Raw genomic sequence first — 72089 nt, 5'->3', positions numbered from 1 at the left:
AAAATTTCAGCATATAGAGAGGTGTTTTAGCACCATGAAAACTTCTACAACCATATTTTCCTCTCTCATAATAATTTTCAGTAGCTTCATGAACAAACTCAACAATATAACTATCACATGCAGCATACTTTTCATGATTTCCAAACACATAATTTTTATCAAGTTCAAGAATAGTGGAATTAAAACTTTCAAACTTACCTTTATTAATAATATAACAAGGTAGTTGATCAATCTCAATAGATATGGGACTCATAGAATAAGTCAAGAACTCTCCAATCCCATTTTCATTAGTAGTACAATTAATATTATCAAGTAACATAGGACCATCATCTAGAGCTTTATCATAGACATTTGCCAAACAAAATTCTTTAGTACCATGCATTTCGACATCGAGGCACAAACAAAGCATTATCATAAGATTTATCAAAGTAGCATGGATTATCATATATAACGAGTAGCATAACCATTCTCACAAGTATTACTCATAGGTACTATTTCAAGAGAATCCACAGGAACATAACATTCAACCTCTTTCGGTAAGCATGGAGGACAATCAAATAGTGTAAGAGATAAAGAGTTACTCTCATTAGAAGGTTGGCATGGGTAGCTAATCCATTCTTCCTCCTTTTGTTCATCACTCTCCTCTTCTTTTTCATCCAATGAGCATTCAGAGTTCATCAATTTCCTCCTCTTTTTCATCCAATGAGCTTTCGTGTTCATCAATTTCTTCTTCCATCGGTTCCTGCAAATTGTGAGTGCATTCTTGTGCATTAATGTGTCTCTCTTTATAATCAAGGATATAAGGATTCCTACTGTAGCATTCTATGCAAGAATTAAGGATAGTAGAGACATAATCTTTAAGATCCTTACAAACAACACAAGTTTCATAATTCTCAACCATGAAGGATTCTATCTCGGAGGCTCCCATAAATAAGACAAATTGTTCTACCTCTTCGAACCCATAATGAATATAGCAATTCCGGTTATAGTTCTTAATTAAAAATTCCTCACTAAAGCCACATTGAAATTTAAGATGTTTAGTATCCCGTTGAGAGCAACAGCTTATATCATGGCATTTAAGCAAGATTTTAGCAATTGTATTCAATTGTTCTATCATAGCACTCATTATTTTACCAGCTTCTTGATTCTCTATAATTATTATAACATTCTATAAGCTCCAAGTAGGTTGTTGGTTCTCCCATAACAGCAGTTTTTAATTTTTAGATTTTTCAAATTTTTATGGATTTTTGGGTATATGAGGAAAATAAAACAAAACTGAAACAAACTAGACAAAAGTAAACTAAGCACAAATAAACTAGACAAAAGTAAACTAAGCAAAACAAAATAAAATAAAACAGAGAGGGATGTGGAGTGTACTCCCCAGGTGAACTTATGAGTAGAGCTATGCCTCCCCGGCAACGGCGCCAGAAAATAGTCTTGATGACCCACAAGTATAGGGGATCGCAACAGTCTTCGAGGGAAGTAAAACCCAATTTATTGATTTGACACAAGGGGAGGTAAAGAATACTTATAAGCCTTAACAACTCGAGTTGTCAATTCAGCTCGCACTCGGAAAAGCACTAGCAACGTGGGTGATGTGAAAGTAGCAATGATATGAGAGCAATAGTAACAAGATAATACAGACAGACAGTGAGCAGTAATATGAGAGCAATGGCACCAGAAAACAGTTGACATATAGAACGAGTATATGATGATGAAAGATGGACCGGGGTTCCCAGCTATCTACACTAGTGGCAACTCTCCAATAACAAGCGTTGGGTGAACAAATTACAGTCGGGCAATTGATAGGATTGAAATAGCATTAAGACAGAATATCAAGATCATTAATCATGTAGGCATGTTTTCCAATAATAGTCGTACGTGCTCGCAATGAGAAACTTGCACAACATCTTTTGTCCTACCAGCCGGTGGCAGCCGGGCCTCAAGGGAAACTACTGGATATTAAGGTACTCCTTTTAATAGAGCACCTGAGCAAAGCATTAACACTCCGTGAAAACATGTGTCCCTCACATCACCGCCATCCCCTCCGGTTGTCCCGATTTCTGTCACTTCGGGGCCTTTGGTTCCGGACGGTGACATGTGCATACAACTTGTAGATACAATCTAAGCAATAATATAAAGCTCAAATCTAAGATCATGCCACTCGGGCCCTAGTGACAAGCATTAAGCATAACAAGATTGCAAGCAACAATAACTTCATAAACTTTGTAGATAGACAATCATAATGTAACAATCCATCGGATCCCGACAAACACAACACCGATTACATCGGATGAATCTCAATCATGTAAGGCAGCTCATGAGATCGTTGTATTGAAGTACATGGGGGAGAGAATACCAACTAGCTACGCCTAGAACCCGTAGTCCATGGGGGAACTACTCACGGAGCATGATGGAGGCGGTGGCGTTGATGGAGATGGCTTCCGGGGCACTTCCCCGTCCCGGCGAGGTGCCGGGACGAGACTTCGTCCCCGAATTGGAGTTTCGCGATGGCGGCGGCGCCCCGGAGTCTTTCTCGGAGTTTCTTCAAGAGTTACGGTGTTTTTAGGTCGAAAGGGATTTTATAGGCGAAGAGGCGGCGCAGGGGGGCACCCGAGGGCTCCCCACCACGAGCCGGCGCGGGCCCGGGCCAGGCCGCGCCGCCCTATGGTGTGGTGGCCCTCCGGCCCCTCTCCGACTCTTCTTCGGTGTTACGGGACGCTTCCGGGAAAAATAGGAGGTTTGGTCTTCGTTTCGTCGAATTCCGAGAATATTGCCCGAACGAGCCTTTCTGGAACCAAAAACAGCAGTAAAACGAGAACCGGCACCGTGGCATCTTGTTAATAGGTTAGTTCCGGAAAACGCATAAAAACATTATAAAGTGCAAGCAAAACATGTAAGTATTGTCATAAAACAAGCATGGAACGATAGAAATTATGGATACGTCGGGGACGTATCACGCACTACATCCCGCCGCCATCAACCTTCAACGTGCTTCTTGACTCCTACTGGTTCGATTAAACCTTGGTTTCTTACTGAGGGAAACTTGCCGCTGTGCGCATCACACCTTCCTCTTGGGGTTCCCAACGGACGTGTCAACTACACGCATCATACACCATATAATTTGTGTGGCTGCTTCATTCTGTAACAATGCTTATACCATTGAGCCCATGGCAGATGGACTAGGTACAATAGTTGTTTCTTTATCAATCCACATGTGCTTATACCAACATGCCAACTGTAGACATAAGTTAATGTTATTAAGAGTAGCATCTTGGAAGATGTTGTAAACATGAGGTGTTCGCTTTTCTAGGTTCTAACTTGGAATATGCGTGCACTACACTATTTACTGCATAGCCAACTTTTTTTTTCGAAATGGGGTATACCCCGGATTCTGCATCATGATGATGCACACAACCTTTTATTAGAAACCAAAATTCCAAACAGTGTCGTTTACAAAACATCCATCATCGACGATCGATCCAACAATCAACCATCGAAAAGAAACAAGGAACACATACTAAGACTACACATCAACATAGTCTTCTAGTATGTCGCCAACCAGCCTGGCACAAGATATCCTGAGCGACCATCAGGAGCCGTGTGCAGCCAGAAGCCATGACATCCCGTTGTCCCTCCGGAGAGAGTAGGCCCCAAAGCTGGACCCAGTGGGAGACTGTATGGATAACCTGCAAGAAATGAAAAGATATTTTTTTGTTAAAAATTATATCATTTCTAACCCTCCAAATAGACCAACATAAAGCAGAAACCCCAATCCGTATGAAAGCTTTAGATTGTCTATCTACTCCATTTAACCAATTACCAAACATATTAGTAATGTTGGTTGGAGGTGAAAGATCATAAGTGAAATTAACCGTGCGCCATAATAATTTAGCTAAAGGGTAGTCAATAAAAAGGTGTTGAATAGTCTCATGTTTCCCACAGAAAACACATTTTGTACACCCATTGCAATTCCGTTTAGCTAGATTGTCTTTAGTTAACAGCACCTTGTTACTCAAAAACCACATAAAAATCTTGATGTTAAGGGGCACTTTAACCTTCCATAAATATTTCCTCAGAAAAGGGGTATGATCACACATAATATCTTCATACATTGACTTCACTGTAAACATGCCGTTAGATGTCAATTTCCAAACAAAACGATCTTCTTCCTCACACAAATTGACCCTCATAAGTTTCCGACATAATTGTAACCTGATACGTCTCAATCGTATCTATAATTTCTTATGTTCCATGCTACTTTTATGATGATACTCACATGTTTTATACACATTATATGTCATTATTATGCATTTTCCGGCACTAACCTATTGACGAGATGCCGAAGAGCCGCTTGTTGTTTTCTGCTGTTTTTGGTTTCGGAAATCCTAGTAAGGAAATATTCTCGAATTGGACGAAATCAACGCCCAGGGTCTTATTTTTCCACGAAGCTTCCAGAAGACCGAGGGAGATACGAAGTGGGGCCACGAGGTGGCGACACAACAGGGCGGCGCGGCCCAGGCCCTGGCCGCGCGGCCCTGGTGTGTGGGGCCCTCGTGTCGCCCCTAAACCTACCCTTATGCCTACTTAAAGCCTTCGTCGCGAAACCCCCAGTACCGAGAGCCACGATACGGAAAACCTTCCAGAGACGCCGCCGCCGCCAATCCCATCTCGGGGGATTCGGAGAGATCGCCTCCCGCACCTCGCCGGAGAGGGGAATCATCTCCCGGAGGGCTCTTCATCACCATGATCGCCTCCGGATCGATGTGTGAGTAGTTCACCCCCGGACTATGGGTCCATAGCAGTAGCTAGATGGTTGTCTTCTCCTCATTGTGCTATCATGTTAGATCTTGTGAGCTGCCTATCATGATCAAGATCATCTATCCGTAATGCTACATGTTGTGTTTGTTGGGATCCGATGAATATTGAATACTATGTCAAGTTGATTATCAATCTATCATATATGTTGTTTATGTTCTTGCATGCTCTCCATTGCTAGTAGAGGCTCTGGCCAAGTTGATACTTGTAACTCCAACAGGGAGTATTTATGCTCGATAGTGGGTTCATGCCTCCATTGAATCTGGGGGAGTGACAGCAACCTCTAAGGTTGTGGATATGCTGTTGCCACTAGGGATAAAACATCAATGCTTTGTCTAAGGATATTTGTGTTGATTACATTACGCACCATACTTAATGCAATTGTCTATTGTTGCAACTTAATACTGGAAGGGGTTCGGATGATAACCTGAAGGTGGACTTTTTAGGCATAGATGCATGCTGGATAGCGGTCTCTGTACTTTATCGTAATGCCCTGATTAAATCTCATAGTACTCATCATGATATATGTATGTGCATTGTTATGCCTTCTTTATTTGTCAATTGCCCAACTCTAATTCGTTCACCCAACATGTTATTTATCTTATGGGAGAGACACCACTAGTGAACTGTGGACCCCGGTCCATTCTTTACATCTGAAATACAACCTACTGCAATTGTTCTTTACTGTTCTTCGCAAACAATCATTATCTTCCACACAATACATCTAATCCTTTGTTTACAGCAAGCCGGTGAGATTGACAACCTCACTGTTACGTTGGGGCAAAGTACTTTGATTGTGTTGTGCAGGTTCCACGTTGGCGCCGGAATCCTCGGTGTTGCGCCGCACTACACTCCGCCACCAACAACCTTCACGTGTTCCTTGACTCCTACTGGTTCGATAACCTTGGTTTCTTACTGAGGGAAAACTTGCTGATGTACGCATCACACCTTCCTCTTGGGGTTCCCAACGGACGTGTGTCTCACGCGCCATCAAGCATATTTTATGGCGCCGTTGCTGGGGAGATCAAGACACGCTGCAAGGGGAGTGTCCCACATCCAATCTCTTTACTTTATTTTTGTCTTGCTTTGTTTTACTTTATTTACTGCTTTGTTTGTTCTTTATATCAAAAACACAAAAAAATTAGTTGCTAGCTTTACTTTATTTATTGTCTTGTTCTCCATATTAGAAACACAAAAAAATTAGTTACTTGCATTTACTTTTTAGTTTGCTTTATTTACTACTGTTAAAATGGGTATTCCTGAAAATACTAAGTTGTGTGACTTCACTAGAACAAATAATAGTGATTTCTTATGCACACCTATTGCTCCACCTGCTACTACAGCAGAATTCTTTGAAATTAAGCCTGCTTTACTAAATCTTGTTATGAGAGAGCAATTTTCTGGTGTTAGTTCTGATGATGCTGCTGCCCATCTTAATAATTTTGTTGAACTTTGTGAAATGCAAAAGTATAAGGATGTAGATGGTGACATTATAAAATTAAAATTGTTTCCTTTCTCCTTAAGAGGAAGAGCTAAAGATTGGTTGCTATATTTGTCTAGAAATAGTATTGATTCATGGACTAAATGTAAGGATGCTTTTATTGGTAGATATTATCCTCCCGCTAAAATTATATCTTTGAGAAGTAGCATAATGAATTTTAAGCAATTAGATAATGAACATGTTGCTCAAGCATGGGAGAGAATGAAATCTTTGGTGAAGAATTGCCCTACCCATGGATTGACTACTTGGATGATCATCCAAACCTTTTATGCAGGATTGAATTTTTCTTCGCGGAACCTATTGGATTCAGCTGCTGGAGGTACCTTTATGTCCATTACTTTGGGGGCGGCAACAAAGCTTCTTGATGATATGATGATAAATTACTCCGAATGGCACACTGAACGAGCTCCACAAGGTAAGAAGGTAAATTCGTTGAAGAAACCTCCTCCTTGAGTGATAAGATTGATGCTATTATGTCTATGCTTGTGAATGGTAGATCTAATGTTGATCCTAATAATGTTCCTTTAGCTTCATTGGTTGCTCAAGAAGAACATGTTGATGTGAACTTCATTAAAAGTAATAATTTCAACAACAATGCTTATAGGAATAATTCCGGTAACAACTATAGGCCATATCCTTCTGCTAATGGTAATGGTTATGGTAATTCTTATGGGAATTCTTACAACAATAATAGGAGTGTACCCCCTGGTCTTGAAGCCATGCTTAAAGAATTTATTAGTACACAAACTGCTTTTAACAAATATGTTGAGGAAAAGCTTTGATATTCTTGCTTCTAAGGTTGATAGACTTGCCTCTGATGTTGATCTTTTAAAATTGAAAGTTATGTCTAATAAGGATAATGATAATAAAATTGTTACTACAGCAAATACCATCCTAGTTCGAATTAATGAAAATATTAGATTGATGGCTGAATTGCATGCTAGGTGGGAAAGAGAAGAAAACGAAAAACTAGCTAAAGAGAATAATGTAGCTAAAGTTTGGACTGTTACCACCACTAGTAATGATAATGCTTCACATGTTGCTACACCCCCTACTATCAATGGTAAAATAATTGGTGTTGGCAATGTTTCAACTCCTAGTGCAAAGCGTGCAAAATTACCCGAAACCGCTAAAACCGTCGAAACCGATAAAACTCGCTGAAATTTTTCAAAATATTGGGGACAATGATCCCATTGCTGTAGATCATAATGGTTTAGATTTTGATGATTGTCACATCTCTGAAGTTATAAATTTCTTACAAAAACTTGCTAAAAGTCCCAATGCTAGTGCTATAAATTTGGCCTTTACAAAACATATTACAAATGCTCTCATAAAAGCTAGAGAGGAGAAACTAAAACTTGAAACTTCTATTCCTAGAAAGTTAGAACATGGTTGGGAGCCCATCATTAAGATGAGGGTCAATGATTTTGATTATAATGCTTTATGTGATCTTGGTGCAAGTATTTCTGTTATGCCTAAGAAAATCTATGATATGCTTGACTTGCCACCATTGAAAAAATTGTTATTTGGATGTTAATCTTGCTGATAATGCTATAAAGAAACCTTTGGGGAGGATTGATAATGTTCGCATTATGGTTAACAATAACCTTGTCCCCGTTGATTTTGTTGTCTTGGATATTGAATGCAATGCATCTTGCCCCATTATATTGGGAAGACCTTTTCTTCGAACCTGTTGGTGCTACCATTGATATGAAGGAAGGTAATATTAAATATCAATTTCCTCTCAAGAAAGGTATGGAACACTTCCCTAGAAAGAGAATGAAGTTACCTTATGATTCTATTATTAGAACAAATTATGATGTTGATGCTTCGTCTCTTGACAATACTTGATACACACTTTCCGCGCCTAGCCGAAAGGCGTTGAAGAAAAGCGCTTATGGGAGACAACCCATTATTTTACTTCGCACTTTATTTTATATTTGAGTCTTGGAAGTTGTTACTACCGTAGCAACCTCTCCTTATCTTTATTTTATTGCATTGTTGTGCCAAGTAAAGTCTTTGATAGTAGGGTTGATACTAGATTTGGATTATCGCGTGTAAACGTATTTCTTATCGTCACGAAATTGAGCAGCCCCGTCCGTAGGTAACTCGAAAAATCTGCCAATTTACGTGCATGATCCTCCGATATGTACGCAACTTTCATTCAATTTGAGATTTTTCATCCGAGCAAGTTAAGTGCCCCGTAAAAATTCGTCTTTACTTGATCGTTCTGTTTTGACAGATTCTCGCCTTTTATTTCGCATTGCTCGTTTTGCTATATTTGATGGATTTCTTTGTTCCATTAACTTTCAAGTAACTTTGTGCAATGTCCGGAAGTGTTAAGAATGATTATGTCACCTCTCGAATATATGAATTTTCAATTATGCACTAACCCTCTAATGAGATTGTTTTGAGTTTGGTGTGGAGGAAGTTTTCAAGGGTCAAGAGAGGAGGTGATACAATATGATCAAGAAGAGTGAAAAGTCTAAGCTTGGGGATGCCCCCGTGGTTCATCCCTGCATATTTTAAGAAGAGTCAAGCATCTAAGCTTGGGGATGCCCAAGGCATCCCTTCTTCATCGACAACTTATCAGGTCACCTCTAGTGAAACTATATTTTTATTCCATCACATCTTATGTGCTTTATTTGGAGCGTTTGTTTATTTTTGTTTTTGTTTTTGTTTGAATAAAATCAGATCCTAGCATTCTTTGTTTGGGAGAGAGACACGCTCCGCTGTTTCGTATGAACACATATGTTCTTAGCTTTATTCTTAATGTTCATTGCGAAAGTTGAACTACTTCGTTCATTGTTATATGGTTGGAAACAGAAAATGCTGCATGTGGTAAATGGTATAATGTCTTGAATAATTTTATAGTTGGCAATTATTGTGCTCATATAGATCATGTTTAAGCTCTTGCATCATGTACTTTGCACCCATTAATGAAGAACTTCATAGAGCTTGTTAAAATTTGGTTTGCATGATTGGTCTCTAGAGTCTAGATATTTTCTGGTTAAGGTGTTTGAACAACAAGGAGACGATGTAAAGTCTTATAATGCTTACAATATGTTCATATGTGAGTTTTGTTGCACCGTTTTATACTTGAGTTTGCTTCAAACAACCTTGCTAGCCTAGCCTTGTATTGAGAGGAATTCTTCTCGTGCATCCAAATCCTTGAGCCAAATACTACGTCATTTGTGTCCACCATACCTACCTACTACATGGTATTTCTCTGCCATTTCAAAGTACATTACTTGAGTGCTACCTTTAAAAATTTCTATCCTTTGTCTTTGCAATATATAGCTCATGGGAAAATAGCCTTAAAAACTATTGTGGTGAAGAATATGTAGCTATGTATCTTATTTCTTAATAAGTTGCTTGTTGAGCTGTAACCATGTTTCAGGGACGCCATCAACTTTTACCTTTGTTGAATATCATGTGATTTGCTATGCATGTTCGTCTTGTCCGAAGTAAGGGCGATTTTCATGATCAAATGGTTTGAGTATGCATATTGTTAGAGAAGAACATTGGGCCGCTAACTAAAGCCATGATCCATGGTGGAAGTTTCGGCTTGGACAAGTAATCCTCAATCTCTTATGAGAATTTTAATCGTTGTTGAATGCTTATGCATTAAAGAGGAGTCCATTATCTCGTTGTCTATGTTGTCCCGGTATGGATGTCTAAGTTGAGAATAATCAAAAGCGAGAAATCCAATGCGAGCTTTCTCCTTAGACCTTTGTACATGCGGCATAGAGGTACCCCTTTGTGACACTTGGTTGACATATATGCTATGCAATGATAATCCATGTTAATCCAAGCTAATTAGGACAAGGTGCGAGCACTATTGGTATACTATGCATGAGGCTTGCAACTTATAGGATATCTTATACATAACACATATGATTTATTACTACCGTTGACAAAATTGTTTCTCGTTTTCAAAATGAAAAGCTCTAGCACAAAAATAGTAATCCATGCTTCCCTCTACGAAGGGCCTATCTTCTACTTTATTGTTGAGTCAGTTTACCTACTTCTTTCTATCTTAGAAGCAAACACTTGTATGAACTGTGTGCATTGATTACTACATGTTTACTTATTGCACTTGTTATATTACTTTGTGTTGACAATTATCCATGAGATAAATATGTTGAAGTTGAAAGCAACTCATTGAAACTTATATCTTCCTTTGTGTTGCTTCAATGCCTTTACTAAGAATTTATTGCTTTATGAGTAACTCTTATGCAAGTCTTATTGATGCATGTCTTGAAAGTATTATTCATGAAAAGTCTTTGCTATATGATTCATGTGTTTACTCATTGTCTTCACCATTGCTTCGAACGCTGCATTCATCTCATATGCTTTACAATAGTATTGATCAAGATTATGATAGCATGTCACTTCAGAAATTATCTTTGTTATTGTTTACCTACTCGAGGGCGAGTAGGAACTAAGCTTGGGGATGCTTGATACGTCCCAAACGTATCTATAATTTTTGATGTTCCATGCTACTTTTATGATGATACTCACATGTTTTATACACATTATATGTCATTATTATGCATTTTCCGGCACTAACCTATTGACGAGATGCCGAAGAGCCGATTCTTTGTTCTGTCGTTTTTGGTTTCAGAAATCGTAGTAAGGAAATATTCTCGGAATTGGACGAAATCAACGCCTAGGGTCTTATTTTTCCACGAAGCTTCCAGAAGACCGAGAGAGATACGGTGTGGGGCCACGAGGTGGCGACACAACAGGGCGGCGCGGCCCAGGCCCTGGCCGCGCGGCCCTGGTGTGTGGGGCCCTCATGTCGCCCCTAAACCTACCGTTCCGCCTACTTAAAGCCTTCGTCGCTAAACCCCCAGTACCGAGAGCCACAATACGGAAAACCTTCCAGAGAGGCCGCCGCCGCCAATCCCATCTCGGGGGATTCAGGAGATCGCCTCCGGCACCCTGCCGGAGAGGGGAATCATCTCCCGGAGGGCTCTTCATCACCATGATCGCCTCCGGATCGATGTGTGAGTAGTTCACCCCTGGACTATGGGTCCATAGCGGTAGCTAGATGGTTGTCTTCTCCTCATTGTGCTATCATGTTAGATCTTGTGAGTCGCCTATCATGATCAAGATCATCTATCCGTAATGTTACATGTTGTGTTTGTTGGGATCCGATGAATATTGAATACTATGTCAAGTTGATTATCAATCTATCATATATGTTGTTTATGTTCTTGCATGCTCTCTCGTTGCTAGTAGAGGCTCGGCCAAGTTGATACTTGTAACTCCAAGAGGGAGTATTTATGCTCGATAGTGGGTTCATGCCTCCATTGAATCACGGGAGTGACAGACAACCTCTAAGGTTGTGGATGTGTTGTTGCCACTAGGGATAAAACATCAATGCTTTGTCTAAGGATATTTGTGTTGATTACATTACGCACCATACTTAATGCAATTGTCTCGTTGTTGCAACTTAATACTAGAAGGGGTTCGGATGATAACTCCGAAGGTGGACTTTTTAGGCATAGATGCATGTCGGATAGCGGTCTCTCGTACTTTGTCGTAATGCCCCGATTAAATCTCATAGTACTCATCATGATATATGTATGTGCATTGTTATGCCTTCTTTATTTGTCAATTGCCCAACTGTAATTCGTTCACCCAACATGCTATTTATCTTATGGGAGAGACACCACTTGTGAACTGTGGACCCCGGTCCATTCTTTACATCTGAAATACAATCTACTACAATTGTTCTTTACTGTTCTTCGCAAACAATCATCATCTTCCACACAATACATCTAATCCTTTGTTTACAGCAAGCTCGTGAGATTGACAACCTCACCTGTTACGTTGGGGCAAACTATTTTGATTGTGTTGTGCGGGTTCCACGTTGGCGCCGGAATCCCCGGTGTTGCGCCGCACTACACTCCGCCACCAACAACCTTCACGTGTTCCTTGACTCCTACTGGTTCGATAACCTTGGTTTCTTACTGAGGGAAAACTTGCTGCTGTACGCATCACACCTTCCTCTTGGGGTTCCCAATGGACGTGTGTCGCACGCGCCATCATAACCATAAACTCCATTTGTTACCATTCAACACCCTTCGGAATGTAATATTCAACGGCGTTTGGGTTAGCACCTGTGCAACTGTAACATTCTTATGATGGACGATATTATATAAGGACGGAAACTGCTGAGCCAACGAGGTATTTCCTAACCAGATATCTTCCCAGAAGTGAGTATTCACACCATTACCCACTTTGAGGAAACCCCTAGCAAAAAACTCTTGTTTGACCTCCATCAATCCTTTCCAGAAAGGAGAATCAGTAGGTCTAGCTTGCACTTCCGACAATGTCTTCAGTCTAAGGTATTTATTATGAAGTAATTCTTGCCACACACCAGTTTCATTAAGAAGTTTGAAAAGCCATTTACTCAATAAACACCTATTTTTGATCTCTAGAACTTCAATACCTAAACCCCCTTGCTTTGGGTCTACAAACAATGTTCCATTTTGTAAGCCGGTATTTTCTTTTGTTTTCGTCAGACTGCCAAAAGAACCTCGATCTATAGAAGTCCAAACGTTTCCAAACTGCATAGCCAACTGTAGTATACAACAAACGAAAGACGCGACTAGTTATAGGTAGACCTGGAATTAAGTTAATTTTGGGTTAGTTGACATAAAATCTCATAGAATAAAGAAAACGCTAATAAGTATACAACTCGAATAATATGGTACCCGAGACCTAGCCTCCTATATAAATGTCATAAGGGACCTCCGAGCAAAGGCAAGCAATCAAGAAACTCATACGCGTCATACACCAAACCCTAGCTATGCTAGACCATAGATATCTCAACGATTTTGTAATTTCAAATATCAATAAAAGCAACAAGCAGCACACATGGTTTCTCCTTTGGAGGCCTTAAGCTGGGTAAGACCTCGTTGTCCCCCGTGTCTTGGGCTTGCACACCGGGGAAATCACCATCATGCCTCTTTCTCTAAACCCAAATTCATCATGTATGTGCATTATCGTGGTTACCCCATGTGACGCCCCAAAACCGGTACCATGAGGATCCCAGCGAACTCGCCGAAATCCGCACGATATCAATTTTAGGAGACGCACCACCAAGCGCCTCGTACACGCCGAAGCATGCACGCGATGCGGGTGGAATCAATCACGAGCAGTAACATTACAACAGGATTACAATAGAGCCCACAAGAAACATATATTACAACAACGACTCCAACGAGTCAAGATACAAATAGATACATACAAAGATCCAAATCATACAGAAGATCAAATATGTCCGAGTACGGACAAGATACAAATTGGACTAAGAGTCCCGAAGATAACCAGATGGCGTCCATAACCCCGCCTGTGCCAAGCCGGAAGGGTAACCTTGCTAACGTCGTCTTCATCGAACATATCTTCATACCTGCCCGTGCTATATCCCGTAGAAGCGACAATAAGTACGGTTCGTACTTAACAAGACTTCAAGACGTATAAGCATTCGTCAATCCGGCCGTCCTTTGTACTTGAGGCACGCAGGGGACTTAGAGGACGCAAGAGGAACGTCATAGGCAATATGGTGGGGTTAAGCGGCAGCGCGCAAGCACTAAAAACCTATAGAGACACTCTACAACAGTCGTCTAATCAGAGAAGATGAGAGAGCGCATAACTAACAGTTCTATACTCTGCAAACATAACACAGCCGAAGTGTTCCCCCCTCGCAAGGAGGTACTTACAAGGGCATTCACGCGGTTGACAAGTTTTAACCAGTTATTATTTAAGTTGTTCTATCTTACTACACAAGTTATTAGTATTGAAACAACATGTGTAAGTTGTCTATGGTCGAGTCATACAGCCTCCAAGTCGTCCATAACCGCGGACACGGCTTATCGATAAGATTTAACCCTGCAGGGGTGCCCAAAAGTGCCCACACGCACGATCAACTCCAAAGTCAAATGTCAAAAAGGTGGAGCATCACGACTCGCACTCTCCGTCACGACAACAATGTCCAGGAAGCCACCTAACTAAGTTAAACCCGTATCGAAGTCCGCCGTATCTCCGAAGCGGACCTAGCCGTTTGCGACGAGCGTACTAGGTGGTTTAAACACACACTCGGGGCGATAAACCACTTCGCAGCGGCTCCGCGACCTATACGTGCATACCGAAACAAGGGATACAAGGCACCCGAGGGCTTCCCAAAATAAATAAGTAACAGTCGGCATGCACGCAAACAACAAATGGTAAAACATTGCAAACTAGTTGTGGCCACTGGACAAAGCCGTAGATTCCGAGCAGTGGTCGAGGGGAGACCCAGAAACATACCCACGTGTGGTTAGAGCGCTCAGTCTCGGAACAGATAACAAGAACTCGGGGTCCTAGATTTTAAAGAAACACAAGTGAGCCGTCACAAAACGATCAACTGACTCACCGATGCCTCCGCTAACAACTATTAACAAGTAACCATGATTCCCTCAACAGATATAACCATGTAGCATGTGTCATGATTCCCAACAGATAACCGATAAGATAGCGGTAACGGTAACGAGATATAACAGCACTAGCATGCACTACGACTCGCAAGGCAGACCCGATAACCAAACAATAGCTGTAGGTGGTTGGTGGAGGCAATATAGGCTGCTTGAGGTAACAAATGGAAGGGACACGTGACAAGAACGCAACTCAAGGATAGCATAAGGGAGAAGGAAAAATAAAATAGGTGAGCGACTTCTGCAGGGGCAGAAGTATAGGGGAAATGCTTGCCTGTTAAAGCTTGCCGAGGAACATCCGGAGAACTCGTCGTATCCCACCACACCACTTCGTGATCCTATCCGGGAAGAAGCAGATGCTGGAACACACACAACGTATGCAAGTCTTACTACTACGGATAAAGAAGAATCGGCATGAGCAAGATGATATGCATGGCATGGCAAAGATGGTGCAATGCATCTTATCCAAATTAATCGGAGTCGGATCCTCGGACACACAAATTAGGTTGGAGTTGCATTTTCTACCGCCAAACTTAAGTGTTGATTAGCATGGCATAGCATGGCAAGGTGAGCTACATCAAAATTAAACGGAGCGGGGAAAACTATAGTCGGTGTCCGAAATACTCCGCATATATGTGAGGTGAATGCACAAACCATCAAAGCGCGACATGATGCAAGATGCAAACATATGAATGGATGGCATATTCATGATCCTTGCATTTTTCTGATAAACTTTCATACATAAAACTTTTGCATTTGAATTTGTATTTAAAAGTTAAGAACAGATTTGTATTGCAAAATAAGAAAAGGAATAGACAGAAGGATCTTGACTGGAATGGTGGGATAGCCTGTGTCGGGCCAGATGGTGCTGGGACGTACTGGCCAACAAAACAGCTTATTTGTTTGAATGGATTGGAAACTGATCTTGGGATCTGCTGAGCGTGGATCGAGTGGACAGAGCGAAGTGACTGCCCAGATTTGGTGTAGAAAGGAATGCAGACAAGGTATAGTGCTGTGAGCAAGTTAACTGAATATGACACTACGAACTGAAGATCGTGACAGCGCGTCCCTGTAGATAGCGAATGTGCACAGTTTTTAAAGTCGTGACCGCGACGAAAATCAGGCACGGTTTTGCGCGAACCAAAAACAAAGATGGAGCTGGTTGTGGGGAGAATATAAAGGAACCATTCGCTTGTGCTGAAGTGGTCTGAAATGCCGGTGAACTTCGCCGGAAAAACGGATCAGAGACGAGACGCTGCCAGCTGAGAACTGAAAACTGTTTCTGGCCTGAACTTTGAACGAAGATGGCGTCGCCTACACTGCACGGTTTTAAACGATTCAAAGACCAGAAGAAAGAGGTTGAAGTTGTGCATCTACTGGAACAAGAAACTCGTAGTGAGGTGGTCGGTGCCGCCGGCAAAACTCGTCGGAAAACGGTACCGTGAAACAGAAAGCTGGCGTTTTCATATACTCGATCTCTTCTCACAAACGACGATCCAGAGATCATGCAGGGAGGAGGAAGAGGGGGTGCTGCTGCTGCTCACCCTGGGGTGGTCGGAGACGAGGAGGAAACGTCGGAGAAGGCGCCGGCGATGGGGACGAAGGTTGGCCGGGGGTAGACTACGGAGGAGGCAAGCTTGTGGCCGGAACAACACCGAAGTGCGACGGCCGTCCAGGAACGTGCCTGCAGGATGGAGAAGGACGCGGTCACGAACCAGCAGAGTTAGCCTCAGGTCATGTTAAGGAAACGCACTGCAAGAGATAGAATCAACAAAGCAGCTCCTTGCCTGCTGGCGCACGTGATACCGACGGATGGAGGAGCGCCGGAGCACGGGAAAAACTTGGTCGCAGGGCTTCGAGACACAGACGCGTAGCAGGGAGGCGGACGGCGACCTTGGACTGGAGGGCGAGGGCGACGACTGGAACTAGCTGGGCGTCGACGTGGTGCAGATGAGCTTGGACACAGAGAACGACATGGCCGTCGCGCGCGGGCCGGCGGGGTCATGGAAGAGCAGCACGAGGCAGACCTTGCGGAAGACGGCGACGGCTGCTGCGTGCGCTTGCGGATGAGTACGTCGATGTGCCGACGTGTTGCGTGGGGCGGAGAAGGATGCGCGAGCGAGTGGAGGCAGAGAAGAGAGAGTGGCGGCGGCGGGGAAGAGGACTAGGCTTAGGGTTTGATGGGACATGTGAGCACTGGTTTTAAAGGGAGTCGGGTGCAGAAACATCGGCCGTCCCATCCAGCTGCTGGTCGACGTGGCACCGTTCCGATGATTGCCGTACAGGAGGAAGAAGATGCGGTTGCTATGGAGATAGTTTGGCCCTGATGGGCTGGGTCGGTGTGAAGAGAAAGCAATGAGGATGTGGGCTTTGGAGGATTGAAAAGAAGACAACCATAAACGAGGTTGGGCTAGAGCATAGGCAAAGAAAGAAGGAAAAGGGCTGCCGGGCTGATGATGTTTTGCTTCCGTGACTTGAAAATAGAAGGAAGGTTGGGCTGGAAGGTTTTCATGATATTTGAAAGATGCACGGTAGAACAAAGAGAAAGAGAAAGAATGTAGAGTGGAAGAGAGAGGAAGAGAACAAAAGAACCAAGAACAATTTGGAAACATTTGAAATAATTTTATTTGTTTGAAAGTTTTTGTGTTAGGGTTTTGTTAGATGAAATGGAATGAGGAGGTTTATTATATAAACCATATGAGAGGGAAAATATTGAAATAGGGATTACAAAATAATTTTATTTGTGAAAACATGGTATGATGTATGCATGATGACATGACGATGCAAAAAAAAGAAAAATAACAAACAAATCTAATATGGGGATTTTCCCGGGTCGCTACAATCGACACCACTAACAAGGAACCTCGCCCCGAGGTTCCACGTCAACCTAAGGGGGAGTTGGTTAAACTATCGAGTCTTCATGCACCGTGTAGATCGTCGCGACACCACTAACAAGAAGTCGTTGCTCCGTTGTCGATGATGCGCTTTCGTCGGGATCTCCGAAGATCGGACCTATTAGGATAAGGCAAAGATCGTCCAACCCACGTCGGAACCTAATACTCAGAGAAGAAGATAAGAGAAGATTCAAAACTCGCATAGGTAAGATGAGAAAGAATAGAGGTAAGGAGAAAAATGCAGAGCTAATTAGATCTATCCAACGAATTTTAGAAAATAGTTTGGACACTCTAAACTCAACGACCGTTGGCAAGGTTATCCTACAGGCTGGACTAGTGGGGTACCGTTAACCTGAGGCTCTGATACCAACTTGTGACGCCCCAAAACCGGTACCATGAGGATCCCAGCGAACTCGCCGAAATCCGCACGATATCAATTTTAGGAGACGCACCACCAAGCGCCTCGTACACGCCGAAGCATGCACGCGATGCGGGTGGAATCAATCACGAGCAGTAACATTACAACAGGATTACAATAGAGCCCACAAGAAACATATATTACAACAACGACTCCAACGAGTCAAGATACAAATAGATACATACAAAGATCCAAATCATACAGAAGATCAAATATGTCCGAGTACGGACAAGATACAAATTGGACTAAGAGTCCTGAAGATAACCAGTGGCGTCCATAACCCTGCCTGTGCCAAGCCGAAGGGTAACCTTGCTAACGTCGTCTTCATCGAACATATCTTCATACCTGCCCGGCTATATCCCGTAGAAGCGAAGCAATAAGTACGGTTCGTACTTAACAAGACTTCAAGACGTATAAGCATTCGTCAACCGCTCGTCCTTTGTACTTGAGGCACGCAGGGGACTTAGAGGACGCAAGAGGAACGTCATAGGCAATATGGTGGGGTTAAGCGGCAGCGCGCAAGCACTAAAAACCTATAGAGACACTCTACAACAGTCGTCTAATCAGAGAAGATGAGAGAGCGCATAACTAACGCTTCTATACTCGCAAACATAACACGTACCGAAGTGTTCCCCCCTCGCAAGGAGGTACTTACAAGGGCATTCACGCGGTTGACAAGTTTTAACCAGTTATTATTTAAGTTGTTCTATCTTACTACACAAGTTATTAGTATTGAAACAACATGTGTAAGTTGTCTATGGTCGAGTCATACAGCTCCAAGTCGTCCATAACCGCGGACACGGCTTATCGATAAGATTTAACCCTGCAGGGGTGCCCAAAAGTGCCCACACGCACGATCAACTCCAAAGTCAAATGTCAAAAAGGTGGAGCATCACGACTCGCACTCTCCGTCACGACAACAATGTCCAGGAAGCCACCTAACTAAGTTAAACCCGTATCGAAGTCCGGCCGTATCTCCGAAGCGGACCTAGCTGTTTGCGACAGCGTACTAGGTGGTTTAAACACACACTGGGGCGATAAACCACTTCGCAGCGGCTCCGCGACCTATACGTGCATACCGTAAACAAGGGATACAAGGCACCCAGGGGCTTCCCAAAATAAATAAGTAACAGTCGGCATGCACGCAAACAACAAATGGTAAAACATTGCAAACTAGTTGTGGCCACCGGACAAAGTCGTAGATTCCGAGCAGTGGTCGAGGGAGACCTGAAACATACCCACGTGTGGTTAGAGCGCTCAGCCTCTGAACGTATAACAAGAACTCTGGGTCCTAGATTTTAAAGAAACACAAGTGAGCCGTCACAAAACGATCAACTGACTCACCGATGCCTCCGCTAACAACTATTAACAAGTAACCATGATTCCCTCAACAGATATAACCATGTAGCATGTGTCATGATTCCCAACAGATAACCGATAAGATAGCGGTAACGGTAACGAGATATAACAAGACTAGCATGCACTACGACTCGCAAGGCGGACCCGATAACCAAACAATAGCCGTAGGTGGTTGGTGGAGGCAATATAGGCTGCTTGAGGTAACAAATGGAAGGGACACGTGACAAGAACGCAACTCAAGGATAGCATAAGGGAGAAGGAAAATAAAATAGGTGAGCGACTTCACGAGGGCGTAAGTATAGGGGAAATGCTTGCCTGTTAAAGCTTGCCGAGGAACATCCGGAGAACTCGTCGTATCCCACCACACCACTTCGTGATCCTATCCGGGAAGAAGCAGATGCTGGAACACACACAACGTATGCAAGTCTTACTACTACGGATAAAGAAGAATCGGCATGAGCAAGATGATATGCATGGCATGGCAAAGATGGTGCAATGCATCTTATCCAAATTAATCGGAGTCGGATCCTCGGACACACAAATTAGGTTGGAGTTGCATTTTCTACCGCCAAACTTAAGTGTTGATTAGCATGGCATAGCATGGCAAGGTGAGCTACATCAAAATTAAACGGAGCGGGGAAAACTATAGTCGGTGTCCGAAATACTCCGCATATATGTGAGGTGAATGCACAAACCATCAAAGCGCGACATGATGCAAGATGCAAACATATGAATGGATGGCATATTCATGATCCTTGCATTTTTCTGATAAACTTTCATACATAAAACTTTTGCATTTGAATTTGTATTTAAAAGTTAAGAACAGATTTGTATTGCAAAATAAGAAAAGGAATAGACAGAAGGATCTTGACTGGAATGGTGGGATAGCCTGTGTCGGGCCAGATGGTGCTGGGACGTACTGGCCAACAAAACAGCTTATTTGTTTGAATGGATTGGAAACTGATCTTGGGATCTGCTGAGCGTGGATCGAGTGGACAGAGCGAAGTGACTGCCCAGATTTGGTGTAGAAAGGAATGCAGACAAGGTATAGTGCTGTGAGCAAGTTAACTGAATATGACACTACGAACTGAAGATCGTGACAGCGCGTCCCTGTAGATAGCGAATGTGCACAGTTTTTAAAGTCGTGACCGCGACGAAAATCAGGCACGGTTTTGCGCGAACCAAAAACAAAGATGGAGCTGGTTGTGGGGAGAATATAAAGGAACCATTCGCTTGTGCTGAAGTGGTCTGAAATGCCGGTGAACTTCGCCGGAAAAACGGATCAGAGACGAGACGCTGCCAGCTGAGAACTGAAAACTGTTTCTGGCCTGAACTTTGAACGAAGATGGCGTCGCCTACACTGCACGGTTTTAAACGATTCAAAGACCAGAAGAAAGAGGTTGAAGTTGTGCATCTACTGGAACAAGAAACTCGTAGTGAGGTGGTCGGTGCCGCCGGCAAAACTCGTCGGAAAACGGTACCGTGAAACAGAAAGCTGGCGTTTTCATATACTCGATCTCTTCTCACAAACGACGATCCAGAGATCATGCAGGGAGGAGGAAGAGGGGGTGCTGCTGCTGCTCACCCTGGGGTGGTCGGAGACGAGGAGGAAACGTCGGAGAAGGCGCCGGCGATGGGGACGAAGGTTGGCCGGGGGTAGACTACGGAGGAGGCAAGCTTGTGGCCGGAACAACACCGAAGTGCGACGGCCGTCCAGGAACGTGCCTGCAGGATGGAGAAGGACGCGGTCACGAACCAGCAGAGTTAGCCTCAGGTCATGTTAAGGAAACGCACTGCAAGAGATAGAATCAACAAAGCAGCTCCTTGCCTGCTGGCGCACGTGATACCGACGGATGGAGGAGCGCCGGAGCACGGGAAAAACTTGGTCGCAGGGCTTCGAGACACAGACGCGTAGCAGGGAGGCGGACGGCGACCTTGGACTGGAGGGCGAGGGCGACGACTGGAACTAGCTGGGCGTCGACGTGGTGCAGATGAGCTTGGACACAGAGAACGACATGGCCGTCGCGCGCGGGCCGGCGGGGTCATGGAAGAGCAGCACGAGGCAGACCTTGCGGAAGACGGCGACGGCTGCTGCGTGCGCTTGCGGATGAGTACGTCGATGTGCCGACGTGTTGCGTGGGGCGGAGAAGGATGCGCGAGCGAGTGGAGGCAGAGAAGAGAGAGTGGCGGCGGCGGGGAAGAGGACTAGGCTTAGGGTTTGATGGGACATGTGAGCACTGGTTTTAAAGGGAGTCGGGTGCAGAAACATCGGCCGTCCCATCCAGCTGCTGGTCGACGTGGCACCGTTCCGATGATTGCCGTACAGGAGGAAGAAGATGCGGTTGCTATGGAGATAGTTTGGCCCTGATGGGCTGGGTCGGTGTGAAGAGAAAGCAATGAGGATGTGGGCTTTGGAGGATTGAAAAGAAGACAACCATAAACGAGGTTGGGCTAGAGCATAGGCAAAGAAAGAAGGAAAAGGGCTGCCGGGCTGATGATGTTTTGCTTCCGTGACTTGAAAATAGAAGGAAGGTTGGGCTGGAAGGTTTTCATGATATTTGAAAGATGCACGGTAGAACAAAGAGAAAGAGAAAGAATGTAGAGTGGAAGAGAGAGGAAGAGAACAAAAGAACCAAGAACAATTTGGAAACATTTGAAATAATTTTATTTGTTTGAAAGTTTTTGTGTTAGGGTTTTGTTAGATGAAATGGAATGAGGAGGTTTATTATATAAACCATATGAGAGGGAAAATATTGAAATAGGGATTACAAAATAATTTTATTTGTGAAAACATGGTATGATGTATGCATGATGACATGACGATGCAAAAAAAAGAAAAATAACAAACAAATCTAATATGGGGATTTTCCCGGGTCGCTACACCCCACATCACCGGGAGGAATTTATTCAAACTTCCTCTGTAAGCGTGTATTCATTTAATGGCGAAATGAGAGATGGGATGGGCTCATCCTCTTTTTACATAGATGTGTGCTTGGTAGCCTAGTATGGATGGGTCCCATCCCATCCGCAAATCCTTCCAACCAAACAAAAAAAGGGATCACGAAATATGGATTTATCCATCCAATTTTTTTTTTTTGGATTATCCATCCCATACACAATTGTCCACAAATTAACCAAATGCACGCTAAGAGCATCTCCAGCCGCGTCCCCTAAAGCGTACCCAAAGAGATTTGGGGCGCGCCGGACGAAAAAAAATTCCCAGCCGCGTGCCCCAAAGCCTCTTTTTGTCCGACGCGGCCCAATACGGTGTCAGGCGCCCTGAGCCTATCGCCGCTACACAGGGGACGCCAGGGGGACGCCGAACACAACGAAAAGCAAGGCGAAGAGTGGCGGGACCGAAGCGTCAGCGGCACATTGAAGTTTAACCTAACCGTCGCCTACCTCGTGACGGAAGTTATTGGCGCGCAGCGACGGTGCAGTTCCCGCAGAGGCGCAGCGAAGCGTCTCGTCGCGCCTAGCTCTGCGTGCCGACGTTAATGAGCGCCACCGCTCCCCCGCCTCCCTTCGGCCTATAAAAGGGTCTCTCTCTCATCGTCCCTCTCACACACAAATCCTAGCGCCTCTCTCCCCAACCCTAACCGCCACCATCTCAAGAGTCGACGCCATGTCTGGTAGAGGCGGAGGCTGGGGACGCGGCCGTGGTCGTGGTCGTGGCCGTGGTAGAGCTGCACGCTCGCCGTCGCCTGCGACACCGTCGTCTTCATCATTGGACCTGCAGGAGGAGGAGCGGCAAGTGTTGTTCGAGTTCTTCGTCGTCCTCAAGGGCGACCCACTCGGCATCCAGAGGTTGCCGGATAAGTTCGCCGACTTTGTCGTCGGCGATGAGCTGGCCTCGCTGCATCTGCGGGGGGCTGCCTGCGACTGCTGCCGGTGGATTGTGGAAGTGATCTTTGACGCGCGCGGGAAGATGTACCTCTACACCAGCTGGGAGAAGTTCGCGCGCTACCACCACCTCCAAGCCAGCTTCATGCTCACGTTCTTCTACCTTGGCTAGTGCGACATGAGCATCAAGGTGTTCGACGAGACGCACTGCTGCCGGCACTACCACGGCGTAGCGCCAAGGAGGACAATGACTGAGTATTGTTTCTTCGCAGCGAAAGTAGGCACGAAGGTTTCTAGTTGTTCTTCCTCGAAAGAACCAACAGGGGTACCGCCACCAGCTGGATTTTCCAGTTGGGGTGACTGGGAGTGCCTGCGAGTGTTCTTTCTTGGCAGCAAACAAACGAAATCTGCGATGCCAATACTAGTAGTTTCGTTATTTTGCAATGTTTTAATTTGTGTCAACCATGATTCAAACTATGTACTATTAGTTTGTGTAAACCATGTTCCAAACTATGTATTATTTTGTGTAAAACCATGTGCCTAATTATGTGTTAGTTTGTGTAAACCATGTTCCCAGTTATGTGTTAGTTTGTTTAAACCATGTTCTCAATTATGTATTAGTTTGTGGAATGTTTCGTCTCTCTATTGAAATAAAAATGCAATAAAAAACAAAAATAATAATATTTTAAAAAGTTTGGGGGCGGTATTTGGGGGACGTGGCTGGAAAGCAATATCCCCAAACGCGGCACGAATAAAACACGTCCCCCAAACATTTGATTCAGCGCAGTTTGGGGTACGTTTTGGGGAACACGGCTGGAGATACTCTAAAAGCCACGAATGAAAAATTGCATGGACGAATGAGGATATGGACACAAATCCTGTCATAGTATCTGTAACACGAGACACGTGGCGAGCAAAATCAAGCATACAACCAGGCAAATCTAAATATGGTATATTCATTCTAGTAGGTAGTTTAGTGTCACATCTAAACAAAGCAAGTAGCACCAAGCACATCAATAATATGGTCACAGCAGCGCATGCATGTCAGGTTGTTGACGAAGAGTGAGTCAACCAAACCACGAATCCACGATTAACGTAGGATCGCGGATCATCAGGCAGGCAGGAGGCAGGCTTAGGGCTTAGCCAAAGCTTGAGTTAGGCTGAGTGGTTAGGTTAGCGCGCGGCAGTTGCCGTACGACTCTGCAAAGCCAAGCTGATCCCATGGCACAATTCGCGGGCACGGACCGCGCCCCGTTCCGAGTTTACCGTATCAATTCAGCCCAAGTAATCTATACTCCGAAGAACGGTTCAGTTGATAGTAGAGTGACACAACCAGATTATTCCCTCGTTCTCAAAAAAAAAAAAAAAAAAAAAAAAAAAAAACAGATTATTCCCTCACGCTTCTTCCGGGAAATTTGTTCAGTCTCTCCCATCGCTAAAAGCGGGATTAAAGTTGGATGATGCAGCTCGCATTTGGTAGCAGTACACCGTGCCTTTTGTTTTGTTGTTTTCTTTTGTTTTGCCAAAAGTCAATCATCATCATCGTATGGAATCCTGGCCGGGTCACAACATCCTGGAACGAGATCGTCTGACGTAGTGATGAAAACTGCAGAGGGACGTAGAGTCTGTAGTCCGTCCGTTTTGGATCTGATGGCAGCAGGTTGAAGGAAAAAACTCACGTCTAAAATTCACTTTCACTCTCCATGGCCGTTCACGGAAGCTTGCCGGCACGCCCAGCTTTGAGCCATGCCAACGCCGCTCTCGACTAGTGCTTAACATCTCCATCCGCGACCCTTAAAGCAGCATTTAAAGAGATTTAGGCGCGTCCGACAAAATTTCATTCCCAACCACGCGGCCTAAAAGCCTTTTCCATCCGGCGCGATCCAATACGGTGTCCGGCGTGCCCGGAGTGTCCCCTGAGGAGCGGGGATGGGCTCGGGGCACGCCAGACACAACGAAATGCGAGAGATAAGAAGCGGGCCCGACGCGTCAGCGACTCACGAACAAAGTATCGCAACTTTGCCTTAATGGCGACGGAGGGGCAGGCGAGACGTCTCGTTGGCGCCGCGCTGCCTCCACGCGTCGCCGAAGTTCGCACGCCACCGCGCGTTCCCGCGCTTTCTTTCCGCGGCTTCTAACCTCTTCACGCGCTATCTTCCCGCCTCTTCTAGCGACACCGACATCTATAAAAGACCTCCCCGCTCAATGGTAGCCACCACAGTCGCCGGCAGCCCTTTCTCCGCCTCAAGCACAACCCTCGTCGCATAAACACCACCTGCGTAATAACGAACCGCCCCGGCGCCGGCCAGTTCCCTCCACTACAGTCTCCAGCACCGCAGTTCGACATCGACCCGGAAGCTGCGGAGAGCGAAGCGTGGGAAGAGGCGGCGCTGGCGGACACCATCGCCGGTGTTCGACGCCGCCACGACGGAAGAGGCGCGGCGGCGCCGAGAGGAGGAGATGGGCAAGCGGTGGAGTGCAAATGGAGAAGGACGAGGACGAGGACGAGACAGAGGAGGAGGACGACGACGAGGCGGAGGCGGTGGAGGAGGGAGGACAGCGACGACGACTTCGACTAGTCCGACGATGACGAGCCGCACGCGAACGAGGCGACGAATCAGCAACAAGCACTTGTCGAGTCCTTCGAATCGCAGAAGAAGCTGCAGAACGACGGCCATGCCAGCAAAGACGAGGAGATTCGCCGCGCCATCGAACTCTCCCTGAGCAGCACTGAATTTTTTTGGCAAAACACTGAAATTTTTGATAAAATAGATATTTTTTTAGCAAAAATTACAAGAATTTGGCAAAATGAATACCCAATGAATACCCGAGCATATAATCCTAGCGCCGCCACGGCAAGCTTCCGTGAACGGCCATGGAGAGCGAAAGTGAATCTTAGACGTGAGTTTTTCCCTGAGCAGCAGCGCCGTGTTTTTAGGTGATTCAACCTGCTGCCATCGGATCCAAAACGGACGGACTACAGATTCAACATCCTTCTCCCCAGGTGCTGCCAAATGTGGGTCCCACGGAGAACCAAATAAAATAATACTAATCAGGGCCCACCTAACAGCGACGTCATAGCCCAAACCTGGTCACACCACACGACCACACCACAGCGTTGCTGCTGTCTCGCTTTAGCCATCCGTGTTCTGCAAAATTAGTTTTTACCCCCAAGTGCGATGGTGGTTGTTTTTTACATGTTGATTACAGTACTGTTGTAAATTGCAAAGTCTTATGTTTCCACAAGCCCTCAAATGATGCATGCATCCAAAAGCAGCCCAAGCTCATAGTTGTAAATATAAAGCGATAATAAATCTTAAATCTACGGGCAAATCTATATTCTAGAGGTAGTATATGAAAGTTTATTTATGAGAATTGACATGCCGACCCTTGAAGGGATCGCCGCTTTTCAACAACCGCGGAGAACACACACAAAAGTGAAATGGAAATACGAGTAGGTCCAAACACCTGATGTAGCGTTCGTTGTCGCGGCGCCGAAAAAATAGCGCATCGAACATGTCTTTTTGCCTGATGCTATGGCTATGCTTGCTTTACCGTGTCTCTTGTCCGTTGCAAGGTCAGACCTCCAACGCGCCAAAGTTTTCTATCTATATGACACTATGAGCTACCCTTTTGGAGATACCGTAATGTTTTATATACACGTCTATTAGCATTTGTTCATTCGGCCGTATAAAAAATGTAATTGCAATTGAACGACATTGGCACCACAGGAAAGCAATGGCGGATCTATGGGTGGACCTGAACTATGGATCACCCTAATATTTACATGTAGCCTATATATACCATAGAATAAAAGTAAAAAACTATGACCAATTTCGTTGTTGGACCATCATACCAAATTGAGTGGCCCCTTAGGCAGTTAGGCCTAGTTTCGTATTTTTCAAAAGGGAAGAAAGCACCAATCAACAAACTCAAATTTTTCTAGAGGACATCGTTGTATATATGATGCAAAAATAAGTCTTAAAATCAAACTGATAAAGTATCGTATATACTTATGTATGGTAGTATATTAGATATGGGTGTAACTACACCCATGAATAGGAAGTATTTATATTTATATATACACACACATATATTGATCTCCTCCTATTAAAGGTCGATTATCTGCGAGGTCAGCTTCTACCGGAGGAATGCGTACAAGCAATTCAAGAGAAATTGGCTTGATTTTTACTTAGCGAGGTCATACATAAAGGCGGAGAACACCATTGCCACCAATGCCTCCATGTAATCTAGTGATCTCCATGTAATTAGATAGAAACTATAATAAATTATATGATATATTATATTATATGTGCATAAACATGCAATATATATATATGTATTAGCGTAGAATATGTATAAATAAAAATGGAAAACACAAAATACATGGGCTAGAACTCTAAACACTGGCGTAGACTTTAGTCCCGGTTGGTGTTACCAACCGGGACTAAAGATCCGCCAGCTCGAGCGTTCCGCCGCTGCCACGTGGATGACCTTTAGTCCCGATTTATATGCCAACCGGAACTAAAGGTGGGGGATTTAGTCCAATTTTGGCAGTCCCGGATGGTCAACCGGGACTAAAGGCTCTCCCGAACCGGTAGAGAAGACATGTTCTCTACCAGTGCTTTGCCGTCCCTACATTCCTGGAACCAAAAGAAACCCAGATCGATATCTATAGTTGCTAGCCACGTGAAGAGGATGGCAACGCCCCCATTTTCGTCCTCTACACTCCTCCAATGCCACCTCTAGAATCCAGATTCAACACCTCTTCACCAAGTATAAATGAGTCCATGGTTAGAAACCATAAAGGAGTGGTGCTCGACCACAACACATCGTCAAGAGCATCCATGGTGAGCTTGCCAGGAGCATCCACGACGGACACAACTACGGTCTTCCATTCCCTGCGCGGCTATGTTTGCCCCTCTCCATGCTTGTTTGTCTATAGCAACACAAGGTCAGGTTAGGTTCGTGTTGGCGTGGCCTGATGGCATCCTGGAATGTTCTGGGTCGTACTTTGATGCTTTGAGGTTACAATGCGACATGCCAACATGGAACTACACGCTTAATGAGCTTACTGGCTTGATCCCGGCATAATCCCAAGCACAAATGGGACGTGCTAGGCTGTCCTGGCATGGCCCAAGCCTGAGCACTAGTCCCATTGAAAGAAACAAGAAATAAGTATCACAAAAAGGAAATCACGCGCCAGGCTCTAGCAATTGGGTGTGTTAAAAAGAAAGCACCATGATGGGAGACTAGAAACTTAGCACCATGGCACACGGATGTCAAAGCTATATGATTTATGATGAACTTTTTAATATTGATATATATTTTCTTTGTCAAAAAAGAGTATTTGTAAGGAGTGATATGGTAGGGGAGTTCTTATCCCTGCCACGTTTTATCATGGCACCAAGCCACTACATGATACATAAACTACAGCACGACGGTCATTGTAAACTTAGGTACCATTTTGAGTCAATGTTCATTTGCCCCCGTATTTAATTTCATGGTAGTTGCAACACATCAAAGAAACACACTTGGGCTGCTCTCCATATAAACCAAGGAGAGGCAGAGAGAGAATGCCATGGTAGCTGCCTTTTGGTAGTACATTGACGATCCAAATATGTGTGAATGAAAAATGGTTTATTTTACACTGCCACAAACCTTACAGCCATTATCTTCTAGATCACATAGTGGGACTAAGAGTAGGAGGCATCGGAGAGTACAAGACTACATTTGTGGAGGGGGGATCTTCTAAAATTTCCATGTGGCAAAGTCGGCCAAAACATCAACAGAATCAACATCAGAGGAGATCCGGTGGTCAAAAGCAATGGCATAGATACAAGGTTGTACATGCTCATGTTATTGGGATGGCTCGTGCTGCAGTGGACCAGTTGACTATTCCTAATGGGTTCCTCATCTCGTTAGCACATCATATAATCTGTGTGGCTGCTTCATTCTGTATCAATGTTTTTACCGTTTGGTCCACGTTAGATGGACTAAGCAGCACAACTCTTTCTTTATCAATCCATATGTGCTTATACCATCGGACCCATGGCAGATGTAAGTTTATGTTATTGAGAGTAGCATGTTGGAAGATGTTGTAAACATCACGTGTTCGCTTTTCTAGTTTCTAACTTTAAATATGCGTTACTGCATGGCCAATTGTAGTATATGTATACAGTAAATGAAGGGGGCGTAGCTAATTTTTGGTCCATCTAGAATTAATTAAGTTAATTTTGGGGATACCATCATTCAATTTCATGTGTAATGTTTGTGCAACTTGAAAATTTTGCATGGCCAATTGTAATGGGGTCTTAGCACGATGACTTTCCATCTGTCTACAACAAGCTCTACTACGATAAGTTTTGCCTGTCTCCGGTGATGGAGGGGTGAGGATGGCGGCACGCCTTCGACTCGTGCTAGTGTTTGTAGTCGTCGCTATGTGTTCCAATGAACTATTTGTAAATTTTATTACTTTTAGACATGTTGATGATTATTAATAGATTGGTGAAATTTTGGCCAAAAACAATTGATGATGTATTTTACATCATCTAAGTTTCGAGAACAAACAAATAATAAAAAATATGAAAAGAATAAAAAAATAGGTGATCTATAATACGTCATATGATGTAAATCATATATAACTAAGAAGTTCATCCCCACTAACTTATTTCTCTTAACATGCAGCCTATCCACCTCATCAAGCATCTTTGAGCAATCCCAGCCCTCCACATCATCGTTAAGCCACATCATCATCAGGTCGGCCCACCTGTGAAAATCTCTTCCACTAGCCCTCCTTAATTATCAGAACGCACTAAAAGATTTTATGAGTCTACATACCTTATGTCTTTTCCCCTTCCCGGTTAATTGTCCTTTTTTTCTCTTCATCTTCACTTCATCCTGATGAGTCGTTTTGACTACTTCTGTGCGACGTCTTCCACTCCTATAAGTTCTTCCCATCATCTTCATACCATTGACGGCCTCATTTGCTGTCCTCTCTGTAGTTCAATCTCAACGCCATATAGCTCCATGAAGTACCCATGTATTCATTTGCTCTCCGGCCGTGACTTCTTAAGGACCGAGAGCAACGACCTACTCGCCATGCAACAACTGCATGTTAGCAGGATCGTCAACGACTAGAGTTGCTATCTCCTCATGCTATGAATTCGAGTATACCTGCTGTCGTTGCTGCGAAATACGAGTATACCGGCTGACTAGGTCTTGTCAATTCTCGACGTTGATAGCTCTTTTGTGGATAATCTGAATATCAAGTAGGTACGGTGCCCGTTTTCTTATGTTCTATGGATCCATTCAAGTCTGCAGCCTATCCACCTCATCAAGCATCTTTGAGCAATCCCAGCCCTCCACATCATCGTTAAGCCACATCATCATCAGGTCGGCCCACCTGTGAAAATCTCTTCCACTAGCCCTCCTTAATTATCAGAACGCACTAAAAGATTTTATGAGTCTACATACCTTATGTCTTTTCCCCTTCCCGGTTAATTGTCCTTTTTTTCTCTTCATCTTCACTTCATCCTGATGAGTCGTTTTGACTACTTCTGTGCGACGTCTTCCACTCCTATAAGTTCTTCCCATCATCTTCATACCATTGACGGCCTCATTTGCTGTCCTCTCTGTAGTTCAATCTCAACGCCATATAGCTCCATGGAGTGCCCATGTATTCATTTGCTCTCCGGCCGTGACTTCTTAAGGGCCGAGAGCAACGACCTACTCGCCATGCAACAACTGCATGTTAGCAGGATCGTCAACGACTAGAGTTGCTATCTCCTCATGCTATGAATTCGAGTATACCTGCTGTCGTCGCTGCGAAATACGAGTATACCGGCTGACTAGGTCCTGTCAATTCTCGACGTTGATAGCTCTTTTGTGGATAATCTGAATATCAAGTAGGTACGGTGCCCGTTTTCTTATGTTCTATGGATCCATTCAAGTCTGCAGAATTATGATAGCTCTGAAAGCATCACACAACTATGATTTTGTTGTACATTCGTACATTCTCTTTGCTCCGAAATTGGCTGGGGACTTTTCCCAGATTTGAGAATTGATCTGAATTAACATATCTAGGGCAGTAAGGTGCTCCTACCGTGGATTGAATTGTTTGTACCAGCCTGAGGATTCATGTACCGTTGGCTACTCTGTTTGGATCTGCATGCAGGCATAGCCGCATGCAGGATGATTTCTCCATGAAGGCATTTTTTAAATGTCAATTTGGTTTCTCCATGACTCCATTCAGAATTCAAGATGGTCACATTATGTGTTATTGTACTACATGGGGTACTTACCATCTCTGTCTCAATAATCTTTCATCTTATCTGTCAATCTTCTTTTCTATATCTAGCTGTCTCTAACAAACCTTGACCCAGCTGCATACCTCGCTTATCGTCGTATGTTGGTTTGTTTTGCAGAAATTCGGAAATATGGACTTTGAGTTCAACACGTAAGTTCTGTCCATTAATTCCTTGATTGGAAACCATTGCATTTTGTTGAGTTGTTGGTCAGTCAATATTTCCTTTGATAATTAACTAGAGCACTTTTGTCAATAGTTGAAGTAGCAACTTGGCTTGCTTTCAGCAAACTAAATGTACGATACCAAAATTTGATACAGTTTTTGATGCTTCTTGCAAATAGGTATATTCTTTCTTATTCAGGTTTGGCAATGCTCCGAAGAGTGTTATTCTATCTACAACGTAAAATGGTACCTTTCAGCTGCAACAGCATGCATGTTGGGGCAAAATTCTCAGGAACAATTCTTTTTTATCTTTCACATTTTTGTCACAAAATATTTTCCTGTCAAATAAAAACAAATTATTCTTTTTTATTACTCTGAATAAAATATGAGATTGACACTATGTAAAATATAGTAATATATTTCACATAGTGTTAGTCTCATGTTTTATTTATCATTATTTTCCTATCAAATAAAAGATTCATAAAACATCCATCATTTACTTTGGTACATTTGAGAAATAACTTGGACTTCTGATAATTATGTTTTTTTGTCCGTGTTAGCTTACCTAGCTACAAAGTGGAATTGTCTTCTTATGCACACTTCCCTGGTCCTACTGATTGAAATGCCATACTGATATTGTGTTTACATCCTTCCCTTTTCTTACACAATAGTACCACAACTTGGATTGCAGGATATAGGCAAGACTTCCCATCTTTGCATGGAATTTGTATAAATATTTTAAAAGAATCATGCAGCATACAGTGCCCTGTTTGTTGGTTTGCCCTCGACTAGAACTCATGTTCAACCTTCTGTTGCCATTTATAGTACTGTGCATAATTTCCTCTCCCATTGCAGGGTGTAATGTATGGACGACCAGTATTCGAGATTGGTTTTGCAGATGATGTTTCATTGAAGCCAACAATATGCTCCTTTAAGATAATACTTTTTTTTAGATAATCTATTTTAACTTCTTAAGAAGCTTACAATATCCAGCAGCAACGCGCTGGGTATCATCTAGTTACTATAAATCATCTACTAGACATGCTATATGCCAAACACACTGATGAATGCTCGGATGCAAAGAGCATGCTTTGCGTATAAATGTAAGCGTCGTGACTGAATGCTTATTTTTTGTTGGAAATCGCGGCTGACTACTCGAAATCCCCTGCATGATTTGTTGAGGAGTAAAGTCTAAAATAAACCTTGAAGTCGTAGTAGATGCCCGGATCAAACCCCAAACTGCTATTCCCGTAAACCAGCACCCCAAGCTTAGTATTCCCGGTCTTTACTCCACAAGCTCGTTTCTACATGGGGGTTTGCTGACGTGGCAGCAGTCAACGCCAGGATTACCTGACTCAACAAGTCCACCCTTCGTCTTCGTCGTCCTCGCACCGTCGCACACCTCCTCTGCTTGGAGCTGCCCCTCACCAGTCACCACCTGCGCGGTATATTCACTTATTCCGCCTACACTATCTGCTCCATCTGCGTCAAAACACACGCTCGCACGCGCGTAGCAGCAACTCTGGTCCTGCAGCAAGGATCGCGCGCCATCAAGGCCGCCAGCGCCGTCGCCGCTATGGAGAAGGGAGACACAAGGGAGGAAGAAGAGAAGGCAATTTCCCCGTGGACGTTCCGCGCTGCGGCGGTGGGGTGCTACTTTGGTGTGCGATGGCGTTCCACCCGGCGACCGAGCAGCTCTGGATGGTGGCACCGTCGAGCTCGAGGTCGTGTGCTCCGCTGCAGGCCTCGCTGTCGAGCTCCACGTCGCGCGCCGGAAGTCTAGGCTGCGGGCGATTTTGAAGGGGCACCGCCGAGAAGGGAACGCCGGGGACGTTGGGGAGTCAGAGGTGTTAGGATTGATCTCCACCGCACCAGAGCCCAACGGCTCTGGCACGACCCCTTGACCTCGTCCGCGCCCTGATCGGGGGCGCCCAACCGTTCGCTGGTTGGTGGGCCCTGTCGCCGCACTATAGAGTGGTGGGGGCCAGTGGCACAAGGTACGAGGTTGCCCTGAGCTGCCACTCGCCCCACCAGACGACCCACCGATTAGGGTTAGTGCAGTGTCGACGGGAAGATCCGCCGCCACCCCTCTCGTTCGACCTCGCGCCGTCGTCGTCGCCATCGCCACCATGTCTACTTCGATGGATTCGTCCTCCTTACAGGAGAAGGTAAACCTCACAGTACCAGTGCCTTCTTTACAGATATAGTGAGCACCCGGCCTTAGATCTACACCTAGACGATCCGAAGATCAAACAAGAGGAGAACGTGAGAACACCGAGGAGGAAAGTGAGGGCACCGAGGAGGGAGGGGAAGGCGCCGTCGACGCAGGGAGAAGCAGGGTCAGTACGTACGTGCTCTGATTTGAATAGGGGAAAGAGAGAAAAGAGATGGCCCGTGAAGATGATGCATATGACATGTGGGTCATTGATGTCAGTGACGAAGAGATGAGAAGCCCGGCCACGCCAGAAGAATCCCTGTTTGGAAACTGCCTAGCTGCAAAAAAGTGACCAGGAAAGCTAAGTTCGGGGTGCTGAATTCCGGGATCAGAAATTAAGGGTTCAATCTCAACGTCCTCTATGAATTCAGGGTTTTATTCAGACTTTACTCTTTGTTGAGCTACTCCAATAAAACGATCACAACGGAGCATGTCAGGAGAGTGAGTCGACCAAACCACGATAACCATATTTTTGCGCAACGCATTGCGGACTCGCGGATGATTAGGCAAGAGGCTTAGTCAAAGGGCCGGGTTAGCGCTGGCAGCGGCAGTTGCAGTCCGAGTACGACTCTGCGAGCTGATCCCGTGCCACGATTCACGGCCACGGAACGAACCGCACGTTTCCTGCGCCCACCCCGAGTTTACCGTTTCAGTTCAACATCTCGCGTTCGAAAAATATTATTTGTGACCGTTGCAGAGTCTGACCGTTCAGTTGATAGCAAGTGTACTGTCTACTGTGTTCCACGGACATGCAAATGGCAGCATAGACAGATTACTTCTACTCATAGAGTTAAAGCAGACGTACATACATTTCTAGACGTAAGTGTATGTACGTATTTATAAGCGATCTACATCTGTTATATGTTTTGCAAAAAAAAAATGGCAGCATAATCAGATTACTTCCCAGCTTGTATGGACTACCTACATGATTCCCTCACGCTTCTTCCGGGAAATTTGTTCAGTCTCCCATCGCTAAAAGCGGGATTAAAGTTCGATGATGCAGCTCGCATTTGGTAGCAGTACACCGTGCCTTTTGTTTTGTTTTCTTTTGTTTTGCCAAAAAGTCAATCATCATCATCGTATCGAATCCTGGCCGGGTCACAACATCCTTCTCCCCAGGTGCTGCCAAATGTGGGTCCCCCGGAGTACTAATCAGGGCCCACCTAACAGCGACGTCACAGCCCAAAACCTGGTCACACAACTTATGTTGTTGTTTTATCCACACCACAGCGTTGCTGCTGTCTCGCTTTGGCCCTCCGTGTTATTTAAAATTACCTTTTACCCCGAAGTGCGATGGCGGTTGTTTTTTACATGTTGATTACAGTACTATTGTAAATTGCAAAGTCTGATGTTTCCACAAGCCCTCATATGATGTATGCATCCAAAAGCAGCCCAAGCTCATAGTTATAAATATAAAGCGATAATAAATCTTAAATCTACGGGCAAATCTTCTAGAGGTAGTGTATGGAAGTTTATTTATAAGAATTGACATGCCGACTCTCGAAGGGAGATCACCGCTTTTCAACAACCGCGGAGAACACACACAAAAAGTGAACCCGAGATATGAGTAATTCCAAACACCTGATGTAGTGTTCGTTGTCGTGGCGCCCAAAAAATAGCGCATCCAACATGTCTTTTTGCGTGATGCTATGGCTATGCTTGCGTTGCCGTGTCTCTTGTCCGTTGCAAGGTCAGACCTCCAACGTGCCAAAGTTTTCTATCTATATGGCACTATGAGCTACCCTTTGGGAGATACCGTAATGTTTTATATGCACGTCTATTAGAATTTGTTCATTCGGCCGTATAAAAAAGGTAATTGCAATTGAACGACATTGGCACCACAGGAAAGCAATGCCGGATCTATAGGTGGACCTGGTCCATGGATCACCCTAATATTTACATGTAGCCTATATATACCATAGAAAAAAAGTAAAAAACTATGACCAATTTCGTTGTTGGACCATCATACCAAATTGAGTGGCCCCTTAGGCAGTTAGTCCTGGTTTCGTATTTTTCAAAAGGGAAGAAAGCACGAATCAACAAACTCAAATTTTTCTAGAGGACATCGTTGTATATATGATGCAAAAATAAATCTTGAAATTAGGTGACTCTCGAAGATAGATCACCGCCTTTTAATATGGTGAAGTACAAAACAATGAAGCGAAAATACAAGTAGTTCCAAACAACTGATGTAGCGTTCGTTGTCGTGGCACAGAAAAATAGTGCATCAAACATGTCGTTTTGCGTGATGCTATGGCTATGCTTGCGTTGTGGTGTCTCTTGTCAGTTGCAGGGTCAGATCTCCAATGCGCCAAAATTTTCTATCTATATGACAGTGTGAGCTACCCTTTCAGAGATAGCGTAGTGCTTTATTTGCACGTGTCTTATTAGCATACTATCACAAATAATTTGTTCAAGGATCAAACTAATTTTTATGAGAATTGACATGCCGACTCTCGAAGGGAGATCACCGCTTTTCAACAACCGCGGAGAACACACACAAAAAATGAAACGGAGATACGAGTAATTCCAAACACATGATGTAGTGTTCATTGTCGTGGTGCCCAAAAAATAGCGCATCCAACATGTCTTTTTGTGTGATGCTATGACTATGCTTGCGTTGCCGTGTCTCTTGTCCGTTGCAAGGTCAGACCCTCCAACGTGCCAAAGTTTTCTATCTATATGGCACTATGAGCTACCCTTTTGGAGATAATGTAATGTTTTATATGCACGTCTATTAGCTTTGTTCATTCGGTCGTATAAAAATGTAATTGCAGTTGAACGACATTGGCACCACCGGAAAGCAATGGTCGATCTATAGGCGGACATGGTCCATGAATCACCCTAATATTTACATGTAGCCTATATATACCATAGAAGAAAAAAAGTAAAAAATATGACCAATTTCGTTGTTAGACCATCATAGAAAATTGAGTGGACCCTTAGGCAGTTAGTCCTGGCTTCGTATTTTTCAAAAGGGAAGAAAGCACCAATCAGCAAACTCAAAATTTTCTAGAGGACATCGTTGTATATATGATGCAAAAATAAGTCTTGAAATCAGACAACTCTCGAAGATAGATCACCGCCTTTTAATATGGTGAAGTACAAAAACAATGAAGCGAAATACAAGTAGTTCCAAACAACTGATGCAGCGTTCGTTGTCGTGGCGCCGAAAAAATAGCGCATCAAACATGTCGTTTTGCGTGATGCTATGGCTATGCTTGCGTTGCCGTGTCTCTTGTCTATTGCAAGGTCAGACCTCCAACGCGCCAAAATTTTCTATCTATATGACACTGTGAGCTACCCTTTCGGAGATATCGTAGTGCTTTATTTGCACGTGTCTTATTAGCATATGATCATAAATAATTTGTCTGTAGAGAAAATGTAATTACAATTTGAAACGACTTGGCACCACAGCGAAGGAGTCACAGATCTAGGGGTGGAGAGGGTGTTGGATCGATCACACTAATATACCATGAAAAGTTAGACCATGTCAGGTCTATTTTACAAGAACAAAAAAGATGGGAGAGACTTGTATAGGATCTCTCCATTAGGTAGGATCATAGGATCAATCCAGAAAAAACATACTTTGAACAGTCGAAAAAATCTGAAAAGAATAAACAGCATGCATATAGGTTGTATCTACAACTCCAAGAAATTTCAGCCTAAAATCTGATCTACACTTGGAGAAACAAAAAAGACAAATTCTATTGTGAATAGTGTCAGATGTGGTTGAGTAGTATTTCACACTATTCACACTCAGATTTATCTTTTTTATCTCTCCAAATGTATGTCGAATTTGAAGTTGCAAATTTTTGGCGTTGCATATATAACATAGATGTGTGTTGTGATTTTTTTTCAGATTTTTTCAACAAGTTTTGTCTTTGCGAAAAAATTGATCTCATAGATCCTATCTAAGACCTGATCCTACCCAAGTCTTCCCCCAAAAAAGATGGTGAAAAGAAAAATGAAAGTATAGAAAACATGTGTTCTGTTCCACCGAATCCACCCCATCTAATCCAAAAACCAAAAGGGACTTTGCAGAAATAAACAAAAAGGGTGTGTGGTAAAACACAAAAGGTGCGGCCCCAACAGCTGTGCCACAGCCCACAGCGTCAGCCTCATCAGTCCAACGACGCGTCTTCAGTCTTCTTCACCCGACCCCCAGCAAAGCCAAAGCCTCCTCCTTTTCCGCCCAAACCGTCCCCTCCCCTCCCGTCCCCTTCCCCTCCGCTCTCTCCTGCTCCGGCACCGGCAGTATCCGTCCGCCACAAGCTTCGACTACGCGCGCCCGACCGCTCTCCGTCGCCTCCGTGCCAGGTCTCCGTTCTCCGCTGCGGTGAGTACCCGGAATTTTGGTTCACCCCTGTACTTAGGCCTCAACCTTTCGTTACAACCCTGGTGCATGCGTTGCGTCTGCGGTGTGTTACCTTCTGACCTGAGGGGTTATCATCCCTGCGCACCTTGGAGGGTATAGTGATCTTGATTCCGCTTGATTTCACCTCCGCCACGGTTGTGCCGTGTGCTGGCTGACGTTTCTTGGCGGGGTTTCTGCTGCGAGGGACGGGGAGGGAGCGCGTGTAATGTCAGAGACGGGTGGCCGCACCGATGGGATTGGATGTTCGTGCATGTTTCCAAAAAAAAAAAAAAAATCTTTGCCTATTGCTCCTGATTATTCTCGGTTTTGATGTCTGTTTCTATTGTTTCATGTAAACAAAATCCCAGTGGGGAAAATGCCCACTTTATCGGTCACTGAACAAGGCTTTTACATGATGGTTCTAACTTCTAAGTACGATGGCGTGAGAATCCGGACGGGTGATATTTATGTACAGAACGCGTATATGATCCAAGCGCCTATTTCTGTTAATAACGATTTATTTATTTATTTATTGGCTTAACCCGTTTTAATATTCTCGCTCCTCACAAATGCGTACAAGCCAGCTTTATGCCTTTCCATTTGCTTTTATTTGTTCCCGACGCCTTAGTTCTGAGTTTGGCCATGGGGAATTTCATTTTAGAATCCTGATGTCCTGCTGTGGTGTTAGAGATACCATGACAGTGAAAGTTAGACTTGATGGGCATTTACTTGTAGTAGTAATTATCATATGGGAATTACTCTTCTTGTAACTGCCTAGACAAGGAACAGAGCGCCTATAAGTAGTGGTATATAGTATGCCTGCGAGCAACTGGAGGAAGCATATGCATATGTTGACGTATGGCATTTGCCGTCTACCTTTAGCGAGAGCGAAATATTGAGCTCGTTGTGTCGTGGATGCATAAAAATTTCAGTCACCTATATGGGGAAAATGGAAGATAGTGTGTTGTCTGTCGTGTTTTATCATGTCTGAATCAGTTTCCACATTTTTCCAAGAGAAACAGTTGCCAAAATTGACTGTACAATAAAGAAGGGAAGTCATGCTCATTTGAAAGAATGATCAAAGGAGAATCATATACTTCCGTCCATGCGTGCCCCTCTGCTTTTCTCAAGTGTATTGTATATAGTATAAAGTAAACGCTTAATTCAACTGTTTGACAAAGCTTTGCTGTCTAGCTGTCTGTAAGAGAACAGACTGCAACAGGTTTTAAAAGTTCACCTATCCTTGCTGTAGAAAATGTCTTGCTGAATCAAATGAACATGACAACTTTCTTTTTCAGCTTAGGAGATTTTGTCAACCGTATTGTCGTAGACCAAGAATATATAATTCTACTTAATAGTGGCTTTCTTAAGTGGTTAACGCGTGTTGTGCAAAATATGCCACTTCAACATCCTTAACTTTGTAACGAGATCTTATATTATGTATTAGGTTTCTTATTTAATTATATCCATGTGGGCATTTTATTCACATTAATGCAATTTCTGAATATTTGACAACTGTTTACTTTGCTGTGCAGGGTTTTGTTCTAAAAATTGTTTCTGAACTTCATTCAGCTTCGAGGGTACAGCTTTGTACAATAAGAACACCCAGCTCGTCAGAAACTGTCTTTTAAGAATCAAGCTAGATTCTCGTTTCAGGGAAGAATGACAGGATCATCAGTTGTGGGTTCTTTCAGTGCCTAGAAGACGCTTTTTCCATAATATTTTTTATCAGAGGCTGTGAAGTCAGTTTGTAAGGGTGTAAAGATGGACTACCCTGCTGGTTCCTTCTTTTCATCATGGCCTAGCAATTCTGCGTCTGAGAATTATAGTTTTGTTGATGGCTCTGTGGAACCATATGCAGAAGAAGGAACTATGCCACCTACAGGATATTTCAGAGCTAGATCAGATCAAAATTTGAAGTTTGATGAGCATGAAAAGAACACTGCTGTGTTTACAAATGGATGTTTGCAGTACAGCACTCAGGCTGATCTATTACCCAGCGAGAATCTATCAGAGGATAAGCCTGCGAACAGCCTCGTGGAGCTTCAGCAACATCAGGACAATGGCAGTCTGCAAAGCAATTTAATCCCTCAAGGGATTCTTCAGTGCAATTCAACACCTGGAATATTTGACGCGCAGTTGGATACCCCTGGCCTTCTCGAACTACCTCATGCCTTGTCTAGTTCAATTGAAAGCAATGAGAGTGAAATTTCAGCTTTTCTTGCTGATGTACAAGCTGTTTCTTCAGCCTCAACTCTCTGTTCCACATACCAAAATGTTTCTTCCTACATGGAACCAGTAAACCTAGAAGCTTTCAGTTATCAAGGGGCACAAAATGCTGCTATGTTCAATACAGGCTATTCAAATGGGAACCTTCCAGTATCTGATAAGGCTACCATGGTATCACTACATGTAATGCTCGTGATAAAGATACAACTATAACCATGTTGGTGATACTGTATATAGTTCATTTAATGAAATATTCTTCTTGTGGCAATACAGGATAGCAAAGGATTCACCAATGGTAGCATCTCATCTTTGGCTACGGCCCAGCAATCACAACTAGCTATTGGTGGTTTGAAGGCTGAACAACAGGTTTTAATTTTAGAACTCGGCCACTAAACAGCAATTTCTATAAGACTATAACTGCAAGAGTGCAACTTTTCGTTCACCCAAAAAAGTATCAGTAAATTAACTTCAGTTATTCATATTGCAGGAGCAATATACAATGTGCAATATTCCTCTTCCTTCTTTCGTTTCTGGTAGTCCGACGGCAGTTACTGAACCACAAGGGGCACTGATTCCTTCAAAGGTTTTCTTTAGCATTTGCTATCATATTAAGTGTTCTTATTCTTTTTACCTTGGATTCATATCTAACTGCGTTGGACTCTGTTTGCAAATATTCAGATAACATCTATGATCCATAGCAATAAAAGTGAATACCCTGTACCTATCAGCCGTTCTTATGATGCGCAACACCAAGCAAATTCAGCTCATGGAAATGTTGTCAGCGCAAAGCCACGTGCAAGGGCTCGTCGTGGACAGGCAACAGACCCTCATAGTATTGCTGAACGGGTGAGTCTTCTTAGACATGCACATTAGACAAGTAAAAACGTTGTAGAATTTATTTAAATTGGATTATTATTTTGTCTGCGTATGTGGGTCGCATGCCCTAGGATAGTCTTGACTGGAATTTGCCTTGTGCTGCAGCTTCGCAGAGAGAAAATTTCAGAGAGGATGAAAAATCTCCAAGATCTTGTACCAAACTCCAATAAGGTAACCTTTTTTTTTTGTGTGTTTACGTATGGTATTACAAACGTGCAAAATATTTCCCCCCCTATTGAGCACACAGTTGCTATCATCATAACAATTCACAGTATCTGAATTGGTTGTCAATGAACATATCTTTAATAAAACACTGGAAGCTTTAATCTTTAAAACTTGAATATAATGAAACCAAAAGTGACTGAGATATATGGTAATAAGTGATAACACATCAGGGGAACATACCTACTGAAGTACTGTTTTAAATTGGCCCACTGAAACAACTGAAGCAAGCAAATTATTTGGATCTTAAGATTTGAACAGTGCAACTAACATTGGTCCCAAATATTAATCAGTTAGGGTTCACGTATTATGTCATTGGTTCAGTTCTTGTTGGTTGTGCTTAAAATTCCGGGCATGTTTGGTTCGTAAACAACACTTTGCCAAACTAGAATTTTCCAAATTTGAACTTTTCTAGCAGTACCAGCAATGCACCATGATCACATGTCATCTGCGAAATTCGCATATCTTGTGGTGGGCTGGCTGCCGATTTGGGAGTTCTTATGTTTCTTAGTCAGCTCGATATAAAATTCTTAATCAATAGCCATCTCTTGCTTTTAACAGGCAGATAAGTCATCAATGCTTGATGAAATAATTGATTATGTGAAATTTCTTCAGCTTCAAGTGAAGGTACGGCACAAACAAGTTTATGAGTAGTAACTTTCCCTGATTGTTGTTATTCTTCCACATTTTCTTTCCTTTGTAACAAATCGTCCTGGTTTCTTCGTTACAGGTCTTGAGCATGAGTAGGCTAGGAGCTCCTGGGGCAGTTCTTCCCCTCCTCGCGGATTCTCAAACTGAGGTACCAAACTTATTTGCATAAAGTTGATAGTTTATTGTTGCGACTCCTGGCGTCAAGAACATCGGATAGACAATGACATACTTTTTGCACCCCCAATGTTGAGATCATTACTGCTATGGCGATTCTCAGTTTTTCGTCAAAATATATGGAGATTATGATTAGATCAAAATAATAACTGTCTGAAACTGTTGTCTTTGTTCCTCCTCGTGTTACTTTTTTTTCTTCAGTAGCATATCAACACATCTAATTCCAATGCCTCAAACCACAGCTATGACATGATGGCTTGTTTTAGGAATCTTAGACCTCCACTTGCACTGTAGTTACAATTTATATTGTACTCCATCTCTCTCTTTAGTTATGTGTAGCAAAATCCAAATTAGTTGTACTCACGCTGATGTATCAACACTTCGTGGAAGTTCTTGCTTTTCTCTAGAATGCCCATGTGCTCAATTTATTACACTGCCATGCTTTCCCCAGGGCCGTAGCAATCTACTGGACATAGCAGACCCGGAAGATAGCTTGGTATTTGAGCAAGAAGTTATAAAGCTGATGGAAACAAGCATCACCAAAGCAATGCAGTACCTTCAGAACAAGGGCCTCTGCCTGATGCCTATCGCCCTCGCTTCAGCCATATCCACCCAGAAAGGCACGTCAGCTGCTGCAATTCCTCCCGAGAGGTGAAAACCCAGAACACATCGTGCTCCTCCCATCGCCATAACCATCACCATCGCCAAGTGGAGGAATGTGCAAGATAGGAAGTTATGAGAGAACTAAAACTCCGGGATATGAAATATAGGAGGTCTCTGACTAAGCCAAAATTATGGCCTAATCTACCAGTAGTTTACCTTTTTCTTTGCTGCACATCAGTTGCTGTGTATTCTTTTGTTTTTTGGGTCGCGTCAGCTTGCTAACTGGGTGCAAGTGTTCTGTCACCTTGGATGGTTGTACATGGATGGATCATGCGGTTTAGTCCTAATGTGCATACTGCATACAGAGCACAACAAATATACCGATTCAGTCTGTGCTGTGTGCTATCCACAGTGCTGCTAGCTAATGCTTGTGCTCATGCACCAGCTCCAGCATCAACATGAAGTCAATCATGGAACAGGTTGGGTGGACTCGACTACAACCAGCTGGTGATTGAAGTGACGCTAATCGTTCCCTTCTCGCTGTTGATTGGTCTGCTGTCAGTGTAAGGTGTAACCATCTGCGAGCTGCTTTTAGTCATTTAGTTACATTCTGTTGGTGACTGCTGCAATGACAATCATATGTGACGCTCGAAATCTGGCTCAAGCAATCGACGGGCCAGGCTCAAACCCAAGGTCGTCCTACTGACTAACACCTCGGTCAGGCTCAGTTAATGTCAGCTGAACTTATAGCTTACAACAAACGACACTTACTCCCTCCGTCACACTAAAAGTATCTTAACTTCGTTAAAATTTAGGTGTATCTAAACACTATTTAGTAGGTAGTTACATTCAATTTTTGTTAAAGTTCAGACAATTTTGGTGAGACAGAGAGATCGGAGAGAATAGTACAAAAGAGAACGGCTACGAGGCTTGTTGGGTAGATGGATAAACTCAATCCACGGAATTACCACGTGGAGCCTTAGCAATCTGGCTTAGTTTGCAAGTCTTTCTTTTAAGTCTCAGCCATTGTTCTTTAGATGCGCCACCCATCAATCTGTCGCTGCAGACGGACACGTGAAGACTAGCTCTGGTGAGAACTCTGGAATTTCACAGCTAAACAAGACACGGAGGTTTCGTCGACAGGGAGCAATCTAGTTAATCCAATCATTCATGCGGTGCGAGATTGAAGTGGGCTGACACAGCAAACAAGCGTGATGTGATACGTACGTGACTCGTCACCCAACATTTCCGATCGATCCATGTACGCCTCTTGGCTCCCACTCAAATCGCTCTCGGTGCCATGCCTACTTATAGCATCCTAGCCGGTGGCATCACAACGACTGCAAGTGCATGATTAGTAGCAACGATGAGGACACACCTGACCTGAGCACAGCTACATTTCAAAATCATTGGCTAGGCCCCCAAGGTACCAAGATACCTGTGAGTTGTGACCAGTTAGAAGGCTTGACAGTAACTTGTGTTGAATATATGCCCTGTGAGTAATTATAGAGATAATTATATATTCTTGTATCACAATCATATAATTGGATGATATGGTCCATGTTATGTCTCACAAGGCGTATTCTAAAAAAAAGGTCCATGGACAATATCAGTAATATGAATCGAAAATCATGTGGCCTTTTTCGTGGAACTCAGTTTTATCATTTATGATGGTTATTTCATAAAAAACTCTAATTATTTTAAGGAACAAGCTTTAGCTTTATTGATCAGTCATAATGTTTACACGAATAGATATTACATCATATGTTGTCAAGGCCCACAAATGACGACATGGACCTAAAGCGAAAGCAAAGCGAGCGAGATTGTGGGCCTCGATATTAGAATTCCTTCACGTGTGTGTACTAACACCACTTGATCAAATTTATGCTGATCTAAAACTGATTTCATTCATGACACTATTGTAGGATAACGTTGCATAGAAAACAAAAAATTTCCTACCGCGAACACGCAATCCAAGCCAAGATGCAATCTAGAAGACGGTAGCAACGAGGGGGTATCGAGTCTCACCCTTGAAGAGATTCCAAAGCCTACAAGATGAGGCTCTTGTTGCTGCGGTAGACGTTCACTTGCCGCTTGCAAAGCGCGTAGAAGATCTTGATCACGATCGGTTCCGGCGCCACGAACGGGCGGCACCTCCGTACTCGGTCACACGTTCGGTTGTTGATGAAGACGACGTCCACCTCCCCGTTCCGGCGGGCAGCGGAAGTAGTAGCTCCTCTTGAATCCGACGAGCACGACGGCGTGGTGTCGGTGGTGGTGGAGAAGTCCGGCGGAGCTTCGCTAAGCGTGCGGGAAGTGGAGGAGCGGGGCGGCTAGGGTTTGGGGAGAGGGCGCCGGCCACTATGGGGTGCGGCCACCTTGGTGGTGTTTGAGGTGGTCGGCCCCCTCCCCTTGGCCCTCATTATATAGGTGGAACCCCAAGAGTTGGTCTCCAAGTCTTCGAATAAGACCCGAACCAAAAACCTTCCATAGGGAGGGGGAAACCTAGCCTAGCTAGGACTCCCACCAAGGTGGGAGTTCCACCTCCCATATGGGGGGGTGGCCGGCCCCCTAAGGGGAGTCCACTTGGGACTCCTCCCCCACTAGGGTTGGCCGGCCATGGAGGTGGAGTCCCATGTGGACTCCACCTTCCTTGGTGGTTTCTTCCGGACTTTTCTAGAACCTTCTAGAACCTTCCATAGAACCTTTCGCGACATTTTATTCACATAAAATGACATCCTATATATGAATCTTATTCTCCGGACCATTCTGGAACTCCTCGTGATGTCCGGGATCACATCCGGGACTTCGAACAAAATATTCCAACTCCATTCCATATTCAAATACTACCATTTCAACATCCAACTTTAAGTGTGTCACCCTACGGTTCGTGAACTATGCGGACATGGTTGAGTACTCACTCCGACCAATAACCAATAGCGGGATGCGGGAGATCCATAATGGCTCCCACATATTCAACGATGACTTTAGTGATCGAATGAACCATTCACATACGATACCAATTCCTTTTGTCACGCGATATTTTACTTGTCCGAGGTTTGATCTTCGGTATCACTCCATACCTTGTTCAACCTCGTTTCCTGACAAGTACTCTTTACTCGTACCGTGGTATGTGGTCTCTTATGAACTCATTCATATGCTTGCAAGACATTAGACGACATTCCACCGAGAGGGCCCGGAGTATATCTATCCGTCATCGGGATGGACAAATCCCATTGTTGATCCATATGCCTCAACTCATACTTTCCGGATACTTAATCCCACCTTTATAGCCACCCATTTACGCAGTGGTGTTTGGTGTAATCAAAGTACCTTTCCGGTATAAGTGATTTACATGATCTCATGGTCATAAGGACTAGGTAACTATGTATTGAAAGCTTATAGCAAATAACTTAATGACGAGATCTTATGCTACGCTTAATTGGGTGTGTCCATTACATCATTCATACAATGATATAACCTTGTTATTAATAACATCCAATGTTCATGATTATGAAACTAATCATCCATTAATCAACAAGCTAGTTTAAGAGGCATACTAGGGACTTCTTGTTGTCTACATATCACACATGTACTAATGTTTCGGTTAATACAATTATAGCATGATATATAAACATTTATCATAAACATAGAGATATAAATAATAACCACTTTATCATTGCCTCTAGGGCATATCTCCTTCAACTATATGCACTTCCAAAACCCCAGTTGATATCATGTATCATTGTCTTGCAATCAAAAGCAACCCGAAGACGCAAGAGGGAAAGATCACCGATTAGAGCTAGTGCTTCCCTACAACCTATAGCATCGAGGGTAGAAGGACCAATCATGCCTGGTAGCAAAGGGATGAATAGAATGTAACTAATAATCACATGAAAACACATCCGTGTAGACTAGAGAATGACTCGGTGACGTAACACAGACTAGGTCACTAACATGTGGGTCCACTATATGGAGGGCCCACATGCCAATAGAACATCTATTTTGGACACTATTCATTCATTTGATTCAAAAAAATAGAGCATAGGAAAAATGGAGGAATTATAATCCACTCAAACCTCCTTTTTTACATTCCTATGCACAAAGAACATGGCAAAGGCTATGAGTTGCATTGTAATGACCCGATATTACCTTTGCATTTATTTTAACCTTGCTTTTATGATGCATTTTAGGTTTCATGTGTTCTTCCTATTCATGCGAGTGAAACAACAATTTTAACAGAATTCATGTGCTCTCCCAATCCTATGTTTTATACATGAAATCCTATCATATTTATATGTTTTCCCTACTCCTATGTTTTGGAGATTATGCGAATCCAAGAGGCCCCAACAGTGGGTCGCAAGATTACATCATTGTACTAGAGGTAGCCATAGGTACTGAAGATATGGAATGGTGCTTCCTTAGAAGTTTTCTACCACCCGTAAGTGGGTGGTAAAGGTTCCTTCAATCCTTCTGATGATGTTTGTCATCAAGAATGATTCAGGGCATGCTCAACCAGTGTGGGATATGCCCCTCCATACAACGAGAAAGATATTTAGAGGACTCTTTAGTGATCAGATCCAAAGGTGCGTGGCCATGTTAAGAGTTTCAATGGCTAACTGTGTTGGTCAGTTATCCAAACAAGGATTACGTTTACTAGTGTTCTTGGGTGTAACCAATATCGTGAAGCAAATAGACATGCATAGATTCGTTTGATGTCATCTTTGTGTATAGTTTGGAGTTGGCAAGTCATGGGAGGAACCAAGCTCTATGGATAGATGTGATCATTTGTATTCCGTACAAAAAAAATGCAAGATATAAATGAATTTCACTTGTCTCTTATCCTCACATGATACAGTTAGTCATAATATTTTTTATTAGCTTTTGCATATTATCATTTGAGAATATCTTATATTCAGGGAATCTCTTTTTTTTAGCTAGAAATACAAAATCACTATCTGAAGATAGGTTAGGATTCTGATTAAGCAGTATTAGGTTTTTTTAATAGATTCATCTTTAGTTGATATCAAATGAATACACATATTTTTTCTACTGTATAATTTCCTTTAACGGTTGCTAGTTTGTTTTTTTTCTTACAAAATGATGGTTGTGGGAATTAGCATAGTTGTCAGAATCATGATTCTACTACACGATTCTACAACTTTACAACCCAAAGTGGAACGATTGAACGAATTTACTAAGTAGAATCTAAGATTTTACGATTCTGAAAGTTTTGATCCTACGGTTTACGATCCTATTACAGAGGTTCCGGTCCGATTCAGAATCCCGATTCTGACAACTTTGGGCATTGGTCTACTTTGTCTTTTATGTTGGTACTTGGTCGGTGTGTTGGTCTTGTGCATGCTTGATGCTTTGCCATCATATTGTGAATGAGGCTGAGTTTGTTCATTTGTATCAGGTTGACATATGAATTGCCCATAAGAAAGTTGATGATGTTAAATTGTTAGCACCAGTGTGCCATCTTCCAGCAATCATCTTCCATTTTAGGAACTAGCAAGCAGCAAACAAAACGGAAGCAGCAACAAGTTTCGCGCTCTAAATCAAAATGGATTTTGCACACTGAAAGTGTCATTCCTTGCTCTGCTCTAACTGAAAATCCTTTTACCTCCCAAAAAAACATTTCTTGCTCTATTCATCTGTGTCACTCCATACAGAACAAAAAATGTGAACACCATATATTTCTCGTATGTCGGCTTTTCATTGCTAACAAAAATAATGTTTGACATGCTATAAGCCTATAACTATGCCTTCACTGTTATTTTAAGATCATGAGCTAAAGGACAAGGTGCCTACTCCTTCCCTGTTATTTTAAGATCATTGCCCCGTTGATAATGAGACGGTCAGATGGCAAAGTATGTTAGCTTACTATATACCACTTCTTTGCACACATCACCGGATAAGCCTAGCTGTGGCTGTCAAGCAGATTAGGGATTATTTATTTTGAATCTGATTGAGGAATATTCTTAACAACTGTGATGATAACGTTGGTGATGTAATGGCGCGGGCCCATCTGACCCAACCGAGGCATGGACGGAGCCGCGGCGACTAAAGCATGAGCTGTGCATAATTGTTATTTTTTCTCCTGTCGATGGACACTGCTAAGTGTACCAAAGAAGGCTGATTAGTTCGGATTGAAAAGGATGGCTGATTAATTTCAGTGGCTACCCCTTTCGTAGATTTCGTGTTTCCTTGTGTCTTGTGTGATGCAAGCTGTCGACAGTTACACTGAAACAAAACGATAATTATTTTTAGCATTTTTATTCCTTTTCTGCATATTCAGCTGACCTAAGTGACCTTACAAAGAACCTACCACGGTATCACCTATGGCCATCACAGTTTCGCAATTGGAGTACTCCCTCCGTCCCACGAAGATTGTCCAAGATTTGTTAAAATTTAGATGTATCAACAAATTAAACGAATCAGACACCACCAATGGAAGGCTGAGTGTATAGAAAAAAAAATTAGTGCTAGGAGGAACTAGACACTAAATGATATAGTAGAAGCGAGACCTCGGCGTGAGAATTCCAGAAATTCGTTTCTAACAAGATTCGAACTTTGGTCGTTGGGTGCACCACTACGACCCCAACCACTGGGCTATGCCCACGTCCTCGTAGATATTGCAAACCTTGCTGCTCCTTCTTTCCTTCCGATGATTGGCAACCCGGCCCCAACCATAGCAACCCTACACTACAAGTACCAACACCTTTAAAAGTGGCATTACTCTGTCACCAGCCCCATTCCCTTCCCTCCCCATCCCAAGAAATTCATTCAGTAGCCAACAAGGCCCGGTGCCGAACCTCGGAAACCTCATCAAAAAAATGGCGTTCAAAAGCTCCAGCTGCCATCCTCACCCAGCTTCTTCCTCCTTGGCTGGCGCCGGCCAAAGATTCGGCGCAAGAAATCCAGCGGCAGGCTTGAGCTTCAGAACCTCTGCAGCCCATGGGTGCAACCCATCATCATCACGCCTGTCCTTCGCTGCAGAAACCAGCAACAAGGTACTACTCCATCTTCGTGATTGATTGACCATTACACCATCCATGGTAGAGCTTTGATCCAAGATGAAGACGGTATATATTGTGGCAACTATCTAAGTTGGTGATTTTATCTGATCGGTAGGTGTTCGAGGACCAGGTGAGAGGGATCGTGTGCTACAGGGATGACAAGGGGGAGCTCGTCTGCGAGGGCTACGACGAAGGCCCGAGGCTCGGAATGCGGCTGCCGGAGAAGGCATGCTTCCCATGGTGAGTTCAACAGATCATCTATATATTTAATTGTTTCTCCTGTGTGTGAAGCTAGGAGAAAGAAGAAGGTTGTTGCTTGATGGGAAATTCTCGAGTCTGATCAAACTGAAACTTATTTGACGGGTGATCAACCTGATTTCAGGCCGGTGGGAGTTCAGGTCACCGATTTCATCCACCTCGCGACGCTCCAGGTGTTCGAGGACGGCGCTGACGATGACGTTCTTCGGGCCAAGAACGGCAAAAACTGGCAGCTCTGAATTGATCAAGGGGGCACTGATCAAGTAAGAGTAATAAGTGGAAAAACTAATAACTGCTGGAAGCACGGAGCATGTGTGAAACTGTGAAATGCCCTGCATAAGCTAGCATAGTACTACTGTATTCTGCAAATAGCCAAACTACTACTTTTGTTTTCGTTGTAGCACTGTGCTAGAATCACTTGTAACTTGTAAGACGACGATGATGATATTGTTGTATAGAAATGGTTCAGAAAGGTTTCTAAAAGGCCGAGATTTTCTCATTTTGATAATACTCAAGTTGCGTCGATGAAAAGGAGAGGTAAGGCGATCTGAATTTCTGATCCTTGCACTACCCAATGCAATAATACGTGACGCCTGAGCTATGAATCCTCTGCTCTCATTGGGCTTTAAAGCATCTTCGTAGACAAAAATTGCAGCAGCATTTTCAGCTGGCAAGGGTTTTATATATCGCTCATGGAAATAAACGGCGAAGATAATGAGTCCATTTCTGACGAACGAATCAATCGTCAACAGATTAGCCCCTACAGGCAATAAAGAAGAACTCAACTTATAGAAGTCTCTCGTGCGTCGTCGTGTGGATGTCGGCATCATTGTGGACACTTCAGACAACTAGTGTCTCCTGAACCTCTTCTGCTCGCCGCGTCATCGCCAATTATCGGCTTCAGCGACAAAACCCTTTTGGGGTTCGTAACCACTTTGTATGGCCCTGTTAGATCTGAAACACGGATGAAAATCTCAGGAAAATTCATTGGAAACAAACTGGTTGCCTTACAGAGTTACAGATGACAGTTTCATTAGATCCTGACACAGACAAACCTTACTGAACTCAGTAACAACAAGAGTTAACCGCTTCACGCCTGAGATTTACACGTAGTTTGATGGATCGAGTTCAGATGCCGTCGTCGTAGGGGAATGACGTGGCGCCGAGCCAGTCGTCGCCGTAGATGAACTTGTCGACGGCGAACTGGGCCGCCTCGTCGTACTCCATCTCGTGGAACCCGGCCCAGCCCACGCGGCCGTCCGTGCCAGCGCCTGGCCCATCGTTCCCGTACTCCCCGAAGTACACGGTGTCGCTGCGGCCCTCCTCAGCGCCAGGCCAGCCCGTCCAGCCGGCCCGGTCCACGAGCGGGCCAAGGAAGGACTCCATCACCACGGACCGCGCGTACGCGCCCCAGGGACGGCCGAGGAAGGTGCGAGTACTGACGCCGCTGGCGAGCAGCGCCGGCGAGGCCTCCACGGTGCAGCTGTGCACGGCGAAGCCGGTATCCTGCGCCGGGTCGCTCCTGGACTGCGCCGTGAGCACGTTCGACTGGCCCGGGACCGGGGCGCCGGCGACGAGCGCGCACGCCTGGAGCACCGCGGCGGCGTTGCCGAAGACGACGTCCACGGTGCCGGAGACGGCGCACTCGCGGTAGAACTGCCGGAACGAGTGCGCGTAGAGCGAGTCCTGGTGGCCCTCCACGGCGCAGCGGTACACGGCCGCCATGTCCGCGTTCACGCGCAGCGCCACCGCCTGCCCCCTCGCCGCGCCGGCCGTGTTGCGGAACGCGATGTCACGCGCCAGGAACCCCTCGCCGGATACCCCTGCAATTGCATTGCATGCACGCGAGGATTGATGCAAGTTAACGCATGTCTGATTGATTAGTTAAACCCACAAAAAGAAAGCTCCACAAAGAGAAGATCATTTAGCCTGGTAATACATTGATCGCAAGAACGGTATTCACCTTCTCGATCAGCGCGATATAGCATGAAGAGCGGTAATTCTCAATCAGCGCGATATAGCATGCATGCCTCGCCTTCTCTCTCCTTCTTTATATATTTGTGTCATGTTTTCTTCTCTCTCTTCTCTTAGTTTAGATGGATATATAGTTATAAAACTTGATATTTTCAGTTATACTCCCTCCGTTTAGTGCCTATAGATTTTTGGCATTTGTTTCAGAATATAAGGTTTTAGCTTAGCTTTTTTTTTCAATTACCCCCTTCCCGTTCAGCTCCAAAATCATTCAGCCCCCAAAATTGTTATGGTAAGTTAGGAAGATATGGATTTCCCAAAATTTACGTTGATCTCAAATCGTTCAGCTAGGGATCTTGTCTAAAAAATACTCTTGCGCTAATTTCCGTGCCAAAAAACAATAGGCACTAAAGAATGGAACAGAGGGAGTATATAAGTTCATTTTGATAACTGTGTTTGAATATTGAAAATAACCTTCAAAGTAAGACCAATACAAGAATGTTTGAAGATCGACTTTCGAAACTTAGCGAAACATTAAAAATTTAATGAAACCTAGGTAGAATATATTTGAAACATTCTGTTTCACTATGTTTCAAACTTGGCTTATGCCGCCTAAGCGTAATTCTCAATCGACTTAGAGCACATTGAGTTCATTGTTTCAAACTTGTTGTTATTTCATTGGGTTTCATTAAGTCAAAAATCCATCATAAAGTATCATTGTGTTTTGAAATTCAAGTTTCAAATTTTGTCAAAACAAAACCTATTTTATAATTTTATAAAAGATATCTTCTTAAATAAATACACGTGTTCAAATCGACTATTAGTTAAATATGTATTCTAAAATATACAACTATTTCAAATTTAGAATTTGAATTGCAAATGAACTACATATACTAATAGATGGGAGATAGAAGGGCTAGTGATCTCTTGCATGCAGAGTGACATAAAGTTGTCACAAGAAGAGTAAGTTGAGCATCTGTTTATTATATGTCATTTTGCTAAACTCATTTGGTGGGTAATCTACTTTACTTCTAATATATCCGTGTGAGCTAATATCAAAAACATGTTTGGTAATTAGCCGAATGGCATTGATAAGAAAACTAAAGCTCGAATTTGTGCATAAGTGTGTGCTTTACTTTGGCCAATTTAGAATTATCGAGATGATGTGATTTTTAACAAAGCTAGAGCTACTCAATTTCCCATGTTATCAACATGGCTACATACTGAATCCACATGTGGCCATTTCTATTCCCACGAATCAGAGGGAGCATATGAACTATGGGTGCACACGTCGAATGGCGGTCGTTCGGGTTGTCTTCAGTCACGTTGGTTGGTAGTGTGCTAACAGGATACAAGATGCATAAGTGTTTGATGTATTCTCTTTTCCGTTGGTTCCAAACGATGCATGATTTTATTCATGTGAATTGTATTTCTGAATTTTTAAGATGATGCAATAAATAAAGTTGTGTGCATCTTTTGGATGGGTGATCCCCATTTTGAAAAAAGAAAAAAAAAAGATACTTCATGTATGCACTAATCTCAAAGCAATCATAGAAGCATGCATGCACAATCAGAGAACCCATTTGATCGTTTGGTCCTACTCATCATGGTGACAGGAATGGTGTTTTGCCGGTGGCTCGTTGTAAAGAAGACCAGCCAGACATTCTGACAGGTGACACGCATGCAGGTCCATGGTAATGTTTCGGATTTTAGCTAACACCTGCACATGCACGTGAATGCAGGGTGGGTCAAGTAGGCGAAATATCCGAGTCATGCACCTCTGGACCTCGGAACCTGGACCCATCTCCCGGCATGTTTCCAAAAACGAAAATTAAATAGATCTGCACAGACAAAGATTCCTAATCACGATGGAAATTTTATCCACGGATCCAGTATCCACGGATATTCGACCCACCGGACACGGGTATGGAGGGTTGGTTGTGTCCACGGATTTCATGGGACGAATATCTGATAATTCATGGAGCGGGCACGGGCAGAGCTTTTTGTCCATGGATATTCGATGGATATCCAACTGACATGTGGGACCCACATGTCAGTGACACATGCGACTTTACCTACGATTGGCTGTCCTTTTTAGGCCCAAATCACCAAACCGTTAATTTAAACCTTAATGATTTTATACTCTAAATAATCACGGAACCGCCTTGTGCTGGTAGGGCTTCCGCCGGCCGCATTGATTGTGGATCTTCGTTGATTGCTCCGCCTCCTCGGTAGTGTGATATATTGTTGCTTTGATATTTCTATGAATTGTTGACATAATTACGGCTGAAATGCTAATGAAATAATGTCGAAATGCTGCCAAAATATTCATGTTAGCTTATTATTGATGAAATGCAAGTGAAATATTGCTGAAATGGTATTCAAATTTTATGGGCATGGATATCCATGGATATCCAGGTATCCATCAGATTTGGATTGGGTCCATATCCATACCCATGGATACTTTCGTGGGCGGGGCAGAGCGAAGCTGATGGATTTGGGCATGGATCTGGTTTTCCTATATCCGTCCAAACCCGCTCCATTGCCATCCTTAATTCCTAATCGTCTAAGCTGATGCATTCTACGTGCAGACAATGCACTGCATCGGCAGCACCCTGCAATGGCCGGCGGCTTGACACTGTCCAAGTCGAGTTAAGATGTTACTGTACGAGGTAAGGGATAGCTTGTGATTACCGAAGGTGGCGGTGCGGAAGGTGGTCCAGCCATCAGCGGCGCTGCGGCTGCCGGTGATGACGGTCACGTCGCGGCCCTCTCCGACAAGGGCGATGTTGGTCTTGTCCGCGGGCACCTCCACGTTCTCCTCGTACGTCCCGGCCTTCACCTTGATCACCGTCCTCGCGTCGCTCCTGCTCGGCGCCGCCGCCACCGCCTCCCCCACCGTCCGGAAGTTCCCACTCCCGTCCTTCGCCACCGTGATCACCGTCTCGCCACTCTCATCCCCGTTGCCGTTGTGGTCCTTGTCGTTGCCGCTGTTGTCGTCGTCCCCGCCACCATTATTGTCGTCGCTGTCGTCGTCCTCCTCCTCCTCATCGTCCTGGAGCAGGCGCCGGTTGTGATGGATGATCTTGGCCACCGTGGCCTGGAACCTGCTGGACGCCGGGCCGCCGGCGCCGCGGCGGGCGACGAGGGACAGCGAGTTGGAGACGTGCTCGTAGGCGTCGTCGAGGGAGGAGAGGAGGCCGTCCATCCTTGGGCCGGACGCGCCGGCAAGGCCGTCGAGGCAGGTGGCCTTGTTGGTGAGCGCGGCCGACAGGTGCGCGCGCACGGCGGGGAGGCTCTCGCCGGGGCTTGTTAGCAGCGAGGTCGAGCGCGAGAGAGACTCCAGCGTGGCGGCGTGGAGCTCAAGGCAGTCCTGCGCCGCGCCGCGCCGGAGAGGCGTCGAGGACGGCGACGGGGGCGCCGAGAGCGTGGAGGAGAGGACTGGGGAGAGGGAGGACACGGCGGTGAGCGCGCTGCGGAGGGACGCCAGCAAGACGGAGAGGATGTTCGCGGGGAGGATGGTTATGGAGACTGACGACGCCGCGATATGGGCGGCGTCGAGGTGCACGGCTGCCGACGCGAGGCAGGATGCCGGGTTCGGGGTGGTGTGGCAGATGGCGTGGACGGTAGCCGGCGGCGCCAAGGCTGCCTTGGCGGCGTGGCCGTGGTCTTTGTCAGCGTAGCATTGGGTTGTGGCAGCTGTTGCTAGGAGAACGGCCAGGATGGGGACGAGGAGAGGTGGAGAGAAAGCCGCCATTGCTGCAGAGAAGAGCCTCCGTGGGAGCGCGAGACAGACATATATGGACATAAATATACGCAAGTACCAACCAGTACGTAGGGTTTTGCTGCAACTAAGTTTGAGCTTAGTCAAGTTTTAGATCACTAGATTTACTTCGTGATTCGTGCTAGTTATCAGTTGCAACTCATCATATGACTGAGAAATAGTCACACCAATATATATATGGCCCATATAGGTTTTGAACTTGTGATGCGGTTTTAGCTGCGGGTGTAGAAATCTTCCTAGAAGTACTATTTTGTTGCTGAAGTCGTTTGATCTATGTGATGAATTCAACTTCACGTCAGTTTCAACTGGGTTGCAACTAAGTTTTTATCTCTTTTAGAAGCTTTGAGGCTAGTTTGTGTCCGTTGAGCAAAGTGTGAAGTGATGATAGGGGTTCGAAAATATCAACACAATGAAGAGAAATGGAACGAGTGAAACATTTTCTGATTCAAGGGAGCAAAATATTCTCTAACAGTGCCTAGAGAAGAAAAAAAGGTTCCAGGATCACAAGAAAGAATCTATACAGGTCTCGGAGCCTATTGCCAAATTGAACAGAACAACAGTAATGCAACAACCCTAATCAAAGCTTCAACAGTCATAGATCCCTCGCCGTTACATGCAGAAGCAAATGCTCTTCAGCTTGCGGCTCAAGTAGCAGAAGAGCTCCATATAACATGTCACTTTTTTTAAGGACAATCTCGCTCAAAAGATTTGGGATGCCCAGGTGCTTGGGGGCTCAGGGAACAAATAACGCAATATAGAAGAGCATCGAGGAATCTACAATCGAGCATCTTCCATGTCAAGAGAGAAATAAACGGTGTAGCTAACTGTGCACATTACGCAATCTCAGTCTTTTCCTATCTTTAGTTGTTCAAATTCAGTTGATGCATTAGCAATTTGTCCCTTTGCTTTAGCTTTTCAAAACCTTGATCTTCAAGGGACTACAATCCATGTTTGTAAACTGTTTGTAAAATGGGTGTGAGCTGAATGAAAGTTGATCTTCAAGGGACTTCAATGGGTGAGAAATTTACAATAAACGGGCAGGGTATGGATACACCCGTGGGTACGAGACTATACCCGTGCCCTGCCCATGATTTAACGTGTAGTATATGGGTACTACTCATGGGCATAAAAGTGTACATACCCTGCCCATGCAGGTACGGTATCCGTGGGTACCCATACTTGTGGGTAAAATTTCCATCCTTACTCATATCTAACAAAAATAAGCAAAATGCTATGCTAAGGTAAAAACGTGTTTAAAGTCTTCTAGACGGGATATATCAGTAGATCTTCCAGTAAATGGGGTAATATATGTTAATAATGCACAACTACATGGTAAAAGCTGTCAAGTTTTTCCTAGTTGCAAGTGCTTGCAAACTAAGCAAAAAAAATCGACTATTTGATTTCCATTGTTAGTCGTGTTAGGCGTGAGTTGTAAGTGTGTCACAACTAACCATGAATCGAGCTATATATTGATCAGCGAGAAGTAGTCATTCCTGTTTTCCCTTTTCTTTAAAACATAAACCATAACCATCGTCAAATTTTGTTACGTACCTTGCTTGTGTAGAAATGTTCAAGAGGCGGAGCCACAAGACGAAAACATGCCATATGCAAGAAATCAAACATGTGATGGGAAAGGCAAACCAATACGTTCAACCCCGTAGATACAACGAGCTGTTGGTGATGGCATTCGTGATGGTGAAGACGATCCTAGGTTTGATGTTTATTAGCTACCAAGGATGGAGGGAAGACTATGATTGTGCTTGCAAGGGTCGAAGCATTACAGACCGCAAGGGTCGAAGCATTACAGACCTCGGCGAGGAGATTGATGAAGACGGTTTCTGGTCCACGAAGAAGTGGATAGTTTGAGAGAGAGACACATCTATCTCCACGCTCTTACACACAAAAAAAACCCTGAAATGGATAAACAAAATTACAATAAGGCTCCTAGTTCCGGGACCTCGCTCGCCGCTGGAGTGACCATCGTAGGAAGATGAGACGATTCTTGCATACCTAAGTTTGGAAAGAATTTTTTTATCCTTTGTGAAACATCGGCTAAGGTCAAGCCCCGAACCTATAGACGGACAACAAACCTGTTGCCACCACTCGAGACTGTTGCGTGAGAGAAGCAAATCCATTGCACTTCTTCCCTATACACATCTTCTCCATCCTCGCTTAGAAAACCTAGCTTCCGAATCTATTGACCGACTAAATCGTCTATATCTAAAAAGATAGCCCCCAAACACACATATTTCTATGCACATGTGTGCCTCCACATCACCTCAACTATTGATAGCCGTCCCAGCCAAATTGCATGACCATGAAGTCAGAAATGTACTCATAAATTAGTTCTTTGGAATTAACCAATAAATAAAAACCATGCCACCTTATTGAGTCATGCATGTCTTCTTATCGGGATAATCAAGTCATGCATGCCAATCACATGCTAAAAAAAAATCATTAATTTTTGTGGTCGATGGTATATGTGTTGGGAGTTTGGAGGAAAAATACATAGTTCATGCTTCACATTTTCTTTTATATCACGGTAAGGCAATTCAGAAGTTTTTTTTATAGTACCTCCTTCGTTCTAAAAATATAAAGCGCCTTAATTTTCGTTGGTCAACAAATTATAACTTTAACTGTGATATATACTTATAATATATCAACAACATTTGTATAAATATATAGAAAATGAGAGAGATTTGGAAGACGAATGCAGTGATGATATTTATACATTCTGAAACCATATAATTGTTTATATATTAGTGATCAAACACCATACGAAAAAGCATGTCTTATATTTTAGGATGGAGGGAGTATTTTATAACATGATTACATGTTTCATTATTTTCAAAATCTAAACCAAGAACACTCTTGAATTTGTTCCTCAATTAGTTTTAATTTTTTATAAGGACCTACTTATGCACTTGCCTTAACATGTTTTCAGCAGGGACATTGTCCTGCCGTGCTTCCTTTGTATCATTTGACTTCCCATACACGCCCAAGAAGCTTAGGAGGTTCACGCAAATATTCTTCGTAACGTGCATCACGTCGATTGCAGAGCGGACTTCTAGGACTTTCCAATATTCTAGCTCCCGGAATATAGATTTCTTCTTCCACATGGCTGCGTTCCCGTCGGCTCCCTTCGAACCGATTGTCCGCCGGGACCCTTTCCAAAGATGACTTTCAAATCCTTACCATATCAAATACCTCAGCACCGAGTGTGTTCCGCAGGCTTCGGCCGGTGATCTGCCTTGCCGTTGTAATGCTTGCCTTTCTTTCTTCTTCGGATGACCTTTAGGAAGAAATCGACGATACCCAAGGTACACGTTATTCTTACAATTTGGCAAATGTACACTTTCAGTCTCATGTAAGCAGTGCGTGCATGCATTGTATCCCTTATTTGACAGTCCCGAAAGGTTACTAAGAGCGGGCCAATCGTTGATGGTTACGAAAAGCAACGCTCGTAGGTCAAATTCCTCTTCTTTGTGCTCATCCCACACACGGACACCGGGTCTGCCCCACAGTCTGTAAAAGTTCATCAACTAATGGCCTTAGGTACACATCGATGTCGTTGCCGGGTTGCTTCGGACCTTGGATGAGCACCGGCATCATAATGAACTTCCGCTTCATGCACAACCAAGGAGGAAGGTTGTAGATGCATAGAGTCACGGACCAGGTGCTATGGCTGGAGCTCGCTCGCCAAAAGGATTCATGCCATCCGTACTTAGACCAAATCTTATGTTCCTTGCGTCAGCTGCAAAATCTTTGAACTCTCCGTCGATCTTTCTCCATTGCGTTCCATCTGCGGGGTGTCTCAACTCCCCGTCCGACTTACGGTCCTCTTTGTGCCATCGCAACAACTTGGCATGCTCTTTGTTCCCGAACGGACGCTTCAACCGTGGTATTATAGGAGCATACCACATCACCTTGGCGAGAACCCTCTTCCCGGGTTTCCGGCCCTCAACATCGTCACCGGGGTCATCGCCTCGATCTTATAACGCAATGCGGTGCATACCGGGCATTCATTCAAATTCTCGTATTCACCGCGGTAGAGGATGCGATCGTTGATGCATGCATGTATCTTCAGAACCTCTAAACCTAGAGGGCGAGACAACCTTCTTTGCTTCGTACGTACTCGGCGGGCAACTCGTTATTCTTTGGAAACATATTCTTCAACATTTTCAGCAAGTTTTCAAATGCCGAGTCAGCTACACCTGCTCGTGCCTTCCATTTCAGCAAATCCGAGTGTGCAGCCCAGCTTTTTCGGACCATCATCGCATCCGGGTACAGCGCCTTCCCGTGATCCTCTAACATGCGATCCAAATTCTCCCTCTCCTTTTCGGTTTCGCGGCGTCTCCGTGCATCAGCAATGGTCCGACCAAGATCATCAACGGGATCATCACGTGCCTCTTCTTCACCTTCCCCTTCACCTTCCCCTTCACCTTCGAGCATCCTCCATGAAAGTATCACCGAAATGAGCAAGATAGCTTTCATCGATGAAATCATCCCCTTCTTCATCTTCTTCCATTATAACCCCTCTTTCTCCATGCTTGGTCCAACAATTATAGCTTGGCATGAAACCGTGCCGAAGCGGTGCATGTGAACATCTCTTGAGGAAGAGTAACCCTTCCGATTCTTACGGTTAACACATGGACGAGATAACAAAACCCCCTGCTTGTTCGCATTAGCCACTACGAGGAAATCTTTCAAACCCGTACTGAACTCGCCGGAGAGTCGGTTACCGTACATCCATTGCCGATTCATCCGCATTATTATAATATAAAATATATAATTAACCATCATGCATTTGTTAAACTAACTAGCTACAAACAGTATAAATTAAACAATGAACTACACACATGCATATTTTATCAATGACACATCAAAGGTTCAAGTTGCTAACCGCGATCGAGGAGGAAAAAATAAATGAGAAAGCTCAAGTGTGGCTCCAACACTTCAGATCATGTTTGTTCCATGCTCTTGGGGCATTTCATCAAACACCTTATGTGCATAAGAGGAACCAAAAGCAAACCTAACACTCACTTGTGAAGTTTGTGAAGAGAATGGCTCCAAATGGCTAAGTGTTGGCTGCTGGATGGGTATATATAGGGGAGGGGCTTTAGTCCCGGTTGGCACCGGCCAACCGCGACTAAAGGCCTTCGGGCACCTGTAGTCGCGGTTGGCCCGGCCAACCGCGACTAAAGCCCCCACGTGCACCAGCTGGCCACCGTGCGCCCTGGGCCCAGGCCTTTGGTCGCGGTTCGCCACCCGAACCGCGACTAAAGGTCCCATTAGTCGCGGTTCCTTTAGCTTCGCGACTTATGGTGCTGGACGGAAGCCTGTTTTTCTACCAGTGAGAAGGGTCACAATTGAGAGACTCGCCAGAGCCGATGCCGTGAAATGTTTCTTCGCTACTATGGTCGCCCTTTCTATAAAGGGGAAAGAGAGCGAGGAAATACATTAGAGTGGGAATCCATGACCCTTAGTTCTCCCATCAACCGTTCGCCGATGACTGTTTGGTATTTACACAAGCATCAACATTGGATGCAACTAGATTGGATGCTACCTTGGAAACATATCGACAAGGTTTGGGTCAGTTGATATGAAACAAAATGTTCATCTTGCTTCAGGAATAAGTTCCAAGTCATTAGTGGAGAAGTATCTCGGGCTCCCAACAACACTAGGAAGATCTACAGATTCACAATTTGAACATATTCTGGCTAAGATCAAAAAGTTGGCCGGAGGGTGGACTGCTAGTTAAAGCTATCTACCAAGCAATCCCTACTTATTCTATAAGCTGCTTCAAGTTGTATGTTAAAATCTGCAAGAAAATTAGTTATGGCTCATTTTTTGTGGGGTGGAGTTGAAAAGAAGAGAAAAATCCATGGGAGGAGATGGGAAAAAATATCTATCCCTAAATCGGCTGGTGGTATGGGGTTCAGGGACTTCCAACCGTTCAATGAAGCAATGTGGGCAAAGAAGGCTTGGAGATTGATGATGAAACCGGACTCCTTGTGTGATCAAGTCCTTTGTAGCAAGTACTTCCATGATCGTGAATTATTATCAGCCACAAGGAAACATAATGGATCTCATATTTGGAATGCGATATTGCATGGACAGGAAGCAATGAGCAGGGGACTTATTATGTCAGGTCAAATTTAAGTAAGAAACCTATAGTGTGATTTAGAAATTATTCGAGTTAATGAATTGGCCAACAAGGAGGTGGCCCAATGTAACAACGAAAATATCTTGCAAATATTTTGTTGAGCCTGATGTTTTGGCCATTTTTCTCTTTCTATAGGCCGATTCACAGATGATTGATGTTGCTACAGAATTCTAGCCCCTGAAAGTGAAGAAGCGGTGCAAGAATCAACCTTGGGCGAACACAATGAACATCGTTGAAAGATTCTTTGGAAGTTAGAGGTGCCACCTAAAGTGAGATCATTTTGGTGGCGAGTAATAAACGAGTTCATACCCTACAGACAAATTATTGAGTGAAAACATACATAGGTAATCTCGTTTTGCAAAAAATGGACCAAAAGAAGAGTCAATATTTTTCTAAACTTGTATAGTTAATTTCTTTATTTAATGTAAAATTTACAATGTAGGGTTTCTCCCCTATGGTGAAGTTGTCAAAAAAAGTCAATATACCATGCATTTTTTTGAGTGTACATGGACACATCTTTTTCTGGGAGGAGTTGAAGAAAGCTGCCTCAATCGAATCACATTTATTGCACCTGGATTTTTCTACAACATACCTGAAAATTACAGCATTGGCTGATGCATATACCATTATGTGTGGGTGCTGGGCAGTCTGGACAGAGAGAAATGTTGTGTTGAATGGGGAAGGAGGAAGGAGCGTGGTTGGTTCGGTACAATGGGCACTGGATACTACTTATGACCTTGCCCATGAGGGGAAGAAAAAGGTTACAAAACCGATCACGGTAGTTGTTCTTTGGAAGAAGCGGAACATACAAAAAAATTGTTGATGCTATTTTAGATCAACATGCCACCGCTCCATTCCATTTCCATAGAAAATGAAATGATAGTACAAAACAACAGTTTAACTTATAGCATACTCCCAGCTAAAATCAGGACAAATCCCGATAGAACAAAGCAAAATGAACACCTATATTGCGGTTTTTGGCACATAGAACGTTCTTTTCAGTGAGCGCCTGCCAGTGCCCGCGGCTTCAGCGCATCTGGTGTCCCTAGGCCAGCCACTAGTAGCATATTGCGCTTCTTTATTGCTTGTAATAGTTGGGGCTGCCACCATCTTCACTTGCAATTGTTTCATGCATCCTTCCAGGAACTTCAAATTATCTGCTGGACATAGCATCTTCCATCTCTTTATTAGCTTCACCACACGCATCCAGAGCACATGCATCCCAGACCAAGAGCAAAACCCAAGCAAATCGTCATTTCAATGTTTCCAAGTTGACCACATGAGAGCAGCAACAATCATGTTAGTAACGACATTCTTTTGATTGCTAATCCAAAGCCTGGCAATACTTTCAAAATTGACCCCAAGATCCTTTCCAAGTAAAGTTGAAACTTCTATCCACATGATTTTCATAATATCACAAAAAAAGGGTTAACATTTTATTTTTCAGAGCATAAAAGGCAAGTTTTATCAGGAATATTCTGCCTTTTCGCAAGGTTAACACGGGTAAGCAATATATTGTGTGATAACATCCAGAGAAAAACTTGGACCCTAGGGGGCACATTAAGCTTCCACATCGTAGGGATAAACATCGGAGTCACCCCCACGATAATTGAGAACCGCATACAACGATTGAGAGCTATAAACACCAGAGCTATGAAGCTTCCACACTAAACTATCTTCCACATCTAAAAGTCTGATAGAAGAAGCAATTTGTTCCATTTGATACCACCAATCCATCATTTTTTGGTTGAAAACTCTCATAAAGGTTAGTTTCAACACAGTTCCATCCCACACTTCTTTACTGTTACATCTTGTTGATTACACACGTAGTACAGGTACCAAAACATGATAGCCAAACTCGAATTACCTACCCACTGATCTTCCCAAAACCGGATTTTGTTTCCTTTACCGACTGACCACTGATAGCCTAGTTTCGCGGCTCTAGCGACCCAAAGAACTCCCTTCCAAAAAGGAGAAACATCTATTTCTCTAAAGTTGAATACATTATGACTCTCAGTGTCATACTTGAAGTCAATTATTTGCTTCCAAAGCTTGTTGTCATCTAAACTATACCTCCTGATCCACGAGGCTAGAAGACAGAGATTAATTAAGCTCTCTAATATTAGGGATACCCAGACCACCATACTCTTTTTTCATAGTGACCAACTCCCAGTTAGCAAGGTGATACTTATAATGCCCCTCATAGTTATCCCACAAGCAGTGTGCCATTTGAGAATTGATTGCTTTAATCGCCCAAGAAGGAAACTTAATAGGTGAAAGTAAATAGACAGGGATACTTGGTAGACAAGATTGTATCAAGGTTATTCTAGCAGCGTAGGACTGATACGTTGCAAACGTATCTATAATTTTTGATACTCCATGCTTGTTTTACACCAATTCTATATGTTTTGTTTACACTTCGTGGCACTTTTATGCATTTGTTGGCACTAACCTATTGACAAGATGCCACAACGTTGCTTGTGACGGTAAAGCACACGTCCGTTGGGAACCCCAAGAGGAAGGTACGATGAGTACAGCAGCGAGTTTTCCCTCAGTAAGAAACCAAGGTTATTGAACCAGTAGGAGATGAAGATCACGTGAAGGTTGTTGGTGAAGGAGTGTAGTGCGGCGCAACACCAGGGATTCCGATGCCAACGTGGAACCTGCACAACACAATCAAAATATTTTGCCTCAACTTAACAGTGAGGTTGTCAATCTCACCGGCTTGCTGAAAACAAAGGATTAAACGTATGGTGTGTAAAATGATGTTTGCTTGCAGAAAACAAAAGAGAACAATGATTGCAGTAGGTTGTATTTCAGATGTAAAAGAATGGACCGGGGTCCATAGTTCACTAGTGGCGTCTCTCCAATAAGATAAATAACATGTTGGGTAAACAAATTACAGTTGGGCAATTGACAAATAGAGAGAGCATAACAATGCACATACATATCATGATGACTACTATGAGATTTACTTAGGGCATTACGACAAAGAACATAGACCGCCATCCAGCATGCATCTATGCCTAAAAAGTCCACCTTCGGGTTAGCATCCACACCCCTTCCAGTATTAAGTTGCAAGCAACAGACAATTGCATTAAGTACTGTGTGTAATGTAAACAATACAAATATCCTTAGACAAAGCATTGATGTTTTATCCCTAGTGGCAACAGCACATCCACAACCTTAGGGGTTGCTGTCACTCCCCGCATTCAATGGAGACATGAACCCACTATCTAGCATAAATACTCCCTCTTGGAGTTACAAGTATCAACTTGGCCAGAGCCTCTACTAGCAACGGAGAGCATGCAAGATCATAAACAACATATATATTAGATCAATAATCAACTTGACATAGTATTCCATATTCATCGGATCCCAACAAACACAACATGTAGCATTAAAAATAGATGATCTTGATCATGATAGGCAGCTCACAAAATCTAAACATGATGGCATAATAGGAGAAGACAACCATCTAGCTACTGCTATGGACCCATAGTCCAAGAATGAACTACTCACGCATCAGTCCGGAGGTGGGCATGGTGATGTAGAGCCCTCCGGTGATGATTCCCCTCTCCGGCAGGGTGCCGGAGGAGATCTTCTGAACCCCCCCCCCCCCCAGATGGGGTTGACGGCGGCGGCGTCTATGGAACTATTCTCGTATTTTGGCTCTCGGTGCTAGGGTTTTCGGAGACGAAGGAATAAATAGGCGAAGGGGCAGCGTCGGGGGAGCCAGGGGGCTCCCTCCCCACATGTCGGCGCGGGGGGCCCCACTTCTGCGCCGCCCTATGGTGTGGGCCCCCTGCTGGCCTTCCTCGACTCTTCTTCGGTCTTCTGGAACACTCCGTGAAAAATATGGCCGTGGGCTTTTGTTTCGTCCAATTCCGAGAATATTTGTAAACCAACTTTTCTGAAATCAAAAACAGCAGAAAACAGAACCGGCACTGTGGCATCTTGTTAATAGGTTAGTCCCAGAAAATGCATAAAAATATTATAAAGTGTGAATAAAACATGTAGGTATTGTCATAAAACTAGCATGGAACATAAGAAATTGTAGATACGTTGGAGACGTATCAATTGTCAGTTCTCTGTTTTCTGCTATTTTTGTATTTCAGAAAATTTTACATGAAATATTCTCGGAATTGGACGAAACAAAAGCCGAAGTCAATATTTTACCGAAATAAAGACGAAGTACGAAGGGGGGTCAAAGAGGCGCAGCAGGGCGCCTAAACCACCCCTAGGCGCGGCCTGGACCTAGCCCGCGCCTAGGGTAGGTGTGGGGCCACCAGGCCTCCACCGACCTCGCCCTTCCGCCTATATAAAGCTCCCGACGCAAAAACCCTAAATATACAAGCCTCTGTCCACGAAAATTCCGTAGCTCCGCCGCCATCGCAGGCAAGATCCAGGGGACAAAAGTCTTTGTTCCGGCACCCTGCCGGGACGAGGAATTGCCCCCAGATCCATCTCCATTGACTCCACCGCCATCTCCATCACCGTTGCTGACTCCCATGATGAGGAGGGAGTAGTTCTCCCTCGGGGCTGAGGGCTCTACCGGTAGCTATGTGATTTATCTCTCTCTCCCATGGTGTGATCTTTATGTGACCATGAGTTTTGTAATCTAGATATCGTTATGCTATTCAAGTGAACTTTACTTATGTGATCTCTGGAGACTCCTTGTCCCACGTGTGTAAAGGTGGAGTGTGTGCACCGTGTGGGTCTCTTAGGCTATATTTCACAGAATACTTGTTCACTGAATTATGATTTGAGTTGGATGTCTCCGTAAAATTGTGGTGTGTTAGTACCGCCTATGGATGCTCAAAGTGCAGTGTGGGGTGTTCATTAGTACTTGGGAATACATTTTTAAGGTTTGCTTTTGCATTCCTACGCAGTGAATTAGTGTTCGTTATCCAGCCGGGGAGTCTTTCAGAGTACGTAACATAGTAAAGTGCTTATATTTATATTGTTTTATGTTATCATTGTTGAGAATGACCACTAGTGAAAGTATGATCCCTAGGTCTTATTTCCAAACATCGAATCACCGTTTATTCACTGTTCTGCTACATGTTTACTTGCTGCCATATTTATTTCAGATTGTTATTACCACTCATATTCATCCATATCACTTGCATTTTGCTATCTCTTCGTCGAACTAGCGCACCTATACATCTGACAAGTGTATTGGGTGTGTTGGGGACACAAGAGACTTCGTGTATCATAATTGCAGGGGTTGCTTGAGAGGGATATCTTTGACCTGTACCTCCCTGAGTTTGATAAACCTTGGGTGATCCACTTAAGGAAAACTTGTTGTTGTTCTACAAACCTCTGCATTTGGAGGCCCAACACTGTCTACAAGAATAGAAGCGTGCGTAGACATCAAGGACAAAAGCCTACCCCTCCAACCAGCAACCCTATAGTGAAGGGGAACACCTAGGCATTTCAGCGAGAACTTGCTCACTTTATGACCAAACACTTGGGAAAGGACTTTAGTTTGTTCTTCTAGAACATTAATAGACACCAGATCGCATTTTTGAAAGTTGATCCTCGTACCCGACATATATTCAAGAATTGACAAACACCAATTTCAGGTTTAAAGCCTTCTCCAAATCATTTTTCAAAAATAACAAGGTATCGTCTGCATACTGCAGGCTGATGATCCCTCCCGCTCTAAACCTAGTGAGCAACCCAGAAATAAGACCTCCATTAGTAGCTTTAATAAGCATTTTCGAAAACACGTCCGCAATCATGTTAAAGATGATGGGAGCAAAAGGGTATCTCCCTGCCTCAAACCCTTACCTGTTTCAAAGAAATTACTATTTTGAACATTGATTTGTGTAAGGGTATATTGCCCATATGTGTGGTTTTGGTAATTAATGACAACCCCTATGGACTAATGTTTTCATTGAGTTTATATGAAGGAATATTCCATAGGTACTACTTGTATTTCATGTGTTGGATTCAAGTATGGATGCCATGAAGATAAAGATATACCTTGTGTATTGGCATCAAGATCATCGAATTGAAGATATATATGTGATATGATCAAGAAGAAGAAATGATGATAGAGTCCTTATGTGGAACTTAATACTAGCCATGCTCTAGCTTATGTGATAAGCAATGAATGATCAAGATTTTGAGAGCTTGATTCCAAGTGAAGAATTCTTTATACACCTCAAGATAGTATGATAGAGCATGAGAGGTGATACGTCTCAAACGTATCTATAATTTCTTATGTTCCATGATGATACTCACATATTTTATACACATTATATGTCATTATTATGCGTTTTCCGGAACTAACCTATTGACGAGATGCCAAAGTGTCAGTTCCTGTTTTCTGCTGTTTTTGGTTTCAGAAATCCTAGTAAGGAAATATTCTCGGAATTGGACGAAATCAACGCCCAGCATCTTATAATTCCACGAAGCTTCCAGAACACCGGAGAGGGGCCAGAGGAGAGCCAGGTGGGCCCCACACATGTGGCCGGCGCGGCCCAAGGGGGGGGCGCGCCCCCCTGTTGTGTGGCGGCTCCGTAGCCCTTCCGACTCCGCCTCTTCGCCTATAAGAAGCCCCCTGACCTAAATCTTCGATACGGAAAAGCCACGGTACGAGAAACCTTCCAGAGCCGCCGCCATCGCGAAGCCACGATCTGGGGGACAGCAGTCTCTGTTCCGGCACGCCGCCGGGACGGGGAAGTGCCCCCGGAAGGCATCTCCATCGACACCACCGCCATCTTCATCAACGATGCTGTCTCCCATGAGGAGGGAGTAGTTCTTCCTCGAGGCTAAGGGCTGTACCGGTAGCTATGTGGTTAATCTCTCTCCCATGTACTTCAATACAATGATCTCATGAGCTGCTTTACATGATTGAGATTCATATGAGCTTTGTATCACTATTCATCTATGTGCTACTCTAGTGATGTTATTAAAGTACTCTATTCCTCCTCCATGATGTAATGGTGACAGTGTGTGCATCATGTAGTACTTGGCGTAGTTTATGATTGTAATCTCTTGTAGATTATGGAGTTAACTATTACTATGATAGTATTGATGTGATCAATTCCCCCTTTCATAGCTTGATGGTGACAGTGTGCATGCTATGTTAGTACTCGGTATAATTGCGTTGGTCTATCATGCACTCTAAGGTTATTTAAATATGAACATCGAATGTTGTGGAGCTTGTTAACTCCGGCATTGAGGTGCTCTTGTAGCCCTACACAATTAATGGTGTTCATCATCCAACAAGAGAGTGTAGAGTGGTTTTATTATGTGATCAATGTTGAGAGTGTCCACTAGTGAAAGTATGATCCCTAGAACTTGTTTCCAAATACTGCAATCATCGCTTATTCATTGTTTTACCGCATCTTTACTTCCTGCAATATTAATACCATCAATCGCACGCTAGCAAGCTATTTTCCAGCGCCGTTACTACTGCTCATATTCATTCATACCACTTGCATTTTACTATCTCTTCGCCGAACTAGTGCACCTATACATCTGACAAGTGTATTAGGTGTGTTGGGGACACAAGAGACTTCTTGTATCGTGATTGCAGGGTTGCTTGAGAGGGATATCTTTGACCTCTTCCTCCCCGAGTTCGATAAACCTTGGGTGATTCCCACTTAAGGGAAACTTCTTTGCTTTGTTCTGCAAACCTCTGCTCTTGGATGCCCATGCACGTACGGGGGCAGAAAGCGTGCGTAGACATCACCGGCTGCCGATCGCCTTCCTCTCGAGGGTGATGGGCGAGATGATCTTCAAGGTGTTCGACGACCACACGGCGTGCCGCGAGGCCGGCCGAGCGTCCGGCTCGGACACCGATAGTTAGATCTTAGAGTGTTCTTTCTTTGCGGCGAATATGGCTATGCGGCCGAGAACTGGCCGGTAGTCGGGCATTTCCTCATGCATCCTCTGAAAGAGCCAGCAGGGGACACCGTTGCGGCTGGATTTTCCGGTTTGGGTGTTTGGCAGGTGTGCCCTCGGAGGATGTTCTTTCTTGGCAGCGAACATACGGAAATCAACACAAATGGTTTCTTTTTTTTAAATGTTTTATTTGTGTCAACCATGGTTCAAACTATGTATTAGTTTGTGTAAACCATGTTCCAAATTATGTATTAGCTTGTGTAAAATCATGTTCCAATATATAATATGTAACATCCCATGTTTGTTAATCAATTTATGTTGCTAAGTTGTTCATAAGCATGCATGCATTTGCATTGAATTTGAGAAAATTTGCACTAAAAATGGTTTGAAACAAATGTTGTATTTGTAGTAGTTTTGGCCTATCAAAATTGTGTGCAAAAAGCCCCTCAAAATTTGGGTCAAAACACCCTAAAATCTCCTAATTCTCTCCTTGTTTTAAAATTTCCGAGAGAAATCCCCCAAATCCCGAGGGGGCTATGGGCAAAAATGCCCTTGTCTTCCTCCTCTCTCCAGTGCGTGTCGTGCTCACGGGGCGGACAGGCTCCACCTCCTCCTTGCAGGCTGAGGAGAAGCTCATCTTCTCTTCTCTTCCACTGCTCTCTCTTCCCTATCCTCTCCTCTCGCTCTCCCTACTACGCGGCTGTCCCCTGCCTCTCTCTCTCTCCTCACCCAGAACCCAAGCCCCTACCCTCACAGGCCTTGCCGGCCGCAGCCGCCTGCGTGCCGCCGCTACGGCCAGCCCGGGACACGCGCCGACACCATTCGAGAGCGCCTCGTCGCCCTCTCCAACCACCTGCAAAAGGAATCGGCCCGGTCGTCGTGAATCGCCGCCGCCATCGCCATTTCCGACCATTGCCGGTGACCACATCGCCCTCTTCCTCCTCCGCCTAGCATCCCGAGCCGGGGAGCTCCCTGTCGCTCGAATCGAGGCCATCTTCCCGAAGTCAGGCCGTCGCCTCCGTCGACCAAGGCGTCGCCGTCCGACCTCCCCCGCCGCCACTGAGCCTTCCACGACGCTCCTGGTGAGCACGCGATGCTCCAGCGCCCCTCCGTTTCTTCCCTCCCCTCCTGCAGCACGCCCGCGCCGTGCAGCGCCCTGCCGCCGCGCCGTTCGGCTCGCCGCCGTGGTCGCTCCGGCTGACCATGCGCAGCGGCTACCGCCACCGAGTGAACGCCCACGTCCGCGCGCGTCTAACGCGCTAAGCGGCGCATCCAGGCGAGCCACTGGGCGTCTGCTCTGCTCCCCGCCGGGCGCCGGGCCGCCGTGGTTGACCACCGGCGGGCTGACCCGGTGGGCCCCGGCTGTCAGTCTTTTTTTGTTTTTCCTTTTTGTTTTTATTTTCTGCAAATAGAAAAATCATGACAGGTGGGTCCCTGCGTCAGAAATTTAACCATTTCTAGAATTTTAGATAAATAATAAAAATATGACAGTGGGCCCTATGTCAGGATTTTAATAATTACTAGAATTTCAGAAAATGGATAAAACTTGTAAAATCCATAACTATTTCATTTTAAATCAGAAAAATGTGTATAATATACCGAAATGTTCAGAAAAACATTATCTACAAGTTTAGAAGTAATTCATACATCGTTGCAACAATTAAATTTGCAAATGTAGTGAAAACCTAAACGAACCCCTCTCATATGGCGGGGTCCGATCTGCGGAACCCCTTTAATTTGACTGATGCACCTAGGGTTTACTCAATTCCATTAATATGACATATCATTCATACTTGTATGCGCATTGCATCGATGCCATGTGTTGATTGTTATTTCTCTATTTCTAGTATTTGCTTCTTCGCGATCGATAGAGCACTGAGTCCGAGACGACGACGATCGACAACGACTAAGG

The 72089-nt window shown here is 44.1% G+C and overlaps 3 protein-coding genes across 4 annotated transcripts; 2 read left to right on the top strand and 1 right to left on the bottom strand.

Moving 5' to 3' along the window:
• Positions 1-38182: 38182 nt before the first annotated feature.
• On the top strand, positions 38183-43456 carry LOC124685187. 2 transcript variants are annotated; one of them, XM_047219517.1, is made up of 9 exons: positions 38183-38343; positions 39897-40761; positions 40864-40956; positions 41078-41173; positions 41269-41436; positions 41572-41637; positions 42250-42315; positions 42419-42487; positions 42965-43456. In XM_047219517.1, the coding sequence occupies exons 2-9, from the start codon at positions 40126-40128 to the stop codon at positions 43166-43168; spliced, it is 1398 nt and encodes a 465-aa protein (XP_047075473.1). In that variant the 5' UTR covers positions 38183-38343; positions 39897-40125; the 3' UTR covers positions 43169-43456. The 2 variants fall into 2 exon arrangements, with proteins under 2 accessions (XP_047075473.1, XP_047075472.1); XM_047219516.1 differs by having other exon boundaries at positions 38186-38343; positions 39897-40773.
• A 6392-nt stretch (positions 43457-49848) lies between these two features.
• Positions 49849-50868, top strand: LOC124670866. Its single transcript, XM_047207338.1, has 3 exons — positions 49849-50132; positions 50254-50378; positions 50521-50868. The coding sequence occupies exons 1-3, from the start codon at positions 49956-49958 to the stop codon at positions 50633-50635; spliced, it is 417 nt and encodes a 138-aa protein (XP_047063294.1). The 5' UTR covers positions 49849-49955; the 3' UTR covers positions 50636-50868.
• A 496-nt stretch (positions 50869-51364) lies between these two features.
• On the bottom strand, positions 51365-56124 carry LOC124670856 (pectinesterase-like). The gene is made up of 2 exons (XM_047207329.1): positions 55062-56124; positions 51365-52219 (listed from the first exon to the last, which is right to left on the bottom strand). The coding sequence occupies exons 1-2, from the start codon at positions 56122-56124 to the stop codon at positions 51525-51527; spliced, it is 1758 nt and encodes a 585-aa protein (XP_047063285.1). The 3' UTR covers positions 51365-51524.
• Between the last annotated feature and the right edge of the window lie 15965 nt (positions 56125-72089).

Source organism: Lolium rigidum, chromosome 1, assembly GCF_022539505.1.
Source record: "Lolium rigidum isolate FL_2022 chromosome 1, APGP_CSIRO_Lrig_0.1, whole genome shotgun sequence".
In the NCBI taxonomy this organism is placed as follows: domain Eukaryota; kingdom Viridiplantae; phylum Streptophyta; class Magnoliopsida; order Poales; family Poaceae; genus Lolium; species Lolium rigidum.
Note: the sequence above shows the minus strand (reverse complement) of the source record. Positions and strands in the feature narration are given on the sequence as shown.

What these genes read in the sequence shown, in the direction of transcription:
- LOC124685187 (XM_047219516.1), top strand. Translation starts at nt 40,126, where the DNA reads ATGGACTACCCTGCTGGTTCCTTCTTTTCATCATGGCCTAGCAATTCT. An exon ending in TTCTTCAGCTTCAAGTGAAG is followed by an intron (nt 42,316 to 42,418) that starts GTACGGCACAAA and finishes TCTTCGTTACAG; the next exon opens with GTCTTGAGCATGAGTAGGCT. An exon ending in TCGCGGATTCTCAAACTGAG is followed by an intron (nt 42,488 to 42,964) that starts GTACCAAACTTA and finishes TGCTTTCCCCAG; the next exon opens with GGCCGTAGCAATCTACTGGA.
- LOC124670866 (XM_047207338.1), top strand. Translation starts at nt 49,956, where the DNA reads ATGGCGTTCAAAAGCTCCAGCTGCCATCCTCACCCAGCTTCTTCCTCC. An exon ending in CTGCAGAAACCAGCAACAAG is followed by an intron (nt 50,133 to 50,253) that starts GTACTACTCCAT and finishes TCTGATCGGTAG; the next exon opens with GTGTTCGAGGACCAGGTGAG. An exon ending in GAGAAGGCATGCTTCCCATG is followed by an intron (nt 50,379 to 50,520) that starts GTGAGTTCAACA and finishes ACCTGATTTCAG; the next exon opens with GCCGGTGGGAGTTCAGGTCA.
- LOC124670856 (XM_047207329.1), bottom strand. Translation starts at nt 56,124, where the DNA reads ATGGCGGCTTTCTCTCCACCTCTCCTCGTCCCCATCCTGGCCGTTCTC. An exon ending in CTTCCGCACCGCCACCTTCG is followed by an intron (nt 52,220 to 55,061) that starts GTAATCACAAGC and finishes ATGCAATTGCAG; the next exon opens with GGGTATCCGGCGAGGGGTTC.